The sequence below is a fragment of the Oncorhynchus clarkii genome, chromosome 4 (assembly GCF_045791955.1).
Source record: "Oncorhynchus clarkii lewisi isolate Uvic-CL-2024 chromosome 4, UVic_Ocla_1.0, whole genome shotgun sequence".
NCBI classification, from domain to species: Eukaryota; Metazoa; Chordata; class Actinopteri; order Salmoniformes; family Salmonidae; genus Oncorhynchus; species Oncorhynchus clarkii.
Genome location: NC_092150.1, coordinates 32,983,722 through 33,055,810, shown reverse-complemented (window position 1 = coordinate 33,055,810; position 72,089 = coordinate 32,983,722). Strand labels below are relative to the sequence as shown.

At 41.5% G+C, this 72,089-nt stretch overlaps 3 protein-coding genes, 1 long non-coding RNA gene and 1 pseudogene across 5 annotated transcripts in view; 2 read left to right on the top strand and 3 right to left on the bottom strand.

Moving 5' to 3' along the window:
- LOC139406739 (zinc finger protein 648-like) overlaps positions 1-14,849 on the top strand; it is a 19,798-nt gene extending 4,949 nt beyond the window's left edge. The window contains exons 2-3 of one of the 2 annotated variants that reach the window (XM_071149722.1): positions 10,292-10,386; positions 10,554-14,849. In XM_071149722.1, coding sequence (XP_071005823.1) covers positions 10,571-11,968 — 1,398 coding nt within the window. In that variant the 5' untranslated portion in view covers positions 10,292-10,386; positions 10,554-10,570 and the 3' untranslated portion in view covers positions 11,969-14,849. Of the gene's footprint in view, positions 1-10,291 lie in introns of both variants that reach the window. The other variant, XM_071149721.1, reaches the window with a different exon arrangement.
- Positions 14,850-24,698: 9,849 nt separating this feature from the next.
- Positions 24,699-25,838, bottom strand: LOC139407675 (uncharacterized). Its single transcript, XR_011634115.1, has 3 exons — positions 25,753-25,838; positions 25,519-25,547; positions 24,699-24,942 (listed from the first exon to the last, which is right to left on the bottom strand). It is a non-coding gene; the product is annotated as an uncharacterized lncRNA (long non-coding RNA).
- Positions 25,839-29,185: 3,347 nt separating this feature from the next.
- LOC139407970 (protein transport protein Sec16B-like) lies at positions 29,186-38,584 on the bottom strand (annotated as a pseudogene).
- A 2,069-nt stretch (positions 38,585-40,653) lies between these two features.
- On the top strand, positions 40,654-45,048 carry LOC139406738 (growth arrest and DNA damage-inducible protein GADD45 alpha-like). Its single transcript, XM_071149720.1, has 4 exons — positions 40,654-40,854; positions 41,074-41,175; positions 41,422-41,635; positions 42,827-45,048. The coding sequence occupies exons 1-4, from the start codon at positions 40,805-40,807 to the stop codon at positions 42,932-42,934; spliced, it is 474 nt and encodes a 157-aa protein (XP_071005821.1). The 5' UTR covers positions 40,654-40,804; the 3' UTR covers positions 42,935-45,048.
- Positions 45,049-55,824: 10,776 nt separating this feature from the next.
- LOC139407674 (guanine nucleotide-binding protein G(I)/G(S)/G(O) subunit gamma-12-like) lies at positions 55,825-57,767 on the bottom strand. The gene is made up of 2 exons (XM_071151520.1): positions 57,662-57,767; positions 55,825-57,427 (listed from the first exon to the last, which is right to left on the bottom strand). Exons 1-2 carry the CDS (start codon positions 57,740-57,742, stop codon positions 57,302-57,304), a joined length of 207 nt encoding a protein of 68 aa, XP_071007621.1. The 5' UTR covers positions 57,743-57,767; the 3' UTR covers positions 55,825-57,301.
- Between the last annotated feature and the right edge of the window lie 14,322 nt (positions 57,768-72,089).

The window sequence follows — 72,089 nt, the reverse complement described above, 5'->3', positions numbered from 1 at the left end:
TTACATACCACGGACCAACAAATATTCAACAACATAGGAATTACTACAAAACGTAATGTTTTACCTCTTATACACAATATTAGGCCCAGCCTTTGGAACTTTGGTATTCCAAGATATGGCTACTATATTGTGATCACTACAACCGATGGGTTTGGATACTGCTTTCAAGCACATTTCTGCAGCATCAGTAAAGATGTCATCAATACATGTTGATGATTTCATTCCTGTGCTGTTTGTAACTACCCTGGTAGGTTGACAGTCCGATCAGAGGCAGTAGGGATAACCACGTGTTCTGTTGATAAGTGCGTGAATTTCACCATTTTCCTGTCGTGCTAAGCATTTAAAGTATAACGAGTACCTTTGGTTGTCAGGGAAAACGTATGGAGTAAAAAGTACATTATCTTCTTTAGGCATGTAGTGAAGTAAAAGTAAAAGTTATTTAAAAAAGTAAAGTACAGACACCCCAAAAAACTACTTAAGTAGTACATTCAAGTATTTTTACTTAAGTACTTTACACCACTGGTTACAGTTTGAAGCTTTCTCTAGAGTGGGCAGCCTGATGAAAGCCAGTCAATATTTAAATCATCCAGAAAATATATATTTCTGTTGATATCACATACATGATCAATCATTTCAAAAATGTTATCCAGATACTGACTGTGAGCACTTTGTGGTCTATAGCAGCTTCCCTCCAGAATGGGCTTTAGGTGAGGCAGATGAACCTGTAGCCATATTACTTCAACAGTATTTAACATGAGATCCTCTCAAAGCTTTACATGAATTTGGTTCTGAATATAAACGACCACACCTCCACCTTTGGTATTTCTGTCTTTTCTGTAGCTCTTATAACCAAGTATTGCTACCACTGTATCATCAAATATATTATCTAAGTAAGTTTCAAAGATTATCAGAATATGAATGTCATCTGTTACTAGCAAATTATGGATTTCATAGACCTTGTTTCTTAAGCTACATATGTTAACATGGGCTATTTTTAGCATTTTCTGGGATGCTTTATTATTGCTTAGCAGAGGTAGACTGTCACGACTTCTGCCGAATCAATGCCTCTCCTTGTTCAGGCAGTGCTCGGCGGTCGAGGTCGCCGGTCTTCTAGCCATCGCCGATCCATTTTTAATTTTCCATTTGTCTTGTCTTGTTTTCCCACACACCTGGTTCTCATTTCCCTCATTATGTGTTGTGTATTTAACCCTCTGTTTCCCTCATGTCTTTGTGTGGTTTGTTGCGCTGGGTTATGTTAACCCATATTGTTATTTCGTGTTCACTTTGCCGTGTGTTTTTGGTTCGCCAAAATAAAAGACTGTTGGCTACACAATATCTGTTCTCCTGCACCTGACTCCTTTACAACCATTTACGTATACCTGACGTAGGCATGCTCAGGTTATTTATGTTAGTGCAGGGCGAACTGCACACAGTGGACTTCCTGCTAGGGCACACCACCTCATTGCTAACAGTATAACTCTGGTTCATAGGCACATGATTACTGCATACAATAGCTGTAGGATCAGCAGAGGCATTCATGGCAGTAAGAGGGACAATTGTAGCTCAATTGTAGCTCAATTGTATCTTGGCCAGGTCGCGGTTCTAAATGAGAACTTGTTCTCAACTGGTCAACCTGGTTAAATAAAGGTGAAATTAAATCAATAAAAAAACACACAAAAAATTAAATAGTCTACTGAAATCATTCAAATTCGGTTTTTGAAAACTATAATTTGTTGGTGAGCGTGACAGCTGTACTTTTATCTCAAAATAGTTGGGCGATGGCTGGGCGATGGCTGCAGATGGCTAGGTAACTGCTGTAACTGCTTGACATGAAACTTAACTAGATTTTTTTGTTTCACCTGTCCGTATATTGCTGCGGTGCTCACTGATCCGTATCTTAAGGCTTCTATGGGTTTTCCCTAGGTAAGACCACAAGGACATACCACAATTAGTGGTATTTGTACGTAAAGCTGCTTTGAGCACATTGGCCACATTTGTAATTACCCTCCGGAATATTGTCCAAAAAAGTTTCCCTTTTCTCTGGTGGGTAATCAGATTTAACCACAATATCTCTCACGTTTGGGGGTCTTTTAAAAACCATATGTGGGGGATATTTAAAAATGGGTATCAATTGTGGGTCAGTATCAATAATGTACCAGTGCTTCCTGATAATGTCATTAAATGCCTTCCCCAATGGTGAGTATTGGGTAAAGCACGACCTCGACCGCCGAGCACTGCCTGAACAAGGAGAGGCATTGATTCGGCAGAAGTCGTGACAGTCTACCTCTGCTAAGCAATAATAAAAGCCATCTACATGTTCTGCCTTTTTTTACTTTTGGTTGTAGGCTTTCCGACTGTGTTAGTCCTTCAAAACGATCATTGGTATGTTTTACCCAATTGTCTTTGTACCCCCTTTTCTTAAATCTGATACGTCTGAATTGACTTATAGGGAGACTTTTAATAAGTGGACTTGAATGAAAGCTGTCACCTCTAAGGAGGGTGTTCCTGTCCGTAGGTTTCCTATAGAGATCTGTAGAGAGGAAGGTTTTGTCCTTAATAACCATCACATCAAGAAAACTGATTTATGATTGGTTATAGTTAATGGTGAAGTGAAGGTGTCCATTCATAGAGTTAAGATAAGCATGGAATTCCAAAAGTTCTTCCTGGGTGCCTGTATAGTTCACGAAAATGTCATCCAAATATCTCAGAATTAGGAGAATATTGGAGAGAAAAGGCTTAAGGTCTGGATTCAGCACCTTCTGTTTTTCAAACATTCCTACTTGGCCATTAAGGCCAGATCGTTCTTCAAGATGTTCAAACATTCATAGAAGATGAGCAGGGTCAAATAGTAATCACAGTGGTGGTAGAGGGTCAGCACCTTGGGAGTTAATGTCAGTTATCTTTTCATAGTCGAGCATTCAAAGTTACCCCGGACAGGGACAACCAGACAGGATATGACCTGCACAGCCCCCACACCATTAAAGGGATATCAACAGGCCACTAACTTACTACCCTGAGACAAGGCTGAGGATATTTAAAACATTAAAAATCTATTTTACCTTTATTTAACTAGGCAAGTCAGTTAAGAACAAATTATTATTTACAATGACAGCCTAGGAACAGTGGATTAACTGACTTGTTCAGGGGCTGAACAACATATTTTTTACCTTGCCAGCTCGGGGATTCGATCAAGCAACATTTTGGTTACTGGCCTAACACTCTAACCACTAGGCTACCTGTCGCCTCTAGTCCACAAAGATCACCCCACAGCATGAGCCTGAGGACAGGAAGGAAGGAAGAGCGTAAGCAAGCCAGTGATTCAGCCCAGTAGTATGCTCAGAGGCGGAGATTGTAGGGGAGCCAACAGGCTGAGACAGCAAGGGTGGTTCGTCACTCCAGTGCCTTGTCATTCACCATCGCACCCCTAGACCAGACTACACCTAACCATAGCACCTACCAAAGAGCTTAATCTTCAGTAAACACTTAAAGGTTGAGACAAAGTATGCATCTCTCACATGGATCGGCAGACCATTCCATAAAAATGGAACTCTGTAGTTGAAAATCCTGCGTCCAGCTGTTTGCTTAGAAATTCTAGGAACAACACGGAGGCCTGCGTCTTGTGACAGTAGCGTACGTGTAGGTATGTACAGCAGAACCACATCGGCGAGCTAGGTAGTAAGTCCATGTAATGCTTTCTAGGTTAGCAGAAAAACCTTGAAATCAGCCTTAGCCTTAACAGGAAGCCAGTGTAGAGAGGCTAGCACTGGCTAATGTGATCACATTGTTTGGTTCTAGTCAAGAGTTTAGCAGGCGTATTTAGCACCAGCTGAAGTTTATTTAGTGCCTTTTCCGGGTAGTTTTATTTGAGACGACAGTACAACCATCAAGATTCATTTTCAGATCTGACAGCAGATCTATTTGTTTCTTGGGACCTAGAACTGGCATCTCTGTTTTGTCTGAGTTTAAAAGTAAAAGATTTTCCGTAATCCACTTCCTTATGTCTGAACCACAGGCTTCCAGGGTAGGCAGTCTTGGGGATTCACTATATTTCATTGTGATGTACAGCTGTGTGTTGTCTGCATAGCATTGAATGTTGACATTGTGTTTCCCGAGTGACTCTATCAGGTTGGAAAAATAGGCTGTTTGGGCAGCAGTGAGGGCTTTTCGATAGTGAACGCTACTGTCTTTCCAAGCTAGTCGGAAGACTTCCAATTTGGTGGTGCACCATTTCCGTTCCAATTTTCTGGAAGCTTGCTTCAGGGCTTGGGTATTTTTGTATACTAGGTAGATAGTTTCTTGTGACAATTTTTTTGTTGTGTTTTTAGCAGTGCAAACGAATCTAGACAACGTGTCAACACTGACAGATTGACTCGGTACCAGTACCCCCTGTCAATAGCCCTGCTATTGTTACTGCTGCTCTTGAATTATTTGTTATTCTTATCTATTACTTTTTTTGTTGCTATTTTCTTAAAACTGCATTGTTGGTTAAGGGCTTGTAAGTAAGCATTTCACTTTAAGGTATACATACACACCTGTTCTATTCAGCACATGTGACAAATACAATTTGATTTGATTTGATAGAATATTACGCAAGGTTAAGTTTAGGTCCTTGGTTAGGTGGTTAACTGATTGTAGTACTCCGATGTCTTTGGGTAGGTGGAGGGAGTCTGGAAGGACATCTAGCAATCTTTGGGTTGTCTGAGAATAAATAGCTCAGTTTTTGAAAATCCTTGGTTGGGGTCTGAACAGATAATTTTTTTGTGATTGCAAACGTGATAATATCTATTCCACGGGACAAAACTAGATCCAGATTATGATTGTGGCAATGCGTACTGTAGGTCCGGAGACATGTTCGATAAAAGTTGATGATGGCTCCAAAAGCTTTTTGGTGTGGGTCTGTGGACTTCTCCTTGTGAATATTGAAGTCACCAAAAATGTGAATATTATCTGCCATGACTAAGAATTCAGGGAATCAGTGAGGAATTCTGTATATGGCCCAGGAGGCCTTTAAACAGTGGCTATAAAAAGTGATTGGGTATGCTGCATAGATTGCATGACCAGAACCTCAAAAGACTAAAACACCGGTATTTTTCATACATTCAAATTTGAGGTCAAATGTTAGCAACACCTCCGCATGGATGCGCTGGGGATACGGTCACTAGTGTAACCAGGAGGAGAGGCCAATCACAACGAGTTTATGATCAGTGATTAGTTGAGTTTTAGGCTTTTTTGGCAAGATAGAACATGTACTGTATATATGTATATTTGTAAACAACAGAGTGCACAAAATCTAAGGAAGTCTCAAGGTTTTGCTCGCCTGAGGTAGAGATCTCAAGATAAGCTGTAGACCACACTATTTACCAAGAGAGTTTACATCTATATTTTTCATAGCTGTCTATATACCACCGCAGACCGATGCTGGCACTAAGACCGCACTCAATGAGCTGTATACGGCCATAAGCAAACAGGAAAATGCTCATCCATAGGCGGCGCTCCTAGTGGCCGGGGACATTGATGCAGGGAAACTCAAATCAGTTTTACCTCATTTTTATCAGCATGTTAAGTCTGCAAACAGAGGGAAAGCACTCTAGAGCACCTTTACTCCACACACAGATGCGTACAAAACTCTCCCTCACCCTCCATTTGGCAAATCTGACCATAATTCTATCCTCCTGATTCCTGCTTACAAGCAAAAACTAAAGCAGGAAGCACCAGTGACTTGGTCAATAAGAAAGTGGTCAGATGAAGCAGATGCTAAGCTACAAGACTGTTTTGCTAGCACAGACTGGAATATGTTCCGGGATTCTTCCGATGGTATTGAGGTGTACACCACATCAGTCACTGGCTTCATCAATAAGTGCATCGATGACGTCGTCCCCACAGTGACTGTACGTACATACCCCAACCAGAAGACATGTATTACAGGCAACATCCACATTGAACTAAAGGGTAGAGCAGCCGCTTTCAAGGAGCGGGACTCTAACCTGGACGCTTATAAGAAATCCTGCTATGCCTTCCGACGAACCATCAAACAGGCAAAGGATGCAAGGGGTTCCTCACTCAGTGCTCTCTGGTGTTCGAGCTACAGTCCTCGTCATTCCACACCTATCAGGGCCATGATCGCCTGCATCATCTCTATGCTCTTGGGCAAAGCCCTGGTTTGGGCAATTGGGGAGTGGGAACAGCAGCCACCTTTCTGCAGCTTCATATTAGCCTTCACTGCTGAGCTGTGACGAGTGTGCCGAGCAGCGACTACCACCTAGTCGGCGGACGAGAAGCAGAAAGCCGACTGTTCAACCTCCGCCAAGGTGCCAGACCAGTGGCTGACTTCGTCATTGACTTCTGCACCCTCACTGCCGAGAGTGGGTGGAATACTGAATCACTGGTCACTGCTGGTCAGGGTCTGTCTATCTCCATCAAGGATGAACTGGCCGATCGGGAACATGGGAGAGGACCTCGAGTCCCTGATAACGCTGGCCAACAGGATTGACAACCACATCAAATCAAATCAAATTTTATTTGTCACATACACATGGTTAGCAGATGTTAATGCGAGTGTAGCGAAATGCTTGTGCTTCTAGTTCCGACAATGCAGTAATAACCAACGAGTAATCTAGCTAACAATTCCAAAACTACTACCTTATACACACAAGTGTAAAGGGATAAAGAATATGTACATAAAGATATATGAATGAGTGATGGTACAGAGCGGCATAGGCAAGATGCAGTAGATGGGATCGAGTACAGTATATACATATGAGATGAGTATGTAAACAAAGTGGCATAGTTTAAAGTGGCTAGTGATACATGTATTACATAAAGATGCAGTAGATGATATAGAGTACAGTATATACGTATACATATGAGATAAATAATGTAGGGTGTGTAAACATTATATTAAGTAGCATTGTTTAAAGTGGCTAGTGATATATTTTACATCAATTCCCATCAATTCCCATTATTAAAGTGACTGGAGTTGAGTCAGTGTGTTGGCAGCAGCCTCTCAATGTTAGTGGTGACTGTTTAACAGTCTGATGGCCTTGAGATAGAAGCTGTTTTTCAGTCTCTCGGTCCCAGCTTTGATGCACCTGTACTGACCTCGCCTTCTGGATGATAGCGGGGTGAACAGGCAGTGGCTCGGGTGGTTGTTGTCCTTGATGATCTTTATGGCCTTCCTGTGACATCGGGTGGTGTAGGTGTCCTGGAGGGCAGGTAGTTTGCCCCCGGTGATGCGTTGTGCAGACCTCACTATCCTCTGGAGAGCCTTACGGTTGTGGGCGGAGCAGTTGCCGTACCAGGCGGTGATACAGCCCGACAGGATGCTCTCGATTGTGCATCTGTAGAAGTTTGTGAGTGCTTTTGGTGACAAGCCAAATTTCTTCAGCCTCCTTCTTCACGATGCCGTCTGTGTGGGTGGACCAATTCAGTTTGTCTGTGATGTGTACACCGAGGAACTTAAAACTTACTACCCTTTCCACTACTGTTCCATCGATGTGGATAGGGAGGTGTTCCCTCTGCTGTTTCCTGAAGTCCACAATCATCTCCTTAGTTTTGTTGACGTTGAGTGTGAGGTTATTTTCCTGACACCACACTCCGAGGGCCCTCACCTCCTCCCTGTAGGCCGTCTCGTCGTTGTTGGTAATCAAGCCTACCACTGTTGTGTCGTCCGCAAACTTGATGATTGAGTTGGAGGCGTGCGTGGCCACGCAGTCGTGGGTGAACAGGGAGTACAGGAGAGGGCTCAGAACGCACCCTTGTGGGGCCCCAGTGTTGAGGATCAGCGGGGTGGAGATGTTGTTACCTACCCTCACCACCTGGGGACGGCCCGTCAGGAAGTCCAGTACCCAGTTGCACAGGGCGGGGTCGAGACCCAGGGTCTCGAGCTTGATGACGAGTTTGGAGGGTACTATGGTGTTAAATACTGAGCTGTAGTCGATGAACAGCATTCTCCCATAGGTATTCCTCTTATCCAGATGGGTTAGGGCAGTGTGCAGTGTGGTTGAGATTGCATCGTCTGTGGACCTATTTGGGCGGTAAGCAAATTGGAGTGGGTCTAGGGTGTCAGGTAGGGTGGAGGTGATATGGTCCTTGACTAGTCTCTCAAAGCACTTCATGATGACGGAGGTGAGTGCTACGGGGCGGTAGTCGTTTAGCTCAGTTACCTTAGCTTTCTTGGGAACAGGAACAATGGTGGCCCTCTTGAAGCATGTGGGAACAGCAGACTGGGATAGGGATCGATTGAATATGTCCGTAAACACACCAGCCAGCTGGTCTGCGCATGCTATGAGGGCGCGGCTGGGGATGCCGTCTGGTTCTGCAGCCTTGCGAGGGTTAACACGTTTAAATGTTTTACTCACCTCGGCTGCAGTGAAGGAGAGTCCGCATGTTTTGGTTGCGGGCCGTGTCAATGGCACTGTATTGTCCTCAAAGCGGGCAAAAAAGTTATTTAGTCTGCCTGGGAGCAAGGCATCCTGGTCCGTGACTGGGCTGGTTTTCTTTTTGTAATCCGTGATTGACTGTAGACCCTGCCACATACCTCTTGTGTCTGAGCCGTTGAATTGCGATTCTACTTTGTCTCTATACTGACGCTTAGCTTGTTTGATTGCCTTGCGGACGGAATAGCTACACTGTTTGTATTCGGTCATGTTTCGGGTCACCTTGCCCTGATTAAAAGCAGTGGTTCCGCTTTCAGTTTCATGCGAATGCTGCCATCAATCCACGGTTTCTGGTTTGGGAATGTTTTAATCGTTGCTATGGGAACGACATCTTCAACGCACGTTCTAATGAACTCGCTCACCGAATCAGCGTATTCGTCAATGTTGTTGTCTGACGCAATACGAAACATATCCCAGTCCACGTGATGGAAGCAGTCTTGGAGCGTGGAATCAGATTGGTCGGACCAGCGTTGAACAGACCTTAGCGTGGGAGCTTCTTGTTTTAGCTTCTGTCTGTAGGCAGGGAGCAACAAAATGGAGGTTCCATCCGAGAATGTGTGAGACAGCGCCTTTTTGACACCACTCCCGTATCCTGGTTTCCGGAGCACCCCAAGCCCAGCATTGAGGAGCCAAGGCAGCTGGGACACACACGTCTGAGCCCACAGGAATGTGACAGGCGCATGCGCAACGGCAACTGCCTCTACTGCGGAGGTTTCGGCCATCTCCGTTCTACATGCCCAAAGTTGATGGGAAACACTGGGGCTCACCAGGACAAGGGGAGACCCTGACGAGCTGTCCAGTTTCACCCCAGCTACCCGGTCACCATCTGACACTACACGCAACCCTTCCTTGGGACAACCGTCAGCACCACATTCAAGCCTTCGTGCACTCCGGGGCCGCAGATCATTTCATTGATCAAGACTTTGCCAGAGAATTACAAATCCCCTGCGTGAAATGTCCCATCTCTCTGCAGATTAAAGCCCTCGATGGACGCCCCATCGGCTCCGGCCAGGTGGAATATCAGACCAAGCCCATTCTACTGCAGGTTGGGGTGAACTACTCAGAGAGACTTAGTTTCTTTTTTATCACTGCTCCCAAGAACCCCCTTATCCTAGGGTACCCCTGGCTAGTGCTACATAACCCACTCTTCTCCTGGTCCACGGGACCAGGAGGTCGAAGTAAGAGGCAACCCACCCCCCTCATAGTCCATATGACTGCGCCATAGAACTCCAACTCCACCCCTCCCCGGGGCCGTCTGTACTCCCTCTCAACCCCTGAAGCAGCAGTCATGGACAATTACATCCAGGAGTTGCTGGAGACAGGTTTCATTCGCTCCTCTATATCCCCAGCTGGTGCAGGCTTCTTCTTCGTGGGAAAGAAGGATGGAGGTCTACGTCCCTGCATCGATTAGAGGGCTGAACAGGATTATAGTTAAGAATCGTTACCCGCCTACCCCTGATGTCCGCCGCCTTGGAGTTGGTCCATGGGGCCCAATTCTTCACCAAACTGGACCTCCGCAACGCTTACAATCTGGTGAGAATCAGGGATTGCCAGACTCCAGCCACCCTAGTCATAGACTGTTCTCTATGCTACTGCCCGGCAAGCGGTACCGGAGCACCAAGTCTAGGTCCAACAAGCTTCTTAATAGCTTCTACCCCCAAGCCATACAACTCCTGAACAGCTAATAAAATTTGCATTGATGTTTTATAACACTTACTAAAACATTTTGTATGTGATGCACTCAATGACAATATTGTGAAAGCTTAGGAAATATATAGCGTTATTGTTTGAAAAGTACATTTGTCTTCACTGTGATGAATAGAACACTGAAATTTGTTTTTGTGTTTTTCTTCCAGGCACTGCCAAGAAGGTGAGCTCAACCTCAAACCACATTCACCACCTCTATAATATCCAATATGGCTGAAGGAATGCCTTCATGGACCTCCGACAGGTTTGTTGATAAAATGTACATTTCAAAGAGAAGTATCAGGAAAAACGTAATGAACAAAATGCATTACGTTTCCCACATGCCCTCAGAGAATGTAACAGTCAGCACTGCTTACAAAGTGGAAAGTGACTCTAACCCCTCTGATAATGACGACACCGACTCCCTCTCAGGTAGTAGCTTCACCGGGATGATTTATTTAAACCCACAAACACCTACCTGGACTCTAGCTGAGAAGTTTACTGAACTCAACTCTGGAGAAGACAAGAGACTTTCTACCTATCAGGACCTCTGTGGTCCTCCAGGTTCACCCACGGCCATTGAACATAATATTCCCAATAGGAGAGGGTCTACTGGCGTGTATGGGGTCTACCTAGACTCGTCACAACAAGAGGAAGGCAACATCAAGAAGGTTTCTAAAAGGAGACCGCAGAGGAAAGTTTCTAGCGGGAATCCTTCCGATCTGAAGCTGCATCTGGTGAGAGAGATCAGGCCCAAACCCAACGAGGCTCTGTCTGATGTGCATTGTGATGCGCATGAGATGTTTGATGTTTGTGGGAAAAATGGAAATGAGAAGAGTGGAGTATCACTAGTAATCCCCCCTCCATTAAACAAGGCTGTGGCCATGATTGATGCCTGTGAGAAGAATAAGGTGCCTATAGTGTTTACTGCCATGAAGAAACGTGGAGTAGAGGGAGACACAGAGAACCGGCCCTATAAGTGCACTCACTGCAACTGGGCCTTTAAGAAGTCCAGCAATCTGCAGAGTCATCTGGATACTCATAGTGGCCTGAAGGCTCATGTGTGTGACCTATGCGGCAAGGCCTATTCCCACCAGGGCACACTGCAGCAGCACAAGCGCCTGCACACCGGAGAGAGACCGTACCACTGCCCCTTCTGTGACAAGACCTACATCTGGTCCTCTGATTACCGCAAGCACATCCGCACGCACACCGGAGAGAAGCCATATGTGTGCGAGACCTGTGGCAAGGACTTTGTGCGCTCCTCGGACCTGCGGAAGCACGAGCGTAACATGCACACCAACAACAAACCATTTCCATGTACGCAGTGTGGCAAGACCTTCAACAAGCCGCTGTCCCTGCTCCGCCATGAGCGGACCCATCAAGGCGAGCGGCCCTTCTGCTGTTCCATTTGCGGGAAAGCCTTTGCCGTGGCCAGCCGCATGGCAGAGCACCAGATGGTGCACACCGGGGTGAGACCCTACACCTGCCTGGTCTGTTCCAAATCCTTCACCAAGTCCTCCAACCTGCTGGAGCATCAGGCCGTCCACAGTGGCATCCGCCCCCACAAATGCTCCCAGTGCAGGGTGGCGTTCGCCATGGTGTCTCGCTTGGTTCGTCACCAGTGCGTCCATACCGGAGAGAGGCCCTTCAACTGCACAGGCTGCAGCATGTCCTTCAGCCGAACAACTGCTCTGAAGCGCCACCAGGAGCAGATGTGTGCCGGGAGGATCTTTGTATGTGTGAAGTGTGACAAGGCTTTTCAGTGTGCCTCTCAGCTCACTGAGCACATGCTGAGCCATGACTCTACTGTTGCTGCTTCTGCTGTCGGAAACACAGACAACTGATTGATGCTATTGATGTTTGGGAGCTACCCTCTCATATAGTACACACTGTTGGTTTAGTCAACCTTATTGATATTTACATGCTAGGGCAACATCCTGCTAGTCTGCTAACCTTTAAGGATCTTCTGACAATGTTCTAAAATGCATTCAAAAAAATATTATATTTAATTGTTCTATTGTGAAGCCTGAGTTTGGCTGGGAAAAAAAGTACAATTGTTTAGGCAGATGTATGATGCTCAGAAATTATATGTAGCAAATTTAGATTTTTTTTGTTGTTGATGTTTTTGCATGTACATTGATTAATGAATCTTATGCTAGTCAAATACACAGTTGAAGTCGGAAGTTTACATACACCTTAGCCAAATACATTTAAACTCAGTTTTTCACAATTCCTGACATTTAATCCTAGTAAAACTTCCCTGTCTTAGGTCAGTGAGGATCACCACTTTATTTTAAGAATGTGAAATATCAGAATAATAGTAGAGAGAATGACTTACTTCAGGTTTTATTTATTTAATCACATTCCCAGTGGGCCAGAAGTTTACATACTAATTGAGTGTATCTGGAAGATTGCCTTTAAATTGTTTAACTTGTGTCAAACATTTCGGGTAGCCTTCCACAAGCTTCCCACAATAAGTTGGGTGAATTTTGGCCCATTCCTCCTGACAGAGCCAGTGTAACTGAGTTGGGTTTGTAGGCCTCCTTGCTCGCACACACTTTTTCAGTTCTGCCCACACAGTTTCTATAGGATTGAGGTCAGGGCTTTGTGATGGCCACTCCAATACCTTGACTTTGTTGTCCTCAAGCCATTTTGCCACAACTTTGGAAGTTGTGCATTTGGAAGACCCATTTGCGACCAAGCTTCCTGAATGATGTCTTGAGCTGTTGCTTCAATAAATCCACATAATTTTCCTTCTTCATGATGCCAACATAATGCTGCTTGCAAGCCTCCCCCTTTTTCCTCCAAACATAACAATGGTGATTATAGCCAAACAGTTCTATTTTTGTTTCATCAGACCAGAGGACATTTCTCCAAAAAGTTCCATCTTTCTCCCCATGTACAGTTGCAAACTGTAGTCTGGCTTTTTTATGGCAGTTTTGGAGCAGTGGCTTCTTAGGACTCGTTTTATTGTGGATATAGATACTTTTGTACCTATCTCCTCCTGCATCTTCACAAGGTCCTTTGCTGTTGTTCTGGGATTGATTTGCACTTTTTGCACCAAAGTACATTCATCTCTAGGAGACAGAACGCGTCGCCTTCCTGAGCGGTATGATGGCTGCGTGGTCCCATGGTGTTTATACTTGCGTACTATTTTTTGTACAGATGAACGTGGTACCTTCAGGCGTTTGGAAATTGCTCCCAATGATGAACCAGACTTGTGGAGGTCTCCACATTTTTTTCTTAGGTCTTGGCTGATTTCGTTTGATTTTCTCATGATGTCAAGCAAAGAGGCACTGAGTTTGAAGGTAGGCCTTGAAATACATCCACAGGTACACCTCCAATTGACTCAAATGATGTTAATTAGCCTATCAGAAGCTTCTAAAGCCATGACATCCTTTTCTGGAATTTTCTAAGCTGTTTAAAGGCACAGTCAATTTAGTGTATGTAAACTTCTGACCCACTGGAATTGTGATACAGTATATTATAAGTGAAATAATGTGTCTGTTAACAATTGTTGGAAAAATTACCGACTTGCCAAAACTATAGTTTGTTAACAAGAAATTTGTGGAGTGTAAATAACATACATATTTCAAAACTATTCCAATCTGTTACATGGACTTATTGTACCTGTTACTGAAATGGTTGTTTAGATGTTTAGATGTTTAGATGTTTAAGGTAGTCTCAAATCATAGTCTTACCTAGCAGTCATTCATAATACAGGCTGCGGGTGGATACAAATGCCAAATGTTGGACATGCCCAATCTGGCTGGATTCCAATAGCAATTACACATCACTTTGCAAGCCAGTATAATGTGACTTGGTGTAGCCTGTAAACTATGAGCTTTAGGCCACTGAAATACATATTATCTTAAAGAATATAACTTTAATGACTACATGTTCACTTACAAACTTACTTGGTGAAGGCTACAGGATTGAAAATAAATGAATGCTACAACCATGTCTCTGTCACTAGCAAACAAAGTCATGGGTGGTACTGGTAACTCTACAATTGACTCAGAAGGCCCAATGGGAATTATGCAAATAAGGCTTAAAACCCTACAGCAGGGCCGAAACATTTCTGGAATTTTGTATGGTTCTTCAAAGAACCATCTCCTTTATGGATCTTCAGAGACTCTAAAATCGTTCCCCTATGGCATCGCTATCAATAACCTTATTTGGTTCAAATGTATCTGTTGGGGAGTGACTATACACAAGAGCGCCTCTGAGACGCACACCTACAGATGTAGAAACTTAATTTGATCACCCTGTTGCAGTGCAGGAAATGTAAAACTTGTAGAGTATTTGAGGTTTAAAAAGGCTTCTGAAGTTTGTAATTTCCACTTAGAAAATGTCCATAACCAAAGATTTATCAACCCCTACAAGTGTCTTAATTCTAATTCACATTTCCTGTTACTGCAGGATTATTGTCCTGCTGTAGAAAACTATCTGTGTACACCCCAAATGGCACCCTATTCCTTATACAGCTTACTACGTTTGACCACAGCCCTATGGTTCCTGGTCAAAAGTAATGCACTATATAGGGAATAGGGCGCCATTTGGGATGCACAAATAATGTATGAAGTGGAGATCCTGGGGTGCAGTTCTGAGAATAGCTAATCATATGGTATATTTGAATCTTTGAAAGTACAGTATTGAACATTATTTATTGAATTTGTGTTTGTTATAAAAAATAAAATAAAAAATATTTAAAAAAAACTTTTACCTGTGTGTTTTTGTGTTCTTTTGATGGACAGTTTGGACACCTAAATTGCAAAGGGGAGAATAACATCAGAATAACATTATTATTATTATATACAATTCTTGCCACCAACAGAATGATACAGTATATATAAATATATATATATATATATATATATATATATATATATATATGGGGCATAGATGCAGAGAGCCTCATACCTTTTCTGAAAACCTAGACCAGCAAGATTGATTGAGATGGACCTCTTTTAAAGCAGTTTACAATACTGATAGGGCTTTGAGGTCTCAGCAGGGACTTTCATAGTGGAATACTATGCCAGTAGTTTGACTTACTTAGACCATGGTATCTGTTGTGAACATTGGTCCCTCAATACATCTGTAGTTAACATGTTCTCTTCATCTTATGTCTTACTACAATCCACAATTTACTCAATTATAAAGTTTTGATACCATCTGAATACAATCAGTACCATCAAGTCCTTTAGTAAGGTAAGAGACTCACTCATTATTTCTACACATAATCATGAGATTGAGTTGAATGAAAACTAGAGCAGAGTCATTCAGAGTAATTGTGCGACAGGCAGGCTACAGGTTAGTTCATTGGGAGTTCATGTGATACTACAAAAGCCCCATTTATGCACCATTCGTCTATTGTGTCCACATTCTGATTGTAACCACATTTGTAGACAGGTGTAGATGATCAAAAGACACATTGTGATCTGATTGTGATCCGATCTTCCTTACCTAATCCGGAGGTTGACAGATCTGGACAGTGGAAACATTTAAATCATCATTATCCCGCCTTCTAAAATCATTGACAGGCAGCACCATTGATTAATGACATCAATATGTGTTTTACAGTGGTGGTCAGTGCCGTTTAAGATTTTTTTTCATGAGCATTGCCTTATTTCAATTACAGCATATTCAAAGGTTTGTATTCGTATTCCATTCACCCAGTTCAATGTAACATCAATAGGTTTAGGCTACTACATAATACTTGAATTTGACCTATACCCATCACGATGTTGCTGCAACCTAGCCTACAAATTAAAGTTTATAACGTAGTTGCACATGTCGAGAACCAAACTGGAGTAATCAAGGTTGCAGACAGTGACACATTCAATACGGCCTTGCACACTCTTGCCTCTATCTAGCTGATCTGGGGTGTAATCATTAGTCCAAACAGTTGCAAAACCAAAACTTAAATTAGTTTCTATTGGACAAATTCAGGTAAGTCCATCCCTGTTTCATTCTGTTTGCTTCCATAAAAAAAAAATAACATTTTGCAAGAGAATCGGCGGAATGAATACACGGCTTGATCACCCGCACACAGTTCACTTTCATAGCAGCCACATACAGCATCATCACTTTACTCATTGTATTATTCCTTCTCGCATCTACACGCTCTCCTCCTCTCACCTTTTCCCTTCACTTGTGAACTTCTATGCACAACACAACAGCTGTCTGTGACCAGGCGTAAAAACCTCTCCAAGCCAGACCTTCATCATACCTTAACCACTGACTGCTACTCCGTCTACATCGTTATCACCATATTAGCTAACATCACAGTCAACAAACTAGAACTAATGTGTTAGACTTGCCGCGTTCAAAACAACTGGTAACTCAGAAATCTCTGGCTTCTAACTTCAGTGTGTTCAAGATAACTAGGAACTATCTCAGACTGGGAAAAAACAGTTTTGAACGGTCATCCAACTCGGAATTCCAAGCTGGAAACTCTGGCATCTTTCTAGAGCTCTCACTTTCCGACCTGAAGATCACTGACGTCCTGATTTCACCTCGATCTTTTCTGAGTTACCAGTGGTCTTGAAAGCACCATAAACCCACAATCCAAATCCATGTGTACAATCATGCAGTACAGTGTACAGTAAGCAATTTAGCAGTTACACCGGTGGGCCCTGGTAGCAATAAATTAATAAAAGCTTACCTTGACTTGGAAGAGTTGCAGTGTTGGATAGCCTTAGCCAGCTAGTTAACATGAATAACATTCCTCTCTGTTGAGTCAGATTGTTGAGTGAAAGGTAAACTAAGAAAAAAAGACCAAATGTATCTTTCTCTCTGTTGCTTCTCCTTAATTTTTGAAGAAATTAATTTGTTCAAAACTGTTCAACAATAGTCTTTCTCTCACTTTGAGTCAACTATTCACCACACTTTATGCACTGCAGTACTAGCTAGCTGTAGTGTATACTTTCAGTGCCAGATTAATTATCTGATCCTTTGATGATTGGATGGACAACATGTCAGTTGGTGAAAGAGCTCTGTCCTCTACAAGTTGTCATAATTACTGTGCAAGGTTATGGAAGGGGTGAGAACCATGAGCCTCCTAGGTTTTGTATTGAAGTCAATGTACCCAGAGGAGGATGTCCTCCGGCTACACCATGATGCTACCCCAGAGGGTGCTGTTGAGGCTACTGTAGACTTTTGTTTCAAAACAGTGTGTTTTAATCAGTTATTTGGTAAAGTGGATATATTTTGTGTAGTTTTATCTAAAAAGGATAACTTTTTTTATGTGTCACTATTTACATTCTTTCCCGAAATTCACTGAGTAGGATGGTCCTCCCCTCCTCCTCTGAGGAGGCAGCACTGGTGTCTTAAAATAAATAAATGTTATTTTGAAAGAATATCCGTCAAAAAATTGAGCATACAGGGAGAGACCAGAAAATCTGGTCACAATGCTGACACAGTGGACAAATAAGAGACACCTTTTAATGTGTAGGTGCATATCTGAAAATGTGGGCACAATCATAATGTGGACAAGATCAGGACAAAGGATTCATGTTAGCACCAGGTATAAATGAGGCTTTTCTTTTTAATACATTTTTATTTTTACCACTATTCAACCAGGTAAGTTGACTGAGAAAAATTTCTCATTTACAGCAACGACCTGGGGAATAGGCTCTAATCACGTCCTAGTATGTTAATAAGAGAAGAAAGAAGAAAAAACATTGACACCTGACGTCCTTGCACTCTTGCCCAGGGTGGCACTTTTGATGTTTGTGTCTGTGGGTCAAGAAATATTGTGTGAATATTTGCTAGATGTCAGAAGAATGCAGAATGTTATTTTAGTTGTCAAGCTGCCCCCGCCCCACCCACCATCCTCCCTTAGGGACTTCTTGACATTTTAAAAAGCTTTACACACCAATTTATTGAAACAAAACCTTTTTAAATTGAATATTTTATATACTATTTGAAGACCAAAAGGTCTAATGAATATTGTGGGTATGATAAAAATGTACAGAATTTGTACTGTACAAGCTGCAATGGACCTGATTTCTGTAGCAGATGTTGCAGTATGTGTAAATTTGGATTTGAATAAAAGAGAATTTAAATAAAAGAGAATAAAACAAGTCATAATTATTTTTATAATGTAAACATTATAGACCCTTTTATTTGAGTAGCATTTACATTTGTACCATACAGGCTGAAATCATGAAGAATAAAATATGATAAAACACATTTTCATTTAGTGGAATCATTTTGTTTCTGAGAAGTCTGGTTCAAATATGACAGAGAGTTCGATTGGCAATGGGGCTTGTATTATATAATGTCTATAGTAATCCTATAATTGCTTATAAGATATATTGGGAAATATTTCTGACAAGAGCTGGACATTTTAACCCAGCAACACACCAGTATCAGATAGCTGATGATCCGTGTTAGTGGCAGGTTAAATTTCTCAATCGACATTACAACATATACATTACCACCCACATACTTTCAATGTACACACGTGCATTTCCAGTTTAACAGTCGCATAACAGAATCTATTGAACTGGTGATGGGCAGAAGATACATTTCCCCCTACAAGACCCTGAAAATAAAGATGTCAAATAAAAAATAAATAAAGACTCGTAGTTATTTGCATTTTAATTATAAGGGTTTTGTGGAACCTACTTTAGAATTATCAGCACCGTACCCATCTTTTTTGTTTACCTGTAAAATACTCTCATGCTGCAACACAGGATTTAGGTGTAGTCAGTGTTCACCCTTCAACACTTGTAGAAAAGCCCAAATGGAACACTATCTCCTACAAAATCTACCCAGCACATATAAGCCACTCTACAGTATATCAATCTATATAAAAAAAACATGTTTTGCCACTCCTTCTTTAAGGTGTTGTGAAACAAAATCATGAATGAGAGTTTTCACTGTTGACTTGACCAGGAATCTTACTAGCAGCGGCCTCTCCTACTTTGGGGCTCAGAATGGTGTCCCAGTGTCCAGCCAACATGTCCTTGCCCCCCCCCCCCCCCCCATTACACTGGCAGCCTCAGTAGCCTTGGTTTATGTGGGCCAGAACAACTCATAGGAGCAGGTGCCTATCTCCTGTCTCTGTAGCATGAGGCAGCTTGATGTTTACCCCCTGGACAGGACGCTAGTCTAGCCTTACTGCCAGAGATGAAACAAGACCTGTTTTTTCAGTCTTTGGTATGACGTGGCAGGTGATCAAACTCTAAACCTTCCAATCTCAGGGTGGACACTAACCACAAGGCCACTGAGTTGGTATGTGTCAAGCTCTGTCCCAAATGGCACCCTATTCTCTATATAGTGCACTACTAAAGTAAGTGAAATATAGGGAAGTGTGTGCATTTGGGACAGTGTAACAGGTGGGGGACACATTGGCTGGAAACTGGGTCACTATTCCCAGTCCTAGAGCCAGAGAGACAGGAGAGTTGACTAATGGTAAAAGGATATGTCACCAGGCGTGCTGAGAAATGCTTCACCCATGCTTAAAGTGCACCATGTGGCATTTCAATTATGGGCGGGCTTGTCCAATGTAAATTACAATTTTCATAAGATTCAATTTCACTGGGCCTTAACCTTATTTCTGTAAAACACAGTGGCAAATAATTGTCTATCATAAATATATATAATAACATGATTGAATAACACTTAGAAGTATTGGTTAACAGCAATATCGATAATTTAATATGATATCGATATTGTTTGATATCGATTTGAGCAAGGCATCTCGTGATATCGGTTTAGTCTTCCTGTTAAGGCCCAGTTCAATCAAAAACGTGATTTTCCTGTGTTTTATGTACATTACCACAATATGAGGTTGGAATAATATTGTGACATTGTGACATTGTGAAATGATAACGCTCTTTTAGTGCCTGAAATTTCTACCGGTTTTGGTCAGCCTATGGTCAGCCTATTAATTAATTTACCAGATGGTAAATTAGTTAATAGACCAATAAGAAAGAGTTCCAAACAAGACTATTCCTGCATGTGCAACAAACACCCTCTCACAGACATTCTCACAGGCTGTCAACTTGGCAACAGTTGGGTAGGATTTGGCTGCCACAACATTCACACCTGGCTCAATAGACAACCAGCAAGCAGTTGTCTGGACTGGAGTGGTGGAAGTGAACAGAAAAGTCTACATTCACACAGTTGCAATATATATTTTTTTAAAAACGATATAATCGATATCAAATGAAATAATGCAACTGATATTGACCCCCTGGAGTCGATTGACGCATTGGTGCATCACTCTAAGTAACATAATAAAAAAAATCCCCATCAACATCCTTCAGTTTAAGTTAGATACCGTTTTTTTGTTGCATTGGATGCGTCTCAATCCATTGCATCCTCAGATGTTGTACTTTCACCACAGATGTGGAAGGTGGCAGAGCTAGACCGTTGTTTGTCAGACAATGAGACATCCAGAAAATCGGTCTTCTCATGAAAACATCTGTAGCGTCCGAACTAATGTGACCCTACTGTGGAAAGGGGATATTCTCACAAACACTATGGTGTTCCCCGTTTTGTTCTATGACCCCTACAAGTGTCACAGGACTCGTCTGAATGTAACCAGTACCGGTTTAAAATAATCAATGGAAATATGAAGGAACACTGTAGTTTTGTGCCTACCCAAAAAACTGGTTAAAAATGTGTAATATATATATATCTAACTACCAGGAAGTTTGAAAAGAGAGGCTGAGTGGGTGGGGAGCTGATATTAATGAGCTTCGCTTTACTGACAACTCTTTGAAATGCTTTTGTCAAGCAACTTGGATGCAGTGAGCAGTAAAATCATCTCAAGCAAATGTGGTGATGCACAAAGCACCTCAAACAACATTGAAATGAAATCAACAATTCAATTGAAGTTGTAAGTTTACATAATTAGTATTTGGTAGCATTGCCTTTAAATTGTTTAACTTTGGTCAAACCTTTCGGGTAGCCTTCCTCATGCTGCCCACAATAAGTTGGGTGAAATTTGGCCCATTCCTCATGAACTCATGACAGAGCTGGTGTAACTGAGTCAGGTTTGTATGCCTGCTTGCTAGCACACTTTCAGTTCTGCCCACCTCTATAGGATTGAAGTCAGGGCTTTGTGATGGCCGCTCCAATACCTTGACTTTGTTGTCCTTAAGCCATTTTGCTACAGCTTTCGAAGTATGGTTGGGGTCATTGTCAATTTAGAAGACGCAAGCTTTAACTTCCTGGCTGATGTCTTGAGATGTTGCTTCAATATATCCACATAATTTTCCTTCCTCATGAAGCCATCTATTTTGTGAAGTGCACCTGTCCCTCCTGCAGCAAAGCATCCCCACAACTCCAAATATAACGATAATAACATTTCTTCATGAGGAAGGAAAATGATGTGGATATATTGAAGCAACATCTCAAGACATCAGCCAGGAAGTTAAAGCTTGCGTCTTCCAAATGGACTATGGCCAAACAGTTCAAGTTTTGTTTCATCAGACCAGAGGACATTTCTCCAAAAAGTACCATCTTTGTCCCCATGTGCAGTCGCAAACCGTAGTCTGTTTTTTTTAATAGCGGTTTTGGAGCAGTGGCTTCTTCCTTGCTGAGCAGCCTTTCAGGTTATGTCGATATAGGACTCGCTTTACTGTGGATATAGATACTTTTGTACCTTTTCCTCCAGAATCTTCACAAGGTCCTTTGCTGTTGTTCTGGGATTGATTTGCACTTTTTGCACCAAAGTACATTCATCTCTAGGAGACAGAACGCGTCTTCTTCCTGAGCGGTATGACGGCTGCTTGGTCCCATGGTGTTTATACATGCATACTGTTGTTTGTACAGATGAACGTGGTACCTTCAGGTGTTTGGAAATTGGTCCCAAGGATGAACCAGACTTGTGGAGGTCTACAATCTTTTTCTGAGGTCTTGGCTGATTTCTTTTGATTTTCACATGATGTCAAGCAAAGAGTCACTGAGTTTGAAGGTAGGCCTTGAAATACATCCACAGGTACACCTCCAATTGACTCAAATTATGTCAATTACCCAATCAGAAGCTTCTAAAGCCATGACATCATTTTATGGAATTTTCCAAGCTGTTTAAAGGCACAGTCAACTTCTGACCCACTCGATTTGTGATACAGTGAATTATAAGTGAAATAATCTGTCTGTAAACAATTGTTGGAAAAATTAATTGTGTCATGCACAAAGTAGATGTCCTAACCGACTTTCCAAAACTATATTTTGACTCCAACTGTATCAATTTATTGTATCCATCTACCATTTTGCCTGTCACTTGTGATGCAGTTTATAGCAGCACTGAGTGATGTGTTGACATGACAACTGTGTCAGATTTTGAATGATCCTTCCCCACCTTCTGTTCCGTGCTATCTGAAGACATAGCTAGCCAGTAACTTGCTAACACCAGACACACATATCTTTGCCATAGATGAATATGGTAAACTTTTTTATTATTCTTGCTGACACCCTACCGTCAAATTCTGGCACCAGTAGAGTAGCTATCTAGCTATATAAACCAAGTCCCTTTGCAAACAGGCTTTCTCTGATGTTGGCTACAAGGTGGTACTTATTTAAATTAGGTGTAGAAAATATAATGTTACCATTGGTGTATTAAAATTAGAATGAAGGCGATGTCAACTTGTCCCCTTAATAATAAATCAGTAACTTTATGATAAAACTTTATCAAGGTAGAAGCAACAGACATTTTTCATTCTTTGGTCATCATACTTTGATCTGGTTTCCCTCAAATATCATCAAATTATTAAAAACATGATTTTGACTGTTCATGACCTTTAATTAAAATGATTTTATTGTTTTTCTATATTCAATGATACCAGTATTTCAATATGTTTGAGACTGACTAGCTGATGAATTGTTGTACGTTTAACATACTTTTATCAAAAGTATAGCCTACCAATTTCTGTCAAAGTAAAGCTTTTCAGAAACACACGAAATACATGATAACATAATCAGAGACAGGAGTAGCTTTCCTTGTGTCATAGACGATAAGACTCTCGAAACTCACCACGAGGAAGCTATGAACAATCCTAATCATATCAGTATATGTATGCCCCTTTAACAGGAGGTTCTGAGGCATAAGCAAACGTAACACATCCTAGTGTTGTTAAAAAATAATCTGTGTCGCCTGGTTGACTTTCCGAGTGATGCCTTCTCAGTATGCTCAGTGCCCCTCGGTATGTATTCGTCGGTTACCTCATTGTGCAGTAGTGGGTCACTGGGTCTTGTGCAATTACGTAACGCTAGGGTTTTCAAATAGGGAATTTTACTGGTAACTGTCTAACTTTACCAGTAAACTTCTGGAATTTTGGAAACTTTCAAGGGTTTAATGTAATTTATAACATGTAAAATATATAAAATCATAAATGAAGACTATTTAATATAAAAAATTGAATAACAAAGATGTAAAACAATCTAAATACAGCCCTTCAACTTAGTGAATAACATTGCCGTTAAATATGGTTTTCAGCAAGAAATATATTTTATATTTTTTACACGCTTTTATTTATTTTGCTCTGTCAATATGTGCTTGTTTTAAATGTTTTGGCAACAAACTGGAGAAGTTGCAGTTCATTGAAAATATTTGTTTCATAAATTAGTCTATTTTGTCTTGGATCATGTAGTATATCTACTAGAAACTTGTGGACAACATGGACATAGATAACGATTAAGAAACATTAATGAATATTTTATATGAATACATTTAAAAAAGTTATTTAAGTATAAAGTACTAAAGTTACCATAGATTACCTGTTAATTACTAAATTTTCTGAAAATTCCAGTGACTTTGTGAAATTACCCATAATTTTCGCCTAAAATGACATACCCGACTGCCTGTAGCTCAGTACTGGAAAGAAGGATATGCATATTATTGATATCATTTGAAAGGAAACACTTTGAAGTTTGTGGAATGTGAAATTATTGTAGGAGAATATAACACATTAGATCTGGTAAAAGATAATACAAAGAAAAAAACAAAAATTATATATATTTTTTGTACTATCATCTTTGAAATGCAAGAGAAAGGCCATAATGTATTATTCCAGCCCAGGTGACATTTTGATTTTGGCCACCAGATGGCAGCAGTGTCTGTGCAAAGTTTTAGACTGATCCAATGAACCATTGGATTTCTGTTAAAAATGTTGTATCAAGACTGCCCAAATGTGCCTAATTGGTTTATTAATAAAGTTCATAACTGTGCACTCTCCTCAAACAATATAGCCTGGTATTCCTTCACTGTAATATCTACTGTAAATTGGACAGTGCAGTTAGATTAACAAGAATTTAAGCTTTCTGCCAATAACTGAAGGTGTTACTAACATTGACAAATAATTGGGAAGAGTTGGTTGACCAACAGCAAATACCATGCCCTACTTAGAGCTAGTTGTTGACATATGTTAAAAAGGTTCAATGGGTCTACATTCAAACTAAAGATTGTCAACACCTCCGCTGGGTCTTATGAGAAGTACAAGGTCAAATACTCTGAATATCCTAATTATAACATCCAAAACTGGTGGCCTTCGTGGTTCACTTTAAGAATCCTTTTCATTAAAGTTTATAAGATATCACAAAATGTTGTTATATCCATCGACATGATTTGTTGGACGGTACACTACAAAACCTAAACTTGAGATCACTGACTTGACATCCGTGCTGCAGCGCATGCTGTTATGTCCTCTGTCGAATGGCTGGGTAAGAGTTAAAAGTAGGTATGCTTGACCCTTAAATTAGTGGGAACCGGGTCAGCTCAGTCCGCATAGTGAGACGTCTCACTTTGCTGCTCTTTGGGCTCGGGTTTGAACCAGCTGCTAAACCACCCTGACTTGTTGCTCTGATCAGAAACACACACACACACAGAAGGACAGACAGAAAGACAGAGAGAGAGGATCATTAAAACAAATCTCTGGTTCTTATTTGATGCTGTGACATGACAACAGGCTTCAGGCTCTACCCACCTGTTTTAGTTGGATTTTGTCTGTCTCTGTGGCCTTTCTCTCTTGCGTGATGGTGGCCTGGTGCCCTCCCTGCTGCCATGCCTTCTGACCTCCATAACCATACTTCTGATCATACTGTTGACCATACCCTGCCACCGGCATCTTCCCAACATTCATATGGGACGATGAATGTTTTCACATGATTGATTTGATTATTTAATTATTTGTTTATTTAGATGCAATTCAGCTCTTAGCTGCAAATGTTGTACACCTTGACAATAAACAACTTTACTATGAGTATACACATAAAATATAGCACCACTAACACAAACAGCAGGTGCTCAGTAAATAACTAGAAATCTTCACAGAGATTAAATTAAATTTAACGCTAATTTGCATGTGCCAATGGGAGGTATGTTTGTGTATCGCATGTAATGTATGTTCGGTAGTCAATAAAACTCCCAAGGACTCACCATGCCTGGGCCAGAAGAATGATCAGCCTCTAGAAGAGTACAATGAAATCAAATGAAATCAAAGCATGAAGTTCTCATATCACAGTTAACGACAGAAACATGTAAGATGATTCACAAATTATGTAAAAAGGAGTGAACATAAATGAGCATGTTTAATATTAAATCACCAGAAACAGGTGTGAATCATGAGTATGTTTGCTCAATCAAAACCAGGACCCTCATCCATTGTCTCACCTAACGTGGCTGAAGAACGCTGATGCTGAGCATAGGCAGTGTCTGTGTTGTGGTAACTGTAGTCCTGACCTCCCGCCACAAGGGGCACTGCAAGCTGAGTGTAAGAAGCCATGACTGGAAGCAGAGGTGGGACATTGATCTGCTGTGCCTGCACGTGCATCACCCCTCACAGAAAGGTCACCGGTGTCTGATTCTAAACGGAAACCAAAGCAGAAACTGGGGGTGCATTTCACATTGGTAGTGTATGAGGTAAGTTCCCCCTTACTATGTAAATGCTTTGAGCATCCAATAAATTAATTATTCATTGAAATAATGATCTGGGACTGTAGGTTTACCTGAATATACTCTGCTTTCCTCATTGGCCCTCTGCTGGTGACAGGTATGTTTCACTACAACCGCAGCTCCCCATCTAAGCAAATGCATGCGTTTTAACCATAGCATCTTAATGTGCAGTGAATGTTTTGGAGGAGAGAAAAAACACATCATTAAGATTATGAGAGCCAATTGAAGAATTTCAAACGAGTATGGTATTGTTATTCATTTATCAGTTGATTGATAAAAACGGATCATAATGTAGTAATAACAATTCTATCAGTGTCTATGTCAGGTCAAACATTGTGCAGGTAGAGAGACGTTAAAACCAGACACCTGTCTTGCCAGCTGGACTATAGTAAATACTTACCACCTCAGCAACCTTGACATAAGTGCCTACTGACATAATTTCACTCACCAGTACCAGTGGCTAATATCCATATCTATACTAATATCCAGGCATTAGTGAGTCCCATTTATGACCATTATTCAATCAACAACAACAAATCCCTACTCTACACAAGGTTGTTTGTACTCAATAAATATGTTTTATGGGCCTCCCGGGTGGCGCAGTGGTCTAAGGCCACCTGTGGCTGTTCCACCAGAAACTCTGGGTTCGAGCCCAGGCTCTGTCACAGCCGGCAGTGACCGGGAGGTCCATGAGGCGACACACAATTGGCCTAACGTCGTCCGGGTTAGGGAGGGTTTGGCCGGTAGGGATATCCTTGTCTCATCGCACACTAGCGACTCCTGTGGCGGTCTGGGCGCAGTGCACGCTGACCAGGTCACCAGGTACAGTGTTTCCTCCGACATATTGGTGCGGCTGGCTTCCGAGTTGGATGCACGCTGTGTTAAGAAGCAGTGCAGCTTGGTTGGGTTGTTTCGGTGGACGCATAGCTCTCGACCTTCGTCTCTCCCGAGCCCGTACGGGAGTTGTAGCGATGAGACATGCCAGTAACTGCTAACAATTGGATACCACGAAAAGGGGGGTGAAAAATAAAAAATAAAATGTTTTATACTGTAATCATCATATCCAACAGAAATAGAGGAACATGAAAACATGTGACAGAGAAACATGATGGGTACAATGGTGATGCATTGTGGTGTGGTCTGCTGTCTGCATCGCAGCTGCTGTAGCCAGCTAGGGTCCTGTGGGCAGCTGCCTCCAAATAAGAACACATTTTATCAAAACGCAAATAGTTTGAGGGCAGAGCTCATTAGAATAATACCCAGCAGTTTGCAAGTGTTAATTTTTACATTTATATTTTGGTCATTTAGCAGGTGCTCTTGTCCAGTCAGTGCATTAAACTAAATAAACCATTTCGTAACCATAACTGAGAAAGTTGTACTAGTTAAAAGATATTCAAGGTATTTTGTTTATTATTGTAATGTGCACAGTAACTTGTGACCAGTCTCCTATAAGTTGCTGTAATATCACAGCAACAATACTGTAACATTTTCCTACTATACTGTAGGAAAGTAAATGCTACTGAACTGTAATATTGGTATTTTACTGTAATTAAATGGGATTTGTACAAACAGGTTGGCTGCTGGCTATTGTATATTACTGTCACGCCCTGATCTGTTTCACCCGTTCCTGTGATTGTCTCCATCCCCTCCAGGTGTCGCTTATTCTCCCCAGTGTATTTATCCCTGTGTTTCCTGTCTCTCGTTCGTCTTGAAGGTTTGTCAAGTCAACCAGCGTGTTTTTCCCATTCTCCTATTCTCTTTTTCATAGTCTTCCCAGTTTTGACCTCTGCCTGACTCTGGACTACTTTCCTGCCTGCCTGATCACCCTGCCTGCCCTGACCTTGATTCTGCCTGTCCTTCGGTACTTTTTGTACTCTGAACTGGTTTTTATTCTTTTGCCTGTCATTCTGTTGCCTTACCCTATTGGATTAATACATATTGTAAGACTCCAACCATCTGCTACCTGTGTCTGCATCTGGGTCTCACCTTGTGTCATGATAATTACAGCAAACAGTATATTTGGGTTTTTACATGACTTGCATTTCTAGAGGCCTAAACAAAAGCTTAAAAACTGTCTGTGATTACAGGGCAAATCAGACCAAAAGGACTTGGCAAAACACAACCAGTAAAGGTCCATTTATTTGGCTAATCCAAAATTCATTACAGTTGAAAATGTTCAAAAAGTTTAAATTTAATCCATCATTAATTTAAAATTCAAAATCATGAACAACTCAAACAATAAGCAATCACTTCAAATGAGGCAAACAAATGGTCATCCAACAAAACAAAAGCAATCAATAGCAATCAACCAGTAAAGGTTTCAGACACAATCAACTCTATCCCCTAAACACATGAAATTGTTCAGGCACTACTACCACAGATCAGTTCATTTGTTAGAGCATTCTCACAAAAGGGTACAACAAATATGGCCACTTACAAGCCACGCATCCAAATATGTTAATGAGCCAGCGATTCTTTCCCCTCCCGCAACATTTTTCCACAATGGACCATATATAACAGAATACTGCAGTAAATATACAACAAACTAGCACTTTATTGTTAAATTGTATTGTAATAAAATGACAGCAATTGCTGACAGTGAATATGTAATTATACCAGTTGCACGTCTAGAGGCCTAAACAAAGGCTTCTAAACTGGCAGTGACTACAGAGCAAAACCGAACAAAAGGACAAGGCTAAACACACAACCATTAAAGGTTTAAGATATAATGGCACTCTGCTCTGTCCCCTATACTCATGAAATTAATAAAGAACTACTACCACATTTCAGTTAAACTAGTACAGCACTCTCACTAACGGGTTGCATATTGCAAAATATGTTAATGAGCCAGAGATATCTTGCCGCCCACAATATTTGCACACAATGCACCATAAATATACAGCAAAACAGCTGATACAGTAATTTTACAGCAATGTAGCGGAATGCCATTGAGCCCCCTTAATGCATTGCTCCTTACAGTACTGTAATGTAAAATAGAATTACAGTAAATGTAAATTGCTGTAAATGTACAGCAATTTGTTACAGTGTGGCCTAGAGGAAGCTTAATAGCATCATACAAATGGAATAACATCCTATTAATCCCTGTTGAGATGTTATACATCTGACACATTACTGGATAAATTATATTTGCTTAAACACTCACAAAAATACCAAAATGAATATCAACTACCTGGAAGGAGGGGATACTGAAGAATTTATCTCCAAGTCTTTGGCAGTACTCGAATAACTCAGTGCATCGAATGGCAGAATTCTGGGCAAATTCCTTGAATGAGAGACTGTATGGGAGGAATACACATTCTGTAACATATTATCCCACATTATTTGTAAACATGATAGCCACAGTGTTTAAAGCTGTCATCAAAGCAAAGAGTGGCTACTTCTCAAATATAAAATATATTTGAATTTGCTAAAGACTTTTTTGGTTCCTCGTGATTCTTTGTGTTATTTCATAGTTGTGATGTCTTCACTAGTATTGATGAAAATAGCTCAAATAAAGAATATTCCTTGAATGAGAAGGTGTGTCCAAACTTTTGACTGGTCCTGTAGGTAAAGAGAACCTTTATCTCTTGAATGTTTTGCATTCAGGTCCAAAAAGCCACTTTCTGAGCATGCCTATAATAGGTAAATATGTATGAAAGGTTTTGTTCAAATCAAAAGGGGTACTGTCAAAAGGTGATTGAATTCAAATAGATTTTCCCCATGACAATACATTACATGAAACGTTCAGGGTCACCCTGTCTGTGGTCACCCTGTTCTCCTTTTCCAAAATAAGCAGCTCCTTTTCTTCCAACATAGCAAGACATTGAACGACATTACTTTGGAGTTCTACAGTGAGTCCCTCAGGACATTCCCCTCTCATTAGAAAGACATTAAAGGGGGTGAGGGGATCAACCAAATACTTGACAAGTGATCGGAAAGGTGAATCAGATATTATATCGGCACTCCTACTCTATTCTGAGACTACTTTGTGAAGCAGGACAGCCTTCTACTTAGAATAGCAAAATAAGCAGTTCCAATCTATTTAGCATGACAAGACATTGCATGACAAAACTGTCCTAGAGGACATTCTCTGCTTGTTAAGAGTGGATGAGGGGATCACGAACCAGATACATGACATGTGAGAGGAGCGTAAATAGGATTTGTGTCCTTTACAGATGAGCTCACCTGTTGCTGTTACACAGAAGCACCAGTCACTCTGTCTTGGCTGTGTAGGTGCCAAAAGGAGTGCAGGCTGTCAGATAGCCGATATGAGCAGCATGTAACAACCCTCTGGAGGCTGGGGAGAGAAAACACTCTAAAAGTCGATTTAATAAATTAATCGCACCCCATTTCCTATATATTGTACTACTTTTGACCAGAGCCTACAGACTTGCATGAGGGTTATCTGAGGAGAATAGAAACACAGCCACTATAATCCAGTAGAAATGTGTGTGTGTGTGTTCGTGATTGTGTGTAGGCGTGCGTGTATGTGTGTGTGTGTATGTGCGCGAGTATGTACTTAGTGTGTGTGCGCGAGTATGTACTTAGTGCGCATGCGTGTGTACCTAGTGTGTCTCCCATGGTAAGAATGCTCTTCTGGTGCGAGACAGATCTCCCATCTCATCGGACAGCATGACGGCCAGGTGAGGCTTCCAGTCTCCCCATTTGTCACTTCCACAACACTGAGGACACACATACACTGTTAGTTTATTACAAAATTGTTATACTACAATTTGGTGCAAAATAAATGTACTGTTGTTAGCGTAATGACCAACTACGTTACAATGAACACAATAGCCACTGATCAACTGGTCAACTACAGTAAATTTGACAAGAACAGCAGGTATTACACAAGGAAGCAAGGACACAATAGAATAGACTATTTGTTTAAAATACATTCCGACACATACAGTTGAAGTCGGAAGTTTACATACACCTTAGTCAAATTCATTTAATTTAAACTCAGTTTTTCACAATTCCTGACATTTAATCCTAGTAAAAATTCCCTGTCTTAGGTCAGACAGAGAGCATCCTATAGAAAATGTGAGAGAATTGAGAGAATTATTTATTTCAGTTTTTATTTCTTTCATCACATTCCCAGTGGGTCAGAAGTTTACATAACTCAATTAGTATTTGGTAGCATTGCCTTTAAATTGTTTAACTTGGGGCAAACGTTTTGGGTAGCCTTCCACAACCTTCCCACAATAAGATGGGTGTATTTTGGCCCATTCCTCCTGACAGAGCTGATGTAACTGAGTCAGGTTTGTAGGCCTCCTTGCTCGCACACACTTTTTCAGTTCTGCCGACACATTTTCTATAGGATTGAAGTCAGGGCTTTGTGATGGTCACTCCAATACCTTGACTTTGTTGTCCTTAAGCCATTTTGTCACAAATTTGAAAGTATGCTTCGAGTCATTGTCCATTTGGAAGACCCATTTGCGACCAAGCTTTAACTTCCTGGCTGATGTCTTGAGATGTTGCTTCAATATATCCGCTTAAATTTTCCTTCCTCATAATGCCATCTATTCTGTGAAGTGCACCAATCCCTCCTGCAGAAAAGCACCCCCACAACATGATGCTGCCACCACCGTGCTTCACAGTTGGGATGGTATTCTTCGGCTTGCAAGCCTCCCCATTTTTACTCCAAACATAACAATGGTCATTATGGCCAAACAGTTCTATTTTTGTTTCATCAGACCAGAGGACATTTCAGTTTTAATGACTCAACCTAAGTGTATGTAAACTTCCGACTTCAACTGTATGTGTTTGTTTTATCAACCTTGGTTGAATGCACTGACTGTAAGATGCTAAGGACAAGAGCACCCGCTAAACGACCAAATTGTATTGGTAAATGTAAAAATGAAAACTTGCCAAGAACACTGGGCAATAAGTACCTGCATGGGTAATTCCAGAAATATACTGTAAATTAGATTAGTAAAATTTTTTGTAACGTAAAATGGATTACCATAAAATGGATTACTGTAGCTGTACTGTAAATTAATTACAATAACATACAGTACAGGTCAATTGCTTCCAGTAAGTTACTGTACATTTTACAGGAAATGTTTTACAGTTTAATGTCCAATAGCTCTGAAGAGCTAAAAATGATAGGCCTACATGTAGTTGCCAGCATAGGAGGCCAGACCCATAAATCATAGATCTACAGTATACTGAAGTATTATGATTGACAGTCAAGCCTGTATGCCTATATCTGTTGGTAGAGCTTAGCACTTGCAATATAATGCCAAGGTCATGGGCTAAATTTTCACTGAGACCACCCATGCAAAAATGTATGCATACATTACTGTAAGTTGCTTTGGAAAAAAATGTCTGCTAAATGGCATATATAATATATGATTATATAATGTTGTGGTTGAAAGCATTGTTTTACCATGGAAACAGCAGGGATCCTCCCAGAGAGCAGCTGAAAAAGGGTCTGAAGCGGGTCGCTGGGAGCTAGCTGGTCTGCAAACCTGCCGTAGAGATGCCATAGAGATGACTAAGCCATGAAAATACTGAATGTGATTTGCAATATTAAAATGTGCAAGTTAAATAAAATGAAAAATATCAGTTGTTATGCTGCAATAAATAATGAAATATTCACTATTAGCAGTTGCTGAATTTATTTTCAATACGATTCAACAATAAAGAACTGTATTGCGGTTTTGATATGCAGTACCAGTCAAAAGTTTGGACACACCTTCTCATTCAAGGGTTTTTCTTTATTTTAAGAATTTTCTAAATGCTATAATAATAGTAAAGACATCATAACTATGAAATAACACATATGGAATCATGTAGTAACCAAAAACAAAAAAAGTGTTAAACAAATAAACATATATTTTATATTTGCGATTCGTCAAAGTAGCCACCCTTTGCCTTGATGACAGCTTTGCACAAGCTTGGCGTTTTCTCAACCAGCTTCACCTGGAATGCTTTTCCAACAGTCTTGAAAGAGATCCCACATATGCTGAGCACTCATTGGCCTTTATGGTAGAGTGGCCAGATGGAAGTCACTCCCTACGGTGAAGCATGGTGGTGGCAGCATCATTCTGTGGGGATGTTTTTTAGAGGCAGGGACTGGGATACTATTCAGGATTAAGGGAAAGATGAACGGAGGAATGTACAGAGAGATCCTTGATGAAAACCTGCTCCAGAATGCTCAGGACCTCAGACTGGGGCGAAGGTGTGCCTTCCAACAGGACAACAACCCTAAGCACACAGCCAAAACAACGCAAGAGTAGCTTCGGGAATAGTTTCTGAATGTCCTTGAGTGGCCCAGCCAGAGCCTGGACTTGAACCTGATCGAACATCTCGGGAGAGACCTGAAAATAGCTGGGCAGCGACGCTCCCTATCCAACCTGAGAGAAGTTGAGAGGATCAGCAGAGAAGACTCCCCAAATACAGGTGTGCAAGCTTCTAGCATCATACCCAAGAAGACTCGAGGCTGTAATCGCTGCCAAAGGTGCTTCAACAAAGTACTGAGTAAGGGTCTGAATACTTATGTATATGTGATATTTTGATATACATTTTTTAATACATTTGCTAAAATTTCTAAAAGCCATTTTTTGCTTTGTCATTATGGGTTATTGTGTGTAGATTAATGAGGGGGGGGAAATGATATATATATATATATATATATATATATATATACTCTCCCCAGCCTCACTCCTCATCCCCCCAGCCTCCCCTTATCCCTTACACGCAGCCTCACTCCTCCCCCTCATCCTCGTCTCCATTCGCCTCTCCCTCCTGCTCCCTCCCAGGCTGGGAATTCCCAGCTCCATCCAACTCCCCCACTCATGTGGCCTTACTGTTCCCAAAAACACATTCTCTCCCTAGGCATGGACACACTGCTGATTATGCAGTATGAAGAGTTGGGTTACGATGTCAAGCAGTTCACAAGGATATTATGATTTAGTCCATCTCTGTGTATTATTGACTGAGCAATTCACAGGGTTCACAACAGGAATACCCTTGCTTAGATTATAGGAAGAAGACAACAGCTGTAAGTGAGTGACCAAAATACTGCAGGATAGAAACAGTGTATATGTCCCAAATAGCACCCTACATGGTGTGCCACTTTCGACCAGGATCCATAGGGCTCTGGTCAACGTAGTGCACTATGTAGGGAATAAGGTGCCATTTGGGACAAAGACAGTATATATAGATTTTACTTATGGAAGTCCGGAGAAAGATCAATCTTCTAGGAATTAATTAAAGACTTAATATCCCTATAAGGGGGTGTTTATGACCTTTAAAAAGTGCCACTGAAAACAAAATATCAAACAGTCAATTCAATTTACTATGCGGACAAATATTCTATATCTATGTTGTAAAATGTCTCAGAGATAATGCTGCTCCATGCACTCACCTGTTCCACACAGTGATATAGAACCTGTTGTCCATCTTGCTGGCCAGGAACAGGGGCTGTCCCCACAGTCCACTCTTCATGGTCGACTCTAGGGCCTCATGCGAAAGAACCATAAAGGTGATGTGGAGGAGATGTGAATGAGGCGTGGAGGGAGGCATGGGAAGGCGTGAAGGAACGATGGGAAGGTGTGGGGGAGGTGTGAAGGAACTGTGGGGGGAGACGTGGGGAGGCATGGGGAGGTGTAAGGGAGATGTGGGAGAGCTAGCAGAGGGGGATCTGTGAGTCTAAAGTATCTGGAGGAGACATGAGGCGTGGGGAGTTATGATGGAGGCATAGGGCAGGGGTGAAGGAGGTGTGAAAGAACATGGAGGAGACGTGGAAGGGTTGCAGAAGAACACAGTGTCAGGGGTTAGTGTTGGAGGAGTAAGAGGATAGTCCTGGTGTAACATTAGTCAGCCAGTAATGTGTCAACTATGCTGTCTTTGTGGTTTTAATCAGTGTCATACACCATCTATTACTCTCAGAATACATAGGAGATGACTTTACCATTAATCTTACTAAATATTTCTGATATAAATAGAGAGGGGAACAGTGAGGAGCGAGACCAAAAAAGAGAGAGAAAGACACAGACCGACAAACTGAGACAGGGACAGAGAATTTACCCTGACCTTCTTCCGTCCAGCCAGGAGAAGCTTGGCGTATCCCTGCATATCCTTCTCTGTGAACTCAGCCATACAGACACTAGTGGCTGCCCCTGTTAGTAGGTCTGCTCCATCCAAGACGTTTGTCTCAGGACTAGGGCCCTCGCTCAGATCTATGAGGGTAATGTAAAAATGTAACATTTTACATCATTAGCAATTATTTACAGGCTTTAAAAAAAACGTTTTACTTAACATTATATGTCCAGTAGACACAAAACATCTTCCTCGGTACGTGTGGTGTGGTGTCCTCTACCTATTAGGGTAGGGGCCTCTGAACCTTCACTGCCTCCTGAACCATATTGTCCCTGAGAGTTCCTCATCAGCAGCTCTGCCATGTCTGAGCCAACAATACGCTGAATGAATCCAAGGAGATTTTAAAAAAAAAGGGTAATGTTAGAATGAGTTTGTGGGTGGGCACGGCGCTTCACAGATAATGCTGATAATCCAAATTCCACAGACTGGGATAACAATAGATGATTGTTGCGTGTAGTTTGGACCATCTTGGCCAATTTGTGATATTTCAAGAGCAATAAGAGAAAGGGGTTTCACCTAATATAAGAGCGTGAAGAGATGTTCACCTACTCCATTTTGGCTGAACAGCAGTACAAGTAGATTCCAAAGGAGGCCGGCAGAGCCCTTGTCATGCAGGCTTCTGCCCTCTGGTGGGCAAATTACATGGCATCTACTTTGTGCAGGTCTTCCCTTTAATAAAGGAGAAGAAAATCAAATTAAAAGTAATGCACAGATAAGACTCATAAAGCACGCTTCTATCCAGTTAAGTAAAGTCATACCGTATACAATTTTTTTGACATGGTGAGATCTTTTTGTGTCTGTAATATTAATTATGAAAGAAATGGTGGTGGAAACGCCTTTATGCGGAAATATTCATATAATAACCATCATACCGAAGTAAACTTGGAGTCACAAGGATATGGTGTGTGGTCTTCCCACTATGACTCGGGAAACCATACAGTTTATTAGGCTACAGATTAAATAAATGATGGGGAACTTCACAAGGTGTTGAAAGTACACAGTGATCTCCTTTCCAATAGATATCGAGGGTCTTATTCTGGTGACATGATGATTGAAGCTTGACTGCCGTTTTGTAAATAAAAATAATCTTGCTCTTCTCCATAATAATCTCATCATGTCGACTAGCCTAGCCGCACCGTTTGTGCGAGCTGTTGGCTAGAGCACACATGCAAAGACTAGAGTACACATGCAAAGACTAGAGTAGGCACATTTGCTATTTAACACAACAGTTTGTGACAAAACTATCGGTAGAGTTGAAAATGCGATGGAAACACTTTGATTATTTATTAAAACAGAGGGGAAAAAAGTACATTTGGCGTACAATACATCATCACGCAATGCAATTAATAACAGCAATTAGAAACACACCACTAGTGGGAAAATACTTTATGCAGATTTTAGAATATTTGCATGAAAACCTGTCGCCAATTGGATGGAAACCTAAATTAGCTACTGACACAATTATGACAGTAAACCGTCATGTTTGCCATGCGTTTTAAGTGCCTGTTTTTAGTGTCTCTAGAACAGTATTGTGAGTTGTGGGGAAACCATTTTTTTTTGTGAGTAGTTATTTGGTCAGTGTTTTCTACTTGCGTGCATGACCAATACATAATCACATACAACGTAGTATGCAAGTGAGGATATCGGGTTTGAGACTGTAAAATACCTAGCCAGTGGCCCAGGAAATGATCTCATGTCCCGCTGCTCCCGTTTCCCCCAGAATTATCTGCAGACAAAACAAACAGACAGCCTCTCAGTAACACAACAACAGAAACGTCTAACACGCCGGCTCAATGTTGATAAGAACAGCTCAACAGCTCCTCCAATCCAAACGAATCATCCTGGATGCCTACTGTATTCACTATAATGATTGCGAATCCTTCCTCATAACCTGCTAATTCAACACAACAATTCTGCCCCGAAGATATACCCTACTCCATACTAATACTTTCCTGCTTTTTTTTAACCTAGAACTGTACCTCCAGACTGTGTAGTTCCACCTTCCCTGGGTCTCCCTGCATGGCCAGACCTGGACTGACCCGGATCAACTGTCCTGCTCCAGCAGGACAGTTGGCATCAGAGCAGTGATGCCAATTTAGCAATTTTGTTGCTAGATTTATCAACTTTTCAGACTACCCTTGCAACTTTTTTGTCAAACAGCACCTAGCAACAAATTGAGCTACTTTAAAAATGTATTTGGAACTTTTAACAACATTCGAAAAGCTAAAATGCACGCATTTCCCTCTAAATAACACAAAAACATTTTTTTTCTGTCACACACTCAGTCACAACACGCGTGCCTGACTGCAAAAGTGCATTGTGAGTGACGTCAGCAGCAGGCAGGCAGGCAGCAGGCCAGCAGCAATTTCAGCAAATTGCAAATCATTGTTGGCTGACTGCAGCAGTAGTAGCACGGGTTCGACGAGCCAAACCCAATGAATATAGTTGGTCACTAATGTTTGATCTTGAACAGAATTTACAACATCAATCAGCATGTTTCAATCAAAATTGTACAGAAAAGAGTGGGAGTCTGTACCTGAACAAATGTCAAATCATATTTATTGCAGAGATGGCAAGTCAATTTGAGTAACGTTATCGTGTATTCTACGTAATTACGCAGTTGTACGTTTTCACGCAATGACATCACAAAGTCATTTAGCAACTTTTAGCAACAAATCAACCTGCCTCTAGCAACTTCCCCTGAAAATTAGTTGGCAACACTGGTCCAGAGCACGAGGTAAAGTGTATTTCAGAGGGGGAGTTGCCTTAGGAACTGCTGCATGCTCCAAGGAGAGAATATGCAGTATTATCATAATTAATATTATCACCTTCATGGGGGATATTGAAAGTGCTGTAATGAGTGTTCATTAGACTTGAGGATGACCAGTTAACATCATTGTGCTCTTTTGTTTTTAGTGGTATACAGCCCTACAGCTAAGTAAGTATATACCATTATGTGACCCCTGTTTCTAAAAGACAAACCTACAATATTTGGGTGGAGATTACATGTAACTCAAGGCTTACCTGTGTCTGCTGTGCTCCAGGTGGCTTGTGGGGCAGGTTCAGTCTGTTCAGCACCGTTGATGTACTGGCTCAGCTCATAGCTACTGGAGGACAGGCCTGAGGCATTGAAACTTGCCAGAGTCCCAGGAGCATAACAGGAGGTCTGGAGGACAAGACCAGCCAGGATAGGATAGCCAGATAGGAGAATGAGTGCAGATGGAGAACATCATACAACCAAGTTCCTAAAATAAGTATTAAACAGAGTGGGCAAACAGCAACACAGATCTGTACAGTATCTTTGTCAGAAGAAATTCATATAATTTATTGATCATAATATTTAAATGTTTACCTCTGTCCCAGCCTCCATTTTCTCTAGAACGACTTTAGCTTGTTTGATTGCATTGCGGAGGGAATAGCTACACTGTTTGTATTCGGTCATGTTTCCGGTCATGCAGCGTTCCTCATTGAGTTCCCTGAATTCCTATCGGACCTTGTAGTCATAGCAGATAATATTCTAATTTTTGGTGACTTTAATATTCACATGGAAAGTCCACAGACCCACTCTAAAAGGCTTTCGGAGCCATCATCGACTCGATGGGTTTTGTCCAACATGTCTCTGGACCTACTCACTATCACAGTCATACTCTGGACCTAGTTTTGTCTCAAGGAATAAATGTTGTGGATCTTAATGTTTTTCCTCATAATCCTGGACTATCAGACCACCATTTTATTATGTTTGCTATAACTGTATCCATTTCCATGTTTTTCTTTAAGTTTATGAGGATTGTCAGGATGGTCAGCACATGCCACGTTGCCTCAAACACTGTTGACTGAAAAAATCATGCAGTGGAGAAAAGAAACAGCACTGCTGCCTTACATATAGCCGGGCTGGTATAATAAAACCTCCATATTGGGAAAGGAAAAAGTTAGAGGACTCCAACAGATGGGAGGCCCATATCACTAGTGTATTTTAAGGACACACATCTCTATGAATGATCAGTTAGGCAATGTTTTAGATATTCCAAGATAGGCTTCCTCAATACAAATCTCTGTGGACAAGAAGCCTGTAAATAGTTTTCAAATAGGATATTCGACTCCTTATGCACTATTCTGCACACATCAAATAACTATAATGATACAAATTGTTAAATTCAAGTGAACAGAAACGTCCACACTACAACGATAACCACAATAACAGTAGAGAACGACAACGATAGCCGTTGTTGGGATCACTTTTCAATAGCGCGTTCTAATGGAGCGATCTAGGTTCTAGGTGCGTGAGGAATAGATGCTAGGAGGGGAGAGGATGTGAGGCAGAGGGCACGGTGAGCTTTCCTGAATAACTGGGCATGTGAGCATATTGGTGTCAGTCCACATTAATTATAGGACTGCTTGGGAGAGAGCACATCTCAGTATCAGAAGACCATATTTTCCCATGTTATCTGTTAACGCTGATACATCCTGACAAAACATGCCATATGAGTGACCTGCTAATGTAGCCTACCTTTCTGGACCTTGTAAACGGTCAATAGACCCCTAACTGATCCAAATGGTTGCATAAGCAGGCCTAGGCTGTATGCAGTTGTTTCGGCATGAAAGACGCATTCAAAACAGGACCTTTGAGCTGTTATTCAAATTAGCCTATACATCACTGCACTAACAACATAGGCCTAATCAACTGTGGAGCATTGCGTGCCCGGAGACTGCAGAGTGCAGCCTGGAGGAACGCACAGATATAACATTTCAGAATCTTTTCACTTTTTTTTCTTGCACTTTGACAGATAAATGTTCATATTTATATTATAGCCCTAATATTAAGCTAATTAATGGCCTAATATCTACTTAATATTTAGCTTCTTACTACACATCTCTAGTCGCTCTCTTCCAGCTGTTCTCGTATTGCATGTATTGCGAATGGTTGCACAGGACAGACACAAATAAGATTCACAATAATTGACAAACATTAGAAAAATGGAAATCACTTGAAAGCCACTTGACAACAAGGCAAGCAATGACATGCTGTAAATATACAGGCTAAACGGTGTTTGTTGTTGATACATTTAAATATGAGTTTCAATATTATTTTTCATTACATGTACATTGAAGTGTTATTTGCAGTTGTCACTATGACAATGAACACACCCTGAAAGCCCAGATATCTGTGTTACCACCATATTAATAGGCCTAGAGGATGCATTGGATCAGTTGATAGACAGGTGTACAAAATAATCTTACACTTTCCTCTAGAGTGGATGTTTGCCAACAAGTTATTGTCATAGTTATCGTTCTTGGTGTGGATAGCCTACCATGTAAGCACGGAAATACAGTGAGCCACTGATCATTATAACTTTACTATTTTCGCCACCAGGTGTCGCAGTGTACCTCTCTAGTTTAATGACGTGGTGATAAGTGGCGTGGCGCTGCGCATTCGCGGGAACCTCTTTAGTCATTAGCATGTGACCAATGGGATTGGATATGCAAATATGAGGCGCTCGAACTCCTGTTTCCGCGTTAAATTCGGGGATTGGGAAAGGTGAGAGGAGAGTCAGATAGATGCACAAAGACGAGACGTGCAGACACACACGGACACTAATTTGACTGAGACGTTACTGGAGGGACCATCAGTGAATATTCTGATTTCCAGGTGGATAATTTTCCTATGTGCAATATGACTTTTGAGGAAACCAGTGGAGAAAACTCTATAGAAAGGTAAGATTATCTTTGCAACTTGTTGAATTTGTCACTAACTGTCAAACTCGTCTCCCTGTATGCACGAGTTTGCCCGAGCATGTCCAATCTAATTTAGCTAACTAGTTAGCAAGTTACAGTAACCTATATAGTTAATTTCTATATTGATGCAAGCTGACTAAATAACAATAAAGTCGTATACTTGTCTCAGTATGGTTACCTATTGTTTTGCACCCACAGGATGGATTCGGTGTCTAAAGCATTGGAGGAGGTTATCACCTCCGCGTTACCCCAAGGTTGCGTCACTGTAGGAGTCTACGAGGCAGCAAAGTCACTCAATGTGTAAGTGAAGCACGTTGCAAGAGATTATTAGTTACAGGCATAACGTGAACGTGAACTACTATCCAAAAAGACCTATATTCTTAAACGACTAAATACGAGGAGTGAATTAAGTTGCTAAATTATTATTCAATAGATTATTCTTAAATTATTAAGCAGTAATACATCTACTCTGAAATAAATTCATGACTCTATTACTGTAATGTTACTTGATTAGCTAGCTAATTGTATTGACATTTAATTCACCAGGGACCCGGATAATGTGGTACTGTGCCTCCTGGCCACAGATGAGGAGCAGGTCGTGGACGTGGCTTTACAGATCCACTTCACCCTGATTCAGGCTTTCTGCTGCGAGAACGACATCAACATCCTGCGGGTCAGCAACATGAGGCGCCTCGCTGAGATACTTGGAGGAGTGAAGCCTGGAGAAGAGCCCATGGACCTGCACTGTGTACTAGTTACTGTATGTTTCATTACATTGTTCCTACTTCCATATCCCTGGCTTTTCATCTACTTAACAGTGCTGGGCTTTGATATCAGTTCCTCAGGTGGGGTCTCTGCCGGTGTGGTTCATTATACCAGCTAGGCTATAATAAAATGTTTCATGGATGCTAAAGATTTGCAGTTCAGGAGCTTTGAGTACAGCATGAAAGGCCTAGCCCTAGATGGATGCAAATACTTGATTTTAACAGCCACCACATCTGGCTTGGTAGTTATATCTTCATTCATTGCTTGGCTCTTTGAAGGTTGATCCAGCTGACTGCAGCCGCATGATCTGCAGTGTGTCTGTGATGTGGCTTTCCTAGTAGTCTGACGTAGCCTACACTGGCTGCAGTACTGCGAGTGATCTGACTCCAGTTACTAGGGCTGCGTCCAAATGGCACCCTATTCCCTACATAGTGCACTACATAGTTCAGGGGTAGGCAACCCTGTTCCTGGATTGCCGGAGGTACTGCGGGATTTTGTTCCAACTAGGCACCACACGTGACCAACTGAGCTAATTGATCAGTTCAGTGATTACCTAAGTTCAACACCTCGTCTTCCAGGTCAGTTAAACCAAAAACCTGAAGTGCCTGCGGCACCCCAGGACCAGAGTTGCCTACCCGTTATATTGAGAAAAGGGTGCTATTTGCGACGTAACCTCAACGTTTGTGGCCGAGTTAGCGTAGCGATGTGTACTCTTAACTGCTCTTCCTGTGGGCCACTAGTACTTTTTCAAACCCACGTTCCAGGAAATAAAGCTTAGCTCATAGGAGAAAGAGGATGAATGATGGCACGTTTACAGAGAGACTCTTAGAAGTCAGCACGGAGACATTTTTATGCCCTGCTCATACACTTCCTTAGTAGTGATCTGATCTGTGAGGCCCACTATCAGGTCATACCTCACGCTGCAGAGAACCTTTATCTGATTATGGTTGTTAAATTGTGTATCCTTCTATTTGATGCATATGTTTAGAAAGCACAGCAATTGGCTAGATGTGTGGTTATTAACTGTGTGTGCAGTTATAATTACAGCACTTGTATAGAACCCTCAGCCCTAACTGATTAGGGCTGTTCTACATTTCTAAGGCCTACTTGTCTGTATTTTAATGAATACGTTTATAGAAAGCAGCATTGGCCTAACTGTTTTTTTTTTCTTCATTTATTTTCACAGAAGTCAAGCACGTGCAAGGACCCAGCTCTGAGCAAAGTGAATCGCTTCTGTAGAGACAGTCGAATACTGGACCAGTGGGTCCCCATCATCAATTTACCTGACCGATGAACAAGCAGCATGGACTCCACGTGACCACGCTGTACACTTTATATTGAAGCACAGCACACTGCACTAGATCTGTGTAATAATGCCTTGGTTGGAACTCATGAACAAACCTCATTCAACAGAGGGAAGGAGAACAAGAGAACCTGCTGGATCAGTGTGGATTTTATGCTGAGGATTTCAGCTGAGGTAGAGGGATTTAGCATTCTGGATTCCAGGACTGCCAAGGTAACAATGGTATGACTAATGCGAAGGTAGCGATTGGTCGTTGGCATGACTTGATCCTCATGCCCAGGCGCTGCCATTACAGGAAGCTGACTCATGTAAGCACACAGCAGAACAGACATACACACGTAGTGGTGAGCAGAGCAGAGTGCACAAGGCAGCAGGGGATTGGAATCTCCTGGATGCTCAAAGGACTGACTCCAAGGACCACACTTAAGGACTGAACTAAACCAAACTAGAGTTTTCTGAACTGGACCGCAGTAGTCTGGACTAGTCTGGGACTACAGGATGGATAATGCCTCAAGGAAAGTGGATCAAATTTCCATGTGGGTATACTCTGCATGTTAAAGGTTTATGCAATTTTATCAGTAACTTACTGTGTTATTCAACATTATGATACTGTATAAACTGAATACAGTAGATTACCATAGAATGCACAGTAAAATGCCATATGTTTGTTTTACAGCACACTCAGACCTTTCTGTAATTTCAACAGTAAATGTGTTTTACAGTATTCATATTGTGCATTGTGAGAAGTTGTTGTGGACGGGAAAATAGTCTCTGGCTCATTAACATATTATGGTGTGCCTTGTAAGAGGCTATATTTGTTGCACCAGTGGTGAGAATGCTGAGCCCCCTAAGAATACGGTAATATACTGTATTTTAGGGATTCTACAAACTTTGTCCTGAAACTCTACAGTAGCCAATTGCTGCCAGTCATATACTGTAATTCAGAATACAGTACCAATACCGCATTTTTGGAGCGCCAAAAAACGTTGGATTACTCATTAACATATGTTGATGCGTGTCTTGTAAGAGGCTATATTTGTTGCACCCGTTCGTGAGAGTACCAATTTACGTGATACAGTATGTGGTAGTGGTTCCCTAACAATGCAATGTATATAGGGGACAGATCAGAGTGTCAGCAAGTCTCAAACCTTTAATAGTTGAGTGGCGATCTATTTTGATCTGTTTTGCCCTTTAGTCACTGTCAGTTTAGAAGATTTTGTTAAAGCCTAAAGTGCAAGTGATATAAAACAGCTAGTATTCATTAATATGCTGTAATATGCAAATGCCAACCTGCTTTCTCTAATCCCTTGTAATTACAGTAAAATACTGTATTTTCTTAGTTTAGTGACTGTTACTGTGTTTCAATGCTCTGACATCAAGTTACCATGAATATCTCTATTGTATTGGCACTATCCAGAGATTGTCAGCGAGATATCATAAGATATCTTGTTGTAATTATAATTATTTTGAAGACCAATGTATCTTTAACTACAACATTTTCAGTAATGGTTAAAAAAACATGTTTTACTTCCTATGACTGTGATATGTATTATTTATTTTTTTAATCAACCTTGGTTGAATGCACTGACTAAGTTGCTAAGGACAAGAGTACCTGCTAAATGACCAAAATGCTAAAATTAAAATAACTTTTGCAAAGAACACTGGGTAATGTGTCGCTGCATGGGGAATTCCAGTAATATATTCTAAATTAGATTACAGTAACATTTTTGGCACTGCAAAATCTATTACCATAAAATGTATTACAGTAGTTGTACTGTAAAATAAATTACAGTAAATTATTGGCCAATTTCTGCCAGTAAGTTAGTGTACATTGTACAGGAAACGTTTTAGTGTGGAAAAAATACATCACAACTGTAATTTATATGATCTTGATTATTTCTTAAATTGTTATTTTGGGAATTATTTAAATTAAGAGGGAAGAACTTGTTTAGGTCATTGTCAGCACAAACCAATGTATTGACTTAAACATTAACTTTGTTGTTTTGTTTAATTCAATGTTTATGTTAATTTAATTAATTGATGTCGCAATGTTCATCAACAGCTACCTTTGCAGAGAAATAAACAAAACTGAACTAAACATTTAATTGCTTTGCTTTTTTGAATTTTATGCAGTGAGTTATGAGCATCACTCAGCGGGTTTCTGAGTTACCTGTTAGGGACACATGAGTCCGGACTTATAATGCTTCTCTGTAAAGGAAGTGGAAATCAGGGCCAAATCAGGGCCCCCCTCAGCTGCAGGTGTTGACTAACAGCCTCAGTTCAGGGGAATGGCATGCAACGCTTTCAAGTGACCTCGCATTTTCAGCTGAGTAAAGAAAGGATTGAGGATGTGTGCACGGTTTAACCTGGTGCAAAAAGCTAGCACTTAGTTTAGCTTATATTTCTAATGAAACATGCACCATGTCTTAACAATACAATGCATCCCTCCATTGACACCAGTGGTAAACACTACAGCGTGTCTGTTATTAAAAGCCCTTGTAACAACCGTTCCACACTCTGCGCTCACATCTTAACAAAACATATCATTAACCATCACTCACGAGGGAGAAGGAGAATTCCCATACATGTAGCTTCCTTCTGTGAACAGCAGCATCCGTGTGTGTGTGATCACAATGACAGCCCTTGCTGTCACTGGGCCTTCTATTCAAACACACAAGGGGATAAACAACAGTCCCCTGACAGGGCCAAAAACAGCCAGAGAGGAAAGAAAATATATATTACTAGCCAGCACATTCAGAGGACACCAGAACTTAATGTGTATGTGTGTGTGTGGAGCAGAGCAGGGGGACAAAGCCCTCAAAGAGCATCTGATGAAACAATGAGTGTGTGACTATGAATCAAGGCTCATTTAGACTCACAGTGAGAGTACGGGAGGGTACTACTGACTTCATAATAGCTATAAATAGACCCTATGAATGGAGGTGATGCAGTCACAGTGACGCACTGATAGGAATAATAGTGTTACTATTTAGAAAGCAACACAAGCGGAGCTGGCTGTTAACCAGAGCTGGCTGTTAACCAGAGCTGGCTGTTAACCAGAGCTGGCTGTTAACCCCCTGATGTCATGCAGGCCTGAAATACGGCTGTTCAATGATGGGGGGGGGGGGGTGAGTGAGAATAGAGTGAGTGAGAATAGAGGAGAGTTGCAGGTCTGTCCTGCTAGCCCTATGTGGAATGGAATGCAGGGGTGTATGAATAGGGGGGCTACTACCTTCTCCAGAGGTAGCGATCTAGTGGTTTTACAGGGGTTAAAATACTGCAAGTCAGGAATGGTGCGTCAGTCAGGTGGGTGACTGGAGGTTAGGAGAAGGCCAGTACACTGCAACCTCACTCCTCTGAACTTTAACTCTTATTTTCCATTTCCACAAGAGTCATGGAAAATAGCTGGGCTGGGGGTACCACCAGTGAAAGTCAACACATGACACTGATGACGGGAATTCAGCAGGGAGGAGGAGCAAGCAACGACAAATGAACAGAACAGAACCCTACTATCATTTTCTGATGAACTCTGAATGCACGGTTTATGCAGGTTTTCACTATGGATCTATAGGCCTAAATCGCAATGCCAAAATAATGGAAACATTTGATAAAGACACTGACTGATCTGTAAGGCTGGGAATTGCCAGGGACCTCACAATATGATATTATCACAATACTTAGGTGCCTATATGGTATGTATTGCAATTATATATGTATGACAATTCATTGCGATTCTATATGTATTGCGATTTGATACTGAGATTTACATTGCGAGTTGATGTTCCAAACATATTGCTCACTACAGTATATGCCTGCTACAGAGGGACAAGAGAGAGCCATGAGAAAACTAGTTTTGATCAGTCATGGAAATAAAAATGTCTCACCGTTTAAGCAATGGTAGGAGAAATACCAGAGTTTTGGTGCAATTACAGTCATCTAGCGCTAGCTAACGTTAACTACCTAGCAACCAAAAAAAGTAGTGGGATAATTAAGAACAGTATCTTGCAGGATTCAGTAGTTCTAATGGAATCCAGAAAGAACAAAACCCTGTCTTCAAACATCTACATCAAAAGGTGCAACGTTATGGACAAAGACACAAAACATCCACATCAAATTAAGATGGAAAACCACTTTTTGTGCAGTATTAATTTACCATCGTTACAAACCACTTCATGTAAATTGCAGTATTGTACATACAGTAGGCTGGTCATCTAGGTACCTGTAGACTTTCCATGACCAGGAAGAAAAACAATGCACAATACAGTAATTGAGTACATTGTGACATCAAGTGGTTTGTGATGATGTGGCTCAGTTGGTAGAGCATGGCGCTTGCAGCGCTAGGGTTGTGGCGTGGGTTCCATTTCTACAGGGTACCAGTAAGAAAATGTACGCGGTCACTACTGAAAGTTGCTCTGAGTAAGACCATCTACTAAAATGTAAAAGGAATGAATGGACCATTTCAGTTTACACACAGAAATAAGTTGTATTTGCAAAGTATTTCAAGAAGCTGGAAAACATATCAAGCAAGTATAATCAGATTAATTGTTTTGTACATATAAATGTCAGGTAGACACTCAAATACATTTAGTTTACATGTTTTCACAAAAGTAGTGCACTGGCCCCTGACTATCCCTGTATTTGCTATTTATTTTCTTTCTGCAAATTATTATTTAACTTGTCTCCTTCCCTTCATCTATACTGACTTGAAGGGGATTTAACAGGTGACATCAATAAGGGATCCTAGTTTTCACCTGGATTCACCTGGTCAGTCTGTCATGGAAAGAGCAGGTGTTCCTAATGTTTTGTACAGTCGTGGACAAAAGTTTTGAGAATGACACAAATATTAATTTTCACAAGTCTGCTGCCTCAGTTGGTATGATGGCAATTTGCATATGATCAGATGAATTGCAAAGTCCCTCTTTGCCATGCAAATGAACTGAATCCCCCAAAAACATTTCCACTGCATTTCATCCCTGCCACAAAAGGACCAGCTGACATCATGTCAGTGATTCTCTCGTTAACACAGGTGTGAGTGTTGACGAGGACAAGGCTGGAGATCACTCTGTCATGATGATTGAGTTCGAATAACAGACTGGAAGCTTCAAAAGGAGGGTGGTGCTTGGAATCATTGTTCTTCCTATGTCAACCATGGTTATCTACAAGGAAACACGTACCATCATCATTGCTTTGCACAAAAAGGGCTTCACAGGTCAAGGATATTGCTGCCAGTAAGATTGCACCTAAATCAACCATTATCAGATCATCAAGAACTTCAAGGAGAGCGGTTCAATTGTTGTGAAGAAGGCTTCAGGGTGCCAAAGAAAGTCCAGCAAGCGCCAGGACCGTCTCCTAAAGTTGATTCAGCTGCGGGATCAGGGCACTACCAGTACAGAGCTTGCTCAGGAATGGCAGCAGGCAGGTGTGAGTGCATCTGCACGCACAGTGAGGCAAATACTTTTGGAGGATGGCCTGGTGTCAAGAAGGGCAGCAAAGAAGCCACTTCTTTCCAGGAAAAACATCAGGTACAGACTGATATCCTGCAAAAGGTACAGGGATTGGACTGCTGAGGACTGGGGTAAAGTAATTTTGTCTGATGAATCCCCTTTCCGATTGTTTGGGCCATCCGGAAAAAAGCTTGCCTGGAGAAGACAAGGTGAGTAGACAAGGTGGGAAGACAAGGTCAGTCCTGTGTCATGCCAACAGTAAAGCATCCTGAGACCATTCATGTGTGGGGTTGCTTCTCAGCCAAGGGAGTGGGCTCACTCACAATTTTGCCTAAGAACACAGCCATGAATAAAGAATGGTACCAACACATCCTCTGAGAGCAACTCCCAACTATCCAGGAACAGTTTGGTGATGAACAATGCCTTTTCCAGCATGATGGAGCACCTTGCCATAAGGCAAAAGTGATAACTAAGTGGCTCAGGGAACAAAACATAGATATTTTGGGTCCATGGCCAGGAAACTCCCCAGACCTTAATCCTATTGCAAACTTGTGGTCAATCCTCAAGAGGCGGGTGGATAAACAAAACCCCACAAATTCTGACAAACTCCAAGCATTGATTATGCAAGAATGGTCTGTCATCAGTCAGGATGTGGCCCAGAAGTTAATTGACAGCATGCCAGGGCGGATTGCAGAGGTCTTGAAAAAGAAGGGTCAACACTGCAAATATTGACTCTTTGCATCAACTTCATGTAATTGTCAGTAAAAGCCTTTGACACTTGTGAAATGCTTGTAATTATACTTCAGTATTCCATAGTAACATCTGACAAAAATATCTAAAGACACTGAAGCAGCAAACTTTGTGTCATTCTCAAAACTTTTGGCCATGACTGTACACTCAGTGTATAGCGAATAGGTTGCATATCCCAAAGTTCTCTCTGTCAAGGTAACACAATCACATCTCCACAAAGGCCCAATATCATCCATCATCAGATGGGAGAGTGGCGATTACATCCATGTGGTCCAACAAATATAGCCAGAGCTAGTTTCTGCCTGTAACATTAAACCCTCAGAGAGAAGGAGAGCGAGAGAGACCACTCGTAGGCACAGGGAGCATTATTGTCGCTAGTGAAAGTCTACACACACCTTGCACAGTCTTCACATTTTGCTGTCCCAAAATGAAATCTGAAAAAGAGAATACAATCAATTTTTTCCTTATCGATATAAACAATCTACTCCACATTTTCAAAGTGAAAGAAAAATTATAGAAGCGTTAAAAAATGTCTAATAATATAAACAAACAGATGTCTTGATTGCGCATGTCTTCACACCCCAGAGTTAATACTTTGTGAATCATTTTGAATATGATTCCACACACTTTGCACGAAATCTTAAGGCAAGATTTATCCATTGTTTTTGGTATTAAAATGTGTTTAATTGCTCCACAATTTTTTTAAATTATATAGCAGAGTTTTTTTTTCAGAAGACTGGGGGTTTCCCTCTAACTCCTTACTTGGGGTTTGCTCCTTTCATATTTATTTTGATCCTGAAAATATCCCCTCTCCCTGCCAGTGACAAGCATACCTATAACATAATGCTGCCACCACACTACTTGAAAATACAGAGGGTTTCACTCTGTGTTATGTTGTATTGGACCCAAACCATTTTTTTATTCAGGCCATTTCTTTGCCATGTTGTCTTGAAGAATTACTAATGGCCTTGTTGCAAACAGTAATGGATGGTTTGGAGTGAATTTACTAACAAAGTTGGTAGAATCTTATTCAAAATTATTCACAGCTGTAATGGCTGCTTCCACCAAACATTAACCCTGAAGACATATGCAATTATGATCTCTTTTTTTTATGTTCTATAATTTTTCTTTCACTTTGAAAATTGTAGGTTGTGGAGTGGAATCCAATTTCATAAAGGTTTTGATATAATTTTAAGGCAGCAAAATGTGAAGACTGTGCAAGGGGTGTGTAGACTTTCACTTGGCACTGTAACATAACAGCCCTGCCTTGACTTGGGGACAGAGTACAACAGTACAACAGAATAACAGTACAACAAAATACAGCAAAAATCTGAGCAAATGGGAAGGATTACAGTTCAGTGATTGACCTGATACTAGATAAACGGGTTTGTCTATTAGTTGTGACAATTAAACAATCTATACTCTCAAGTTATCCTCTAAAATGTATCTTAACATTGTAATAAATGTATAGTTTTTTTTACACACAAGCAATTTTTTTGTGCCAGGACAAGTATGTTTATAAATCACTCAAAAATCATCTAAATCATGTGTTTAAAGACCTTTATTAACATCTACAAATATAAGGCGTCAAAATTGGGAATATAATGCAAAAATTACATGACACAGGAAAAATATCCACATGGACAATATGTACCAGAGATCAAATCCAGTATCGGTATTTGTCACAGAGAGAAAAAAAAAAGTTTACTTTAAAACTGTAAAATCCTTTTGTAACATGAATTGAGTCGGCAAAAATCAAATGGAACACCTACATCAAAATAACATATAGGGGAGAGCGAGGTAAGTTGTCAAACTGGTCATACCTCCAATACTAGAGGCGCTATCTAAAAAAAAATCAAATCGCTACTTTGTGTGACTACATGTTCTATGGTCAACTTCCTGTTCACATGTGGTCAAGGTCACTCTAATCTGAGGTGAGCACAAGTTTGTTATTTTTCCCCTTCAAAAGTAAAAAATTGGCACTTTACATTTTATGCAATAAAACTTTGTTAGGTATGAATGTTAAAAATTATAATTTTGCACTGAGTAGAGGAGACAATAACGTGTCTTTTGATACTTTAGCTGCAGTCCTATGTTGAGCTAACCTTGAGATTTAGCCAACATTAGCACACGTCAGTTTGGGGTAAGTTGTTTTAATGACTTTGGGGCAAGTCTTTACATGTGACAACTTGCCCCAGTACACAGACACATAGAACAGGCTTGAAAAAATGTGATATTGTGTAATCAGCTCTGATAGTAGTATTAAATGTTACCATAAATGTATTATTATATATACTGTACATATAGTTTAGAGCAGCAGACATATCCCTGGACTACAGAAGACAGGCTCTGGCTTGTGTGTGTGTGGTGTGTGCGCACCTGTATCTACTAACACACTACATGCCTACTATATGAGACAGTATATCCACACACACACACACACACACACAGTCATGAATTTAGTGTGGTGTTATGAATTGCAATGTGGCAACAATGATAGTAGACGGTGAAGTGGGCATAATAAGCCTGTAATGAGTATATAATGAGGAAATGTGTTTTTGAAGGAAAGAAGAAAGGAAGGAAAGAAAGATGGTTAGAAATGATAAAAGACAGAATGGCAGCACACCACCTGAAACAATGTTCAAGGCAGTGAGGCAGGTGAAGTTTCAGAACAAATCAATCAGGAGTACAGCGAAGGATTTTTACATAAATGACCGTAATCTGACTCTGTATTTTCAAAAGGTTACCAGAGAAGAAGGTGAAAGTCAGACAGCCATGCCAACAACAGTGGTTGGCTATTCAAAGCCACGGCAGTTTTTTTCCACCTGATTTGGAGATGTAGCTTGTTCAGTATATTACTAGGTCAGCTGACATTTATTTTGGTCTGTCGCCAAGTGAGGTCAGAAGACTTGCCTATTTGTTTGCTGTGGCACACCAGCTGAAGTTTGTGCCAATGTGGGCAGAAAAAGAAAATACCAGCTTAGAATGGTTTACAGGCTTCTTAAAGCGGCACCCAGCGGTGTCATTGAGAAAGCCAGAGGCAACTAGCCTTGACAGGGCAAGTAGCTTCAACAGAGAAAATGTTCATGCTTTCTTCGACAATGTAGCAGAAGTGCTACAGAGATATCAGTTTGGACCAGGAGACATATGGAATGTCGATGAAACTGGGGTGATCGATGTACATAAACCTGGCATAGTGGTGGGCAGACGTTGATTCAAACAATTAGGGTCACTGACCTCCGCTGAAAGGAGAACCCTCGTCACACTGGCCTGTGCTGTCTCAGCCACAAGGAATAGTATACCTCCATATTTTATATTCCCCTGTGTCAACTTCCGCGATCATTTCCTGATCAACGGGGCACCTGGCAGCAAAGGAGGGGCAAATCTCTCTGGCTAGATGAAAGATGTGCACTTTGTTGACTTCCTGAAACATTTTGTCCAGCATACGAAATTATCCAAGGAGAAGCCCTGTTTACTCCTTTTGGACAAAACCACGAGTCTCATCTGTCCATTGATGGACTCAATTATGGACTCAATTATCCCAACCCATTGCTCTCATCGGCTTCAACCCTTAGATAGGTCTGTCTACATGCCGCTAAAGAGGCACATGAACACTGCTTGTGATGCCGGATGAGGAACAATCCCGGGGAGACAATGTTACATTTATGACATTCCTGGGATTGTGGCAATCGTCTATCCTCTGGCTGCAACCCCCTTGAACATTCAGGCTGGCTTTAGGGTGGCCGGAGTACAACCTTACAACAGGGATGTATTTATGGAAACCGAGTTTGCACCATCCTACGTTAAAGATGGCCCCATTCAGAACCCAACCCTACCAGGCCCCAGCACCAACCCTGCCAGGCCCCAGCAACATTCCAGCCCTGCCAGGCCCCAGCAACATTCCAGCCCTGCCAGGCCCCAGCACTATTCTAGCCCTGCATAGCACGAGCTCAGACACGCCCAGTTCTTATGCTAGCACCAGCTCACCCTTGCCCAGCAATGCCATTCCTGACAGCGGACTACCATCTCCAGAGGATATCCGGCCATATGCAAAAGCTGGCCCCCGAAAATCAGCTTGCAAAGGAAGAAAACAGCACAAAACAGCAATTATAAATGACACCAGTAAAGCAGGTACTAGAAATGGAAAAGAATAAGGCACAATATAGCAAAAGGCTGTTTCCGAAGAAAGGGAAGCAAGGGGGAGGAGTCCAAATCTGGATCTGCAAAGAAAAAGGCAGCTAAAAAAAGAAAAAAATCATAGAAGAGTCATCAGATGAAGAGGAGAGCTTCTGCCTCGTCTGTGTGGAGCCATTTTCAAACAGCCTTCCAAAGGAGACTTGGGTAAAGTGTGTGAGATGCAACAAATGGGCCCATGATGCTTGCACCTCAGGCCAGGCAATTTATGTGTGCCAGAACTGTGACTCTGAAGATGAGTCTGATTAGTCAGATACGGATGTACGTCAGCTAGGCTGTTGCAAAACTGTGAAGATATGTAAGATATGAAGCTGGAATGAATGCAACATATGTGCCCAAGACTTCCTTCTTTCATTTGTATGTCATCGTTACCATTGTGATCCGTTGTGCCCAGTAGATGTTAGACATCGTGAGAAGTGTGATAACATACCTCGCTCTCCCCTACTGTATTATCATCAATTTATCATCAAGGGAAAGAAGAAAAGAAAAGTGTTAACACACATATAGTCTAGATTCGACTGAAGTTCAGCATGTCGTTGCAGTGACATTGTGACAGTGAGAAGAGGCAAGTGTAGAAACACATCGTACAGCAACACGCAACTTCAAGCGAGCCTTCAAAGCCACAGAATAGAATATCTTGTGGAGTGAACGTAACATAAATAGTAGAATGTGAGATCTTTGGTTCTGGGTTGCCGAGATTGCCCAGAATAGGGAGACAAATAGCATACCATGTGGTGTGGGAACGTTATAATTGGTGCTGCAGCCTGTCTCCGTGGCGGTCAGTTGACCATCCAAATAGCAGTCAGTCTCTATTATTTGAATAGCTAACAAAACAAATGACAGCGTAGATGTGCTCCCTGCATCCACTGGGAATGTAGTGATTCCGTTGTTCACAGTATTATCCTAGTGTTGTTTGAGGAGTGTGGTTGAAAGGTAGTGGTGAGATGCCGAAGCAAGACTACTTCAATATTAAGGCCCTGGATGGTTAAGCTGGGTCGTGTTCATTGGGTGCAAAGTGAAGTGAACTGGGGAGGTACTACCTGAACTTGTCTAATAAGAAACTATAGTTTTAGCTACAGTATGCCCTACTGCACATGACAATGGTTACCGAGTTGCTTTTGCCAGTCGCGTGCAAAGTCACACAGGGACACTTACACAAATGCATACTCCCACACACACAATAACAATTATTCAACCACTGTGACCATCATGACCATTGTGAGAGCATGAAATAAGACATTATTATTGTATTGTTATTGTAAACATGGAATGTTAAAACTCAAGAAGAAATCATAATAACAGTCTACACAAAGTTCACGGAATCCCTTTCAGGATAGAAGTCGTACATTTATCAATTAAACATTATCAGAATGAAACACTAAAAGTACTGGCAATAAAATACAATCAGAAAACCTGCATATTTCTAGCCTGGTACCAGATCGGTTTGTGCTCTTGCTTATTCCCTAGTTTTCACAATTGTTTGCCAAGAAAATGAGTCACAAGGAGTTTGCATGATAGCACATACAGACTGGCACTCAGGCTAGTACAGTATGTTTCCTCTGATGCTGGTACATTGGATAGATGTCATTGTGATGGCACAGACGGATCTTACCTCCTCTGCTTCAGCTATGTAGAGATAACATTATGGACCAACATCTTTTACATCAACGTAAGGCATATTACACTCATTTAAAGGGTTACATAATATTAGTGTACCGTGGTCTGCAATACTTCATATTGTTACTACATTATCTATCTACTGTACCACATACAAGCGAGACAACTATGCAAAGTCACAAAGGTTGGTTTCTAAGGCAAAGGTTAGTCTGAGTTTCATAACAATTACATAGAAGTGGGATAGTCTGAATTGATACCCCCCCACACCCTCTACCCACGCCTGAAAAGAAAATGATCTCTGACATTGTCTTTGCAGAAACAAAACAATGCTTGTTAGACATGGTGAAGTGGTCATCCTTTAACCTTCTTCAGGCCCTGTGGATGCAAGCTAGATGCTTTCCCTTACAGAATGACAGGCACCCTTTGAGAGTGTGTTAATTTGTCACAGAGGCCATGACCTTTTGGCCAGCCTGCCCTCTCTTGTTTTGATGGGACATTCACAGGCCAGTCCCAAATGGCCGCCTTTTCCCTTTAGTGCACTACTTTTAACAAGGGCCCATAACAGGGCTCTGGTCAAAAGTAGTTCACTATATAGGGAATAGGATGCCATTTGGAACAAAGACATACAGTGGTTTACCAGCCCATCAGCACTGGTTAGTGTACTCCTGTGTCATGGGACTGGCTGATTTACATAACAGGGTTATTACAAGCTTATCAGTAGCATTCAAACTAGACTGATTGTTTTCCAAAGAGGCTACTGTGTGGGGACTGACTGACGCAATCAGGAGCTTAAAGGTTTAAACTAGCGTGGTGCAACTGCAATGCTTTAGGGCCATTGACATGATTTATGCTCTAGCTGATGTGCACTGTTAGATGTTTTTGTAATTGTATCTGTACTTACTGTATTAATCAACAGTATGGTACTGTATAAACTGAATACAGTAGATTATCATTGAAGGCACAGTGAAATACCATGCATTTGTTTTACAGCACACTAAAACTTTTCTGTAATTTCAACAGTAAAACATTGTAGAGTGCACAGTAAAATAACGTAAATTGTAAGAGGCTATATTTGTTGCACCAATGAGCGAGAATGCTGTACCCCTACAGAATACGGTAATATACTGTATTTTAGGAATTCTACAAACTTTACTGGCCAATTGCTACCAGTAATTTATAATACATTACCAATACAGTATTTTTGGAGAGCCAAAAACCTTTTGATCCCTAACTGGTTTATGGTATTGTTGTTTCTCACTCATTAATATATTTTGAGGAGTGTCTTGTAAGCGGCCATATTTGTTGCACCCATTGGTGAGAGTGCTGTACCAATTTAAGTGATAGGTGGTAGTAGTTCCCTAACAATTAAATGTATATAGGGGTAGATCAGAGTGGCAGCAAGTCTCAAAACCATGAATGGTTAAGTAGCTAGCCCTGTCCTTTGATCTGTAGTCACTGTCAGTTTACCCATAGATTTCCAGTCATTGTGCTGATGCTAGTTAGCATTGACTCGCGAAACTACCTTTAAACGTCCTTCGTACTGGACACAGAGACATAAAATAGTATCTACGGTTAAAGAAACGTTTTACTTGCTATGACATGTGTTTTTTTTTTATCAACCTTGGTTGAATGCACTGACTGTAAGCTGCTAAGGTCAAGAGTGCCCGCTAAATGACCAAAATGTAAATCTAAAAATGAACATTTGCAAAGAACACTGGATAATATGCTACTGCATGGGTAATTCCAGTAATGTACTGTAAATTGGATTACAGTAACATTTGTGGTACTGTAAAATGGATTACAGTGAAATGGATTACAGTAGCTGTACTGTAAAATACATTTGCTGTCAGTAAGTTGATGTACATTTTAAAGGAACTGTTTTAGTGTTAACATGACAAAGTTGGGAACCCCCATTTCAAACCCAGCTGGTCTTTAGTCTGCATAACATATGGTAACAATCTGAAAGAACACCAGTCTCTGTTGAGAGGAGCCTCAGAATGAGCTATCTATTCATGACTGACTGAACTAAACTAAACCCTTTTTTTCTGGGTCACAAATGAATTGTTGTATCTGATGGAGAGAGAGGACCAATGATTCTGATTCTACCAAAATGGCACTAGTTTAAAAGAGAGAGTGAATGAGTCCCAAATGGCACCCTATTCCCTTTATATTGCACTACTTTTGACCAGAGCCCTAAGGTAACATTTTGAAATCAACCTAAAGTACAAGGAAACATGGGGAGTGGGACTGGGCTGGCCTTAAGGCAAATAGTGTACCGGTATTAACATTGTATATTTCTCCCTATAAAAGAATACAAATACAAAAAAGCTAAGATAATTCAGCTGTTCCGCTACTATAATATAATGCATGGCTTCTTGTCTTTGAAGGGGTTTTCAGAGGCTGGTATACCCATGAGTAGAGGGTCGTATTTACCCTGTTCTCCACAGTAGTGCATCAGGTCTGCTGAGGCCTTGGACACCTGCAGGAGAGAATCATACAGCAGATTACAATTGGCAACACAAGGAAACACTCACACAGAGAGAAGGTCAGAGAAGGCAGGTCTTGCTAGCCTGGCTGACGCAACCCACGCGACTACATGGGAGGACTTTGAGAGCTGGTGTCAGCCAGACTAAGTACTTGCAGGATGGAAAATGTAATGTCATATACGTATATCTTGGTATATATGGATATATGGGCTGTTTGAGAAGCGTACCTTAATTCTCTCAATGCTGGCTTCTATTCTCAGTTGCTGGACTGCCCTCCTGGCACGGGCAGTGTTACTGGAACTCTGCATCTTCGAAAGATATGTTGGTCTCCACACACCTCTGTTGAAAACACATACTGGATTCAGTCTTCACCTACTGTGTAACACCATGGAAAATAATTAATGAACTGACTGAATGAATGAATTAACATTGTATTGTTATTGGGTATACCGTCCACAATTTGGGAGCAGCGGCAGTGTGTGAGTGGCTTTATCTGGAAAAACAAAAGAAAAGCACAATAAGACATAATTGAATCACCAGTTGTACACTGATATAGGGCAGCAGTACAGCCAGTCCCTGTATAACTGTGTCATAAAAGATATCCCAGTTACATCAGCTGGCTCTTCTTACGTCTTTGCACAAGAGATGGTGTGTTAGAGAGTTACACAATATGGTTAAGTGTCAGGAACATAACATTGAAAAGCTGCCAAACACAATATACAAAAAAACAAGCCTAATTTACTAAACCCACAACCTGCAAACAAGCTAGCGGACGTAATCACATAAAGATTGGCCAAGATGGACACTGTTGCACAATCTCACACATCATGGGAAGTCTACATTGGTCCATAGCATTAAAGACATTGCCTTAGAGGACAGTCTGCTATAGTGGGTCTGTATGTAGTAAGAAAGAGATTGCTTGGGTTGTTGGCACTGTTCAAAACACCCAGTCTGCCAGGTTCTTCTCTCACCTTGGAACCTGTGGATTCAGATTGACTGAGTGAGAATCTTGGTTAGGCAAGATTTAGCCTACTAGAGGTATTCTACTATCTCAGCCTGGTCTCAGGCTAGACTAGACTAGACGTAACACAGACTAGACGTAACATAGTAAACATAACACCGGAAGACTCAAATTAAAGGGGAAAAGAGGGAAACCTAGTCAGTTGTACAACTGAAATGTGTCTTCTGCATTTAACCCAACCCCTCTGAATCGGAGAGGTGCGGGGGCTCCCTTAAATCGACATCCACGTCTTCGGCTGGGAACAGTTAGTATGATTATGTTACGTTTGGTATCATTAGATAAGACAGAAGGTTACCTAACCCTCTAGAGTCTCTCTAAACCCGGGGAGATTCACTACATGGAACAACATATCGTCCAAAAAATTATTAAAAAGGAAGTTTGTTCTAAAGTGTCTGAACTATATCTGAGATATCTGAGATTTTTGTAACATGTATATATCCCCTTATTTTAGGCACTAAACCATATACTGTATACTTCTGCTGGTACTTCAGATGAGTCTTTTGAGGCTTGTGTGCGCTCTAAGGGCAAAACAGAGAACATTGTGTTTGTGAGAGTCTCAGCCTTCAGTCGAGTGGTCATAATCGCGTGTACGGCAAACCTTTCGGACGCTACAGACGTTTCCGTGAGAAGATTGAATTTCGGGATGTCTCAAGGTCTGACAAACACCGCTCTACCTTTCACTGCAGATGCAGAAGGGCGATATCGACAGATGCGGTGGATTAATTAGATTTCCGCAGGGGCATGACCATTGTAGGCCAAGGGTTAAGGCAAAAAAATGTTTTTAACAATTATTTAACCAGGTAGGCTAGTTGAGAACAAGTTCTCATTTGCAACTGCGACCTGGCCAAGATAAAGCATAGCAGTGTGAACAGACAATACAGAGTTACACATGGAGTAAACAATTAACAAGTCAATAATACAGTAGAAAAAAGGAGAGTCTATATACATTGTGTGCAAAAGGCATGAGGAGGTAGGCAAATAATTACAATTTTGCAGATTAACACTGAAGTGATAAATGATCAGATGGTCATGTACAGGTAGAGATATTGGTGTGCAAAAGAGCAGAAAATAAAATAAATAAAAACAGTATGGGGATGAGGTAGGTAAAAATGGGTGGGCTATTTACCGATAGACTATGTACAGCTGCAGCGATTGGTTAGCTGCTCAGATAGCAGATGTTTGAAGTTGGTGAGGGAGATAAAAGTCTCCAACTTCAGCGATTTTTGCAATTCGTTCCAGTCACAGGCAGCAGAGAACTGGAACGAAAGGCAGCCAAATGAGGTGTTGGCTTTAGGGATGATCAGTGAGATACACCTGCTGGAGCGCGTGTTACAGGTGGGTGTTGCCATCGTGACCAGTGAACTGAGATAAGGCGGAGCTTTACCTAGCATGGACTTGTAGATGACCTGGAGCCAGTGGGTCTGGCGACGAATATGTAGCGAGGGCCAGCTGTCTAGAGCATACAGGTCGCAGTGGTGGGTGGTATAAGGTGCTTTAGTGACAAAACGGATGGCACTGTGATAAACTGCATCCAGTTTGCTGAGTAGAGTGTTGGAAGCAATTTTGTAGATGACATCGCCGAAGTCGAGGATCGGTAGGATAGTCAGTTTTACTAGGGTAAGTTTGGCGGCGTGAGTGAAGGAGGCTTTGTTGCGGAATAGAAAGCCGACTCTAGATTTGATTTTCGATTGGAGATGTTTGATATGAGTCTGGAAGGAGAGTTTACAGTCTAGCCAGACACCTAGGTACTTATAGATGTCCACATATTCAAGGTCGGAACCGTCCAGGGTGGTGATGCTAGTCAGGCGTGCGGGTGCAGGCTGCGAACGGTTGAAAAGCATGCATTTGGTTTTACTAGCGTTTAAGAGCAGTTGGAGGCCACGGAAGGAGTGTTGTATGGCATTGAAGCTCGTTTGGAGTTTAGATAGCACAGTGTCCAAGGACGGGCCGGAAGTATATAGAATGGTGTCGTCTGCGTAGAGGTGGATCAGGGAATCGCCCGCAGCAAGAGCAACATCATTGATATATACAGAGAAGAGTCGGCCCGAGAATTGAACCCTGTGGCACCCCCATAGAGACTGCCAGAGGACCGGACAGCATGCCCTCCGATTTGACACACTGAACTCTGTCTGCAAAGTAGTTGGTGAACCAGGCAAGGCAGTCATCAGAAAAAAAAGTAGGGTGGTTGGTCGGGGTGGGTGGGTGGACGCACAGGATAACGCAAACATCTAACTTAGGGGAAGGGTTAGCTAACCTGCTAACACTTTAATCTAACTCCTAACCTTAACCCCTAGTCTAGCTAATGTTAGCCACCTAGCTAATGTTAGCCACCTAGCTAATGTTAGCCACCTAGCTAATGTTAGCCACCTAGCTAATGTTAGCCACCTAGCTAATGTTAGCCACCTAGCTAATGTTAGCTTTGGCCACTTAGCTAACATTAGCCAAAACAAATTGGAATTCGTAAAACATTTCATGCATTTAGCAAATTCGTAACATTGTACGATTGAAATTCGCTCTGAGTTCAGGTTGACTATCTGCACATGATGCAATATTGAAAAAGACATACAGTATCTCTTGGTCAACAGTACAGTACATGAATGAGTCGGGCAAGGTAGACTAGCTCAGCAGCTGTGTTTAAGTCAGGGAAAGGAATACACGCATTACATTATAACAACAATACCATTGCACACGCACACACACACAGTGCAGTTAATTTGAGAAGAAGCCTCAATTATAACCTTTGTATTGAGGTCATCAAACTGTGATTCCACTTCTATTACAATAGCTGAGAGGTTTACGGGGAGCAGGATGCACGTAAGGAAGCAGAAACAATGAAGTCATTGGTAGCCAGCCACAGTACAGCTGAGTACAAAGTGGATGAAGAGACCTCCATCGGAAGCATACATCTCACTAACCACCCCACCAACCCACTCCTTTCCTTTCCTCCTTCCCTTCATCCCTTCACAGGAAGCTGTATCCCCAGCCAGACAGCCAGTTCAGTTTCCCTCTGAAGTATAAATTCTTAAATATGTTCCGGTTTTAAAAATAGAGCCCGGCGGAAGAAGAAAGAGCTGCAGAGGTGGTTACTCAAACAAACCGACAAGAACATAAAGCTTAAGACCACGGGGAGTGAGTACAGGAATAGCATCACAGGATCCTGACAAATAAACATTTGAAGACCATAGTCTCAACAATCTTTTCTTCACGTGAGAGGATCTTCACTGAATCATTGAAATAATCAAAGATACTTCATCCTCTTCCACACTACAGCTTTCCTTAAAATGTATACAAGTCCCTTTCATCCTCATGTCTGCCTTAGTGCCTTTTGTGTGCTTGGCTTGGGCAGACACTGGAGTGGTTTAATGCGCATATGTCTGTGTTCTTTGCACAAGAGCAGGTTTTAAAAACACACCGATGGAGTGAACAATGGAAGAATCCCATTATCCGAGGGCTGGGTCAGACAAGGGCTACTAACCCAGTGTTTAGTGTCTACGGCTCTGCACGAGACACAACGGGACCCTGGCAGCTCTGCATGAGACGTGTGACGCTAGCAGTTAGGGCTTGAAGAGTAAAGAGGAAGTACATCACTGACAACCTGAAATGGTCCCTTCACAGACAGTTTGGCGAAGAAGCCGCAACAGTGCCTCTTCAACCTCAGGAGGCTGAAGAAATTAATCTTGGCCCCTAAGACCCCCACAAACTTCTACAGATGCACCATTGAGAGCATCCTGTCGGGCTGGAATCACCGCCTGGTATGGCAATTGCACCGTCCACACCCACAAGGCTCTCCAGAGGGTGGTGCGGGCAGGCCAATTCATCACCAGGGGCACACTGCATGCCCTGAGTCACACGAGCCACGGCCTGTTCACCTTGCTACCATTGAAGGTGGAGACAGTACAGCTGCATCAAAGCTGGGACCGAGCTTCAATCTCCAGGCCATCAGACTGTTAGTCACCGCTAGCTGGCCTCGGCCCAGTACCCTTACCTGAACCTTAGTTACTGTTGTAGCCAGTTACGACCAGGTACTCTACTCTGCACCTTAGAGTGCTGCCCATTGAAGTCATTGAAGACTGGTCACTTTAATAATGTTTACATACTGTTTTACCCACTTTATATGTATATACTGTATTCTAGCCATGGCTCATCCTATATACACTGAACAAAACTATAAACTCAACATGTAAAGTGTTGGTCAATGTTTCATGAGCTGAAATAAAATATCTCAGAAACATGCCATACGCACAAAAAGCTTATTTCTCTCAAATGTTGAGCACAAATTTGTTTACATCCCTGTTAGTGAGCATTTCTCCTTTGTCAAGATAATTCATCCACCTGACAGGTGTGGCATATCAAGAAGCTAATTTAACAGCATGATCATTACACAGGTGCACCTTGTGATGGGGACAAAAAAGGCCAATCCAAAATGTGCAGTTTTGTCACACAACACAATGCCACAGATGTCTCAAGTTGAGGGAGCATGCAATTGGCATGATGACTGAAGGACTGTCCACCAGAGCTGTTGCCAGGGAATGTAATGTTTATTTTACTACTATTTTAACAGCCTCCAATGTCATTTTAGAGAATTTGGCATTGCGTCCAACCGGCCTCACAACCACAGACCACATGTATGGTGTCTTGTGGGTGAGTGGTTTGCTGATGTCAACTTTGTGAACAGTGTGCCCCATGGTGGCGGTGGGGTTATGGTATGGGCAGTCCTTAGCTACAGACAACGGACCCCTTTAGCATTTTGTTGGTGGCAATTTGAATGCACAGAAATAACGTGACAAGATCCTGAGGACCATTCTTTATCATCTGTGACCAACAAATGCACATCTGTATTCCCAGTCATGTGAAATCCATAGATTAGGGGTTAATTAATTAATTTCAATTGACTGATTTCTTCATATGAACGTTAATTCAGTAAAATCAATGAAATTGTTGTATGTTGCATTTATATTTTTGTTCAGTGTAACTACTGCTGTAAACATATGTTCTATTCATATACTGTCCATACTATCTTTACACACCATTATATGTACACTACATTGCCAAAAGTATGTAGACACCTGCTTGTCAAATATCTCATTCCAAAATCATGAGCAATAATATGCAGTTGGTCCTGCCATTGCTGCTATAACAGCCTCCACACTTCTAAGAAGGCTTTCTACTAGATGTTGGAACATTGAATGGAAGCAACACAGCAGCCACAAGGGCATTAGTGAGGTCGGGCATTGATGTTGGGCGACTAGGCCTGGCTCCCAGGTGGCATTCCAATTTATCCCATAGGTGTTCGATGGGGTTGAGGTCAGGGCTCTCTGCATGCCAGTCAAGTTCTTTCTCACCGATCTCAACAAACCATTTCTATTTGGACCTCGCTTTGGGCATGGGGGCATTGTTATGCTGAAACAGGAAAGGGCCTTCCCCAAACTGTTGCCACAAAGTTGGAAGCACAGAATCGTCTAGAATGTCATTGTATGCTGTAGTGTTAAGATTTCTCTTCACTGGAACTAAGGCCCATAGCCCGAACCATGAAAAACAACCCGAGACCATTATTCCTCAGCCACCAAACTTTACAGTTTACACTATGCATTCATGCAGGTAGTGTTCTCCTCGCATCCACCAAACCCAGATTCGTCCGTCAGACTGCCAGATTGTGAAGCATAATTCATCACTCCAGAGAACATGTTTCCACTGCTCCAGAGTCAAATGGCTGCTAGCTTTACACCACTCCAGTCGACGCTTGGCATTGCACATGTTGATCTTAGACTTGTGTGCGCCTGCTCGGCCATGGAAACCTATTTCACTAAGCTCCCGACAAAGAGTTCTTGTGCTGACGTTGCTTCCAGAGGGGGTTTGGAACGCGGTAGGAAGTGTTGCAACTGAGGACAGACGATTTCAGCACTCAGCGATCCCGTTCTGTGATCTTGTGTGGCCTACCACTTCGCAGCTGAGCCGTTGTAGCTCTTAGACGTTTCCACTTCACAATAACACCACTTACAGTTGACAGGGGCAGCTCTAGCAGGGCAGAAATTTGACAAACTGCCTTGTTGGAAAGGTGGCATTCTATGACGGTGCCACTTTGAAAGTCACTGAGCTCTTCAGTAAGGCCATTTTACTGCCAATGTCTGTCTATGAAGATTGCATGGCTGTGTGCTCGATTTTATACACCTATCGGCAACAGGTATGGTGGAAATAGCTGAATCCACTCATTTGAAGGGGTGTCCACACTCTTTTGTATATATAGTGTATATACAGTGCCTTGCGAAAGTATTCGGCCCCCTTGAACTTTGCGACCTTTTGCCACATTTCAGGCTTCAAACATAAAGATATAAAACTGTATTTTTTTGTGAAGAATCAACAACAAGTGGGACACAATCATGAAGTGGAACGACATTTATTGGATATTTCAAACTTTATTAACAGATCAAAAACTGAAAAATTGGGCGTGCAAAATTATTCAGCCCCTTTACTTTCAGTGCAGCAAACTCTCTCCAGAAGTTCAGTGAGGATCTCTGAATGATCCAATGTTGACCTAAATGACTAATGATGATAAATACAATCCACCTGTGTGTAATCAAGTCTCCGTATAAATGCACCTGCACTGTGATAGTCTCAGAGGTCCGTTAAAAGCGCAGAGAGCATCATGAAGAACAAGGAACACACCAGGCAGGTCCGAGATACTGTTGTGAAGAAGTTTAAAGCCGGATTTGGATACAAAAAGATTTCCCAAGCTTTAAACATCCCAAGGAGCACTGTGCAAGCGATAATATTGAAATGGAAGGAGTATCAGACCACTGCAAATCTACCAAGACCTGGCCGTCCCTCTAAACTTTCAGCTCATACAAGGAGAAGACTGATCAGAGATGCAGCCAAGAGGCCCATGATCACTCTGGATGAACTGCAGAGATCTACAGCTGAGGTGGGAGACTCTGTCCATAGGACAACAATCAGTCGTATATTGCACAAATCTGGCCTTTATGGAAGAGTGGCAAGAAGAAAGCCATTTCTTAAAGATATCCATAAAAAGTGTTGTTTAAAGTTTGCCACAAGCCACCTGGGAGACACACCAAACATGTGGAAGAAGGTGCTCTGGTCAGATGAAACCAAAATTGAACTTTTTGGCAACAATGCAAAACGTTATGTTTGGCGTAAAAGCAACACAGCTGAACACACCATCCCCACTGTCAAACATGGTGGTGGCAGCATCATGGTTTGGGCCTGCTTTTCTTCAGCAGGGACAGGGAAGATGGTTAAAATTGATGGGAAGATGGATGGAGCCAAATACAGGACCATTCTGGAAGAAAACCTGATGGATTCTGCAAAAGACCTGAGACTGGGACGGAGATTTGTCTTCCAACAAGACAATGATCCAAAACATAAAGCAAAATCTACAATGGAATGGTTCAAAAATAAACATATCCAGGTGTTAGAATGGCCAAGTCAAAGTCCAGACCTGAATCCAATCGAGAATCTGTGGAAAGAACTGAAAACTGCTGTTCACAAATGCTCTCCATCCAACCTCACTGAGCTCGAGCTGTTTTGCAAGGAGGAATGGGAAAAAATGTCAGTCTCTCGATGTGCAAAACTGATAGAGACATACCCCCAGCGACTTACAGCTGTAATCGCAGCAAAAGGTGGCGCTACAAAGTATTAACTTAAGGGGGCTGAATAATTTTGCACGCCCAATTTTTCAGTTTTTGATTTGTTAAAAAAGTTTGAAATATCCAATAAATGTCGTTCCACTTAATGATTGTGTCCCACTTGTTGTTGATTCTTCACAAAAAAATACAGTTTTATATCTTTATGTTTGAAGCCTGAAATGTGGCAAAAGGTCGCAAAGTTCAAGGGGGCCGAATACTTTCGCAAGGCACTGTATATTTTTTTTCAGGTCTCTGACAATGCTTATTCTAATATTACTTCATTTTTATTTTTCTGAATTATGTGAGTATTTTGTATTGCTAGGTGTTAGTGCATTGTTGGAGCTAGAGACACAAGCATTTTACTGCACCTGCGGTAGCATCTGCAAATCTGTGTATGCGACCAATAAATGTTGATTTGATTTGATTACTTTAGGGCAAAGGGCTGGGTGCTGCTGTGTACAACACTCACAACCAGATTTATGATTCATGATTTTATGAGGATCCCCATTAGCTGACGCCAATGGCCGACACATAATGAAAAAGACAGACAAAAATACTTTACAATTTACATACATTTAAAAAATGAAGATAGACATTACAGACATATAAAACAATTATAATAAAGAAATACAATTAAAAACACAAATTTACACACATTGAGAAAAAATAAACAATACAAATACTGAGCCTGCAGGACTTGTTTGGTTTACTGTGGTGTTAAAAATGCCAAGCATCTCTTTATTACAGACACACCTCTCTCTCCCAATCTTTACAACAACGGATTCAACATTCCTTGTCCATGACAATCTACAGTCTAAGGTAACACCAAAACGTTTAATTTCCTCAACAGTCAGAGACCAGATTCAGAGGTCTAAAACTTATGGAATGATTTGTACCAAATACAATGCTCTTAGTTTTAGACACTATGTTCAGGACTGGATTATTACTAGCCACCCTTTCCAAAACTGACTGCAACTCTTTGTTTAAGGCTGCAGTGATTTCACTAGCTGTGATGCTGAAGTGTATAATGTCAAATCATCAGCATACATAGACACACAGGTTTTGTTTAAGGCTAGATCATTAGTAAAAATAGAGTAAGAGTAAGAGTAAAAGGACCATGACAGCTGCCTTGCGGAATACCACACTTTACATTAGAGAAGCTTCCATTAATTAATCTAATCTGTGTAATATTGGATGATATGGTAGAGGATGTAAAGCCATAACACATTTTCCCAATGATAGATTATGTTTAATAATAAAGGCTGCAGTAAATCTAGTCAACTCAATGAAACGTGTTCAGTTGTAGCTATTTAGAGAGGCTTTAAATATAATCATACCTTGTATCTCCTTGAAGAAAGTACTGAACAGTACTAGTATGTACAGTATTAGTGTGCCCAAAATAGCCCCCAATACCCTATTTAGTGCACTACCTTTAACCAGAGGCCTATGGTCCCTGGTCAAATGTAGTGTACTAAATATGGAATAGGGTGACATTTGGGATGCAGATTTAGAGTCGTCCTGTGCTCGGATTTGCAGCTGGGTGTCTTTGTGCATCATGTTTTTGTACTGGATGGACTCGGACGCTCCACACCTGGTCAGACCACCTAAGGACATGGGCCACAAGGACACAGTAAAATGCCCACCTGGCACAACTGGCTGGCAGCAGAGGTGGCCACCACCACCAGACCACACATACAGTACACCTTTGAGCTGGCAGTGTAATTTCCCTGTGGCTTTGGCACAAGCTGAAAGCTGTTGTCCTTGGCCTTGCTATGCATCAATAGCAGTAAATAAGTAAAGGAAGGAAGTTTGGCACAAGCCGTGCTGATTGGCTTTCCTCTAGGAACAGCCTGTATGCGTCCCAAATTGCACCTTATTCCATATTTAGTGCACTACTCTGACTAGAGCCCTTTGACTCTATGGCACCCTATTCACTATATAGTACACTGCTTTTGACCAGGGCCCTTTTACCCTATATACATGTGGCACACTATTTTTGACTAGAGCCCTATGGCTCTGACGGACAGAGGAGGTACCTTCCAGGCCTCGGATGTATCTCCCGGCCCCGAAATAACTCCGTTCCCCTGTCGGCAGTGCTGGAGGGACTTAGTCAAGGGATTCACAGATTCTCACTGACAAATAAATAGCCAGTCAACAGGACCACCCCCCTTCTCTATTCTCCCGTCCAGGAAAAAGGCAGCCAAGACTCAGGGATTGGGAATGTCTGTCTGTAGGAATGCCATAGCTACCATCCCATCCTGCTCCCCAGCCACCTCTCTGGACCTGAGATTTGAGTCTTTAGTAATGCCAATTAAAACCATGTAAGTATATACCACAAAACACTGCACCATTGATACTAATGACCTTCATATTTATAGACTGCTCTGAGACCACAGAGGCACTGCTTTCATGTGGCTGTAGTGTACACAGGTGGGTTCTCGCCACACCAGAAGAAGCAGAGGTCGAACGAACGGCAAGCTCTGAACTGTGGTGTGAAACTATAATCAAATGGTTGAGATATTTAAGGCCTCGTTTGTGAAATTATGGTTATTACTATGATTACTTGTAGGTATTACCAATTACTATATTGCTAATACACTCTGAAATGTACACTGGATTTATTCAGTGATTGAGGGATGATTGTAAGAAGAGAGACTTGGCGGGGCTGTGAGAATGATTTATTATCTATTATAAACTGGGTGGTTCGAGCCCCGAATGCTGATTGGCTGACAGCCGTGGTATATTAGGCCGTATACCGCAGGTATCACAAAACAGTTATTTGTAATGCTCTAATTACATTGGTAACCAGTTTAGAATAGCAATATGGCAGCTCAGGGGTTTGTGATATATGGCCAATATACCACAGCTAAGGGCTGTATCCATAAGAACAGCCCTTAGCCGTGGTATATTGGCCATATACCACACCACCTCGGGCGAGAACAGGAGACAAAGAAGGTCCATTATTTGTCCTCTCCACTACTAAACTGCCTAGCAACCAGATGGCCTGGCTTCAAGTCTGGGCCTAAATATGTGCCTGTTGCCGGATACTACAATGAGCTCTGAGGCCTCATGGGACATTACATTCCCACAGGGACAATGCAGATGTGTTATCAGTGGGAATAGACGCACCAGAGTCAGACACTGTATTACTGACTGCTCGTGACGTGTAAAATAGTGGAAGCAAAAATAGGGGCCGGGAGGTTTCTTACAAGTTTAACTGCGCTCTCGTGTGCTAATCTCACACAGCCTGACGCTATCTGGGACTGGGAGACAGACTGTCCGAGACGAGAGCAGGCAGTTTGTCAGGCGTGCAGAGAAAGACAGGTTCCCAAACATAGTAGGACTATTGATAACTCCATGACGACCAATGTAACAAGAACGACAGTCAAGCAGGGTTTGAGCATTAATTGTAGGAATCAACATTGGTAAGTAATAAAGTTTATGATGACAGATTTACAGTGCAGTTATTTGTGGTTCAAACTGACTTGGACGCCTAAGGTGTATAGTCAGCCAAGATGAAAGGCGATATGCAACAAAATTAATGCCTTTGGCGTCCCTTTGTTATATTAAGTAGAAATTGTGCACAAATATAGAATTTTAAAAGCCTCTTATATTATATAACGTGCCCTTTAACATTGACCACATGAAACATTCAGTAAATCAGCTAAAGTGCTCAAATTCAGCATTTTGCCATGTCCCTCTGTGCATCCTCTGTGACTTCTAGGAAGATTTTAACCCACACAACCCTACATTTCTTCCCATTTTACCATAATTGTAAAGCCCTAATGATTTTGTTGCTTTGACCAAGTCCTTTCTGAAGATTATTGTTTATTTAATGTGATTAGAGACTAATTTTAAGGTAAAAAAAAGAGACTTAAAAAAAAAAAAACCCGTCCCTCATTTTAAGGTCAACCCTGTTGAACTAAAGCCTTTTTTCAAAAGAAACATTTCATCTAATAGTCTAATCATAGTGTTGTAAAAGCAGGTGAGCTGGTTCTAGTCTTTTTGATTTGTGTAACGGTCGTCGTCGGTGGAAGAAGAAGAGGACCAAGGTGCAGCGTGGTATGTGTCCATATCTTTTAATAAAGAACTTGAACACTGAACAAAAACAATAAACCGACAACCGAAAACAGTTCTGGCTGGTGCAGACACACAACAGAAAACAGTAAACAATCACCCACGAAACACAATAGAAAACAGGCTACCTAGATATGGTTCTCAATCAGGGACAACGATAGACAGCTGCCTCTGATTGAGGACCATACCTGGCCAAACACAGAAATAGCAAATCAAAGAAAAACTAAACATAGACAACCCACCCAACTCACGCCCTGACCATACTAAAACAAAGACATAACAGACATAAGACATAAGAAAAAAGACATAAGGTCAGAACGTGACAGCTTGTGTTTTGTGGTGGAAAACTGAGCAGGACGAGCATAACATGTCAACCCTTTTACCCATAGATAGACAGGCTAGAAATGTTTTCACAATTATATTTTTTTTTTTTAAGCTCGCATTCAATTGTCCTTCCCTATTGCACAAAAACAAGCTTCCATTCCCCATCACAAGGGGAATTATGGCTGATTTAAGATTAAATCTTATGGTCAACCCTGTTACTTTATTTGGCACTTAATAGGCACTTAGTTATTTTTAAAAATCTAACCTCGAGATGGTAAAATGTTTTTTTAATTTAGTTAATTTAGAACATGTGGTCTTTATGGCAGAATGTTAACATTTTGTGAAATAAATATATATATATATATATATATATATATATAAAATATTTCAGAAGGTTACACTACTCAAAAGGCACCTAATTGGTGGAACGACCCACCTCTGTCCCAAATGGCATTCTATTCCCTATTTAGTGCACTACTTTTCAGGTCAAAAGTAATGCACTATATAGGGAATTATGGTGCCATTTGGAACATAGACTGGGTGTTTTATTTACAGTCTACTCAACAGGATAGAAGGCTTCTTTGCCACTGAGTCACTTGCTACAGGTTTCACTCTTGGCTCCAGAGAATAAGTCTCTGTTCTCTCACTGAGCTCTGCAGAGACAAGTAGCGAATTAGGTGTGCGGGTAGTGTCAAATTCAGGACAATAACGTCTCAGAGTCTTTTCTCACCCTTTCCTCTCTCTCTTTCCACCTGCCTTGCTTTGCCTTTCTGTATTGCAGCAGAGGTGAGCTGTGTGTGGCCATCCCACACAACACAGACAGAAAGTGATCAAAGCTTTGTGAGTAAGATGTCTTTGATGTAAGATTTCCTAAGATACAGCAGCAGTCCAACAATGGCTTCCAATGCATGTACACCCTGCAGCGAGATTGAAGGTGAGCAATGTCCATGGATTAAGGCTTGCTCTGAAGTGGATTTACTCTCCATATAGTACATCTGTGAGCCAGCCAATAGAGAGAGGGTGGCAAGCAAAAGGCAAGAGCCAGGTGCGGTTACACATTGACATACATGTGCATAATTTCCTTTCAGGAAGCACACTGTATATTTTATCCTGATTCAATGTATTTGTTTTCATTCGATCATGATCAGTGTCTGCTCAAAACTGCGGCCATTTGTAGCCTAGCTGTAAATACGAGATAACCTCTGCGTATACACTTCTTTCAGCAGGCAACAAGGTGGCATGTAAGAGAGAGGGGTAGAGAGTCTGTCTGGCACAGTGTGTATGACCAGATGCAACATCAATGAAACGCTCCACCGTTTGGTTCTATTAGTAGATGCACGCACGCGTGCATAAGCACGCACACACACACACAGTGGAGGACAAAGGGGGAGGAGAGATGTCATGCAAACTAAACCTGTTGCATGCCTTCCATTTACTTTGAAGCAGCATAATGAAAAGGGCCTTGCACGCAACAGTCTCTCCAGCTCCATTAGAGGCTTTTCATCTCCGCTGAGACCAACCCAAATGCTTACTTTAGAACAATCAGGACAATGAAGCAAATAAATAAAGTTCTCTTCCTCTACTCTACGCAGC

What these genes read in the sequence shown, in the direction of transcription:
- LOC139406738 (XM_071149720.1), top strand. Translation starts at nt 40,805, where the DNA reads ATGTGCAATATGACTTTTGAGGAAACCAGTGGAGAAAACTCTATAGAA. An exon ending in GGAGAAAACTCTATAGAAAG is followed by an intron (nt 40,855 to 41,073) that starts GTAAGATTATCT and finishes TTGCACCCACAG; the next exon opens with GATGGATTCGGTGTCTAAAG. An exon ending in TGCACTGTGTACTAGTTACT is followed by an intron (nt 41,636 to 42,826) that starts GTATGTTTCATT and finishes TTATTTTCACAG; the next exon opens with AAGTCAAGCACGTGCAAGGA.
- LOC139407674 (XM_071151520.1), bottom strand. Translation starts at nt 57,742, where the DNA reads ATGCAGAGTTCCAGTAACACTGCCCGTGCCAGGAGGGCAGTCCAGCAA. An exon ending in CCAGCATTGAGAGAATTAAG is followed by an intron (nt 57,428 to 57,661) that starts GTACGCTTCTCA and finishes TCTCTCCTGCAG; the next exon opens with GTGTCCAAGGCCTCAGCAGA.